Source organism: Tinamus guttatus, unplaced genomic scaffold (assembly GCF_059628265.1).
Source record: "Tinamus guttatus ecotype Peru unplaced genomic scaffold, ASM5962826v1 Tinamus_guttatus_pri_ptg001089l, whole genome shotgun sequence".
Taxonomy (NCBI): Eukaryota; Metazoa; Chordata; class Aves; order Tinamiformes; family Tinamidae; genus Tinamus; species Tinamus guttatus.
Window position 1 is genome coordinate 870,426 of NW_028289623.1, and position 65,214 is coordinate 935,639.

A 65,214-nucleotide genomic window follows, 5' to 3' on the forward strand; every position below is an offset into this window, starting at 1 on the left:
GGCTCTATAAAGTTTCTCACGGACCTATTGATCTCTGAGAGGGAAGGCTTGAGTCCCACTTCCTTGGCAAAACAGAATACACTCCTCTTTTCTCCCTGCAGCAGTTAGGGAGATAACGGAAAGTGCAGACAGGAAGAGGAAAGTTCCTGCCCTTGGAAGTAGCCCTTCTCCTGATCTTCTTCTTGAAAAGACTCTTGGGACATGTCCTGCACATGAACAAGGTGAGCAGACTTGACCGAGGCAGCACAGTCTCAACAGGAAGATGATCCTGGCTGACTGGGAGCCAGCCCTGTCAGAGCTTCTCTGTGCAGCACTGACCCTTGGAGGCAGCAGAGTCACTGCCCAGGGTGCTCCCTCAGGTGCAGGGATGCTGCTCTGATTCAGAAACCTGGAGAGACCTGTGTGCACACCCAGCACTTGACACCCCTGCAGCGATACCTGGAAGAAAGGAGCAGCATGCCCTGCCCTGTGAAGGTGTATCAGGGAACCCCTGAGCTGGATCAGCTCCTTCTCCTGCCATACCCTGGATACTCCAGGAGAGACAAGTCCTATCAGTGATGGGGTGGGATGTGTTCAGAAGATCCCTCTGGGAACCTCAGCAGCATTGCCCTGCAGCCAGAGACTTACCACACAAGGGCTTGTGAAGATTTCTTCCTTCAGTGAGCTCTGCTCTGTCCTCCCGCTCCACACTGCCGTTCCCCTCTCGCTGCCTTCTCTCCTCTGCTGTCCGCAGCAGCAGGCACTGCCCGCAGCCCTGCTGCTCTTGGCACAGGAGCTGCTCCTGCACTCGGCTGTCTCTGGGCAGTGCTGCCAGGCTGCCACAAGTTGCCTCCGTCCCAGGAGCCTGGCCCCGCTCAGGAGCAGAGGCCCAGCTGAACTCACCAATTTCTCTGTCCCTTGTGTTCCCTCCTCCTGGGGAATGTTCCCTCAAGCAAACTAAAATAAACATCTGTTTTCCTTTTCTTGTGAGAGGAGAGAGGTTCCAACATTGCCATTTATTTCATCAGAGGATGAGGAGCTAGGAAAGTCGTGAATGTCCCACTCTGGAAGAATGATTTTCATCTCTCAATCAGACAGGGACATCTAGATGGGAAAAAAGCCAACTCAGACATGGTTCAGGTTTTGATTAGGATTAATCAATTTGGGCATTACAGAATGCAGACCTCCAGGCCTGGGTCTGAAGTGATATTCAGATTATTCCTGTAAACTCCACAGACGCCATTGGTGGGATTCCCCTTGCCAAAAACAAAGTGAGCACAACACAGAGGTGTGCATGTGTGCTCTGTCTAAGATCCCACTGTAATCATTGGAGATGGAAGAGTCAGTCGCTTACACACAGATATCTGGTGACAGCTGAAGAGACAGATGTGGTCCAAGGCAGATGTGCCACACACAGATGTGGTGTCAGTGTCTGCTTGCTCTGATGCAGGAACTGAGGGTCCTGCATCATCCTAGAGGATGAGGTGAGGATCAGGTGGGGAATTGTCTTGGCTGTCTGAAACGACCTCCTGGTGCCATACACAACTAGAGCCCCACTCACTCCAGCTGAGGCATAGGAAGATTCCAGTATTAACCAGCAGCTCTTGTAATTCAGTGCAGACACTTCATCTGATGGCGTTGAGAAGTGCTGGAAGAGCCTTGTCAGATGCCTGGGTTGTCCAGCTCAACCATATGTCTCTAGCAGATTGGACCTACAGGGAAACTATCCCCTTTGGAGCGCTTGCTGGGCAAGTGCTGCAGGGAATCCTAGGGTTCCATCCTGAACCCAAACAAATGAAATCCAGCACTGTCTGCAGGGAAAGTCCATCCTGTCTACATCCATGTGTGCTGCATAAATGAGAGGCACATCACACCAAGGTATCTTGAGATTCTTTGCACTCTCAAACCTTCTTGCTCTCCTCCCCTCAACTTCTGCTCACTCCATCATATTATATGAACAGGGTTTGGGCTAATGAGGACCTCAGCGTGGCTGGATCACAGGCTGTCAAGGTCCACGGACATCATCAGGGGCACCTTGTCCTTCCTGGAGATTTGTGCAAGGAGTCTGTCATAGGTCCAGTATAGCTACAGAGTCACCTCAGGCAGAACCCCCTTTCCTGCTGTTTCTCAATAGCCCAGCTCTGTGTCTTCCTGGCCTCGGATACTGCTGGATTCACTTTCTTAGTAGGAAGCTGCTTCCACCATTGCATTGTTCCTGCTATATATGACAGCATGGCTCTGCTCTAAACTGGGCCATTGCACACCCAGTGTCTTTGCCTCTTGGTAACAGGTTTCTCTGTGACCATTCTGTTCTCTGTGCCACAGCTGAAGCCCAAATATATGCAAGTGTAGGCAGCCTGAAGTAGAGGCAGGAGCATGTGAAGATGTGCAAGCTGTCACAGGCCAGAAAGATCATTGGAATGGTGATCAATGTAAGATGAGGGAGGATGCCTTTTGTGTGAAGGAGCAGATTGGATGTGTGGAGCTCTTCCTTGGAAGAGGCAAGGTTTGAAGTGAGAGCTTGTGGGTGAACATCTCAGGAGGGAGCTTTCCTATTTCTCGGCAGTATAAAAAAAGTCTGTGGATCACTGGCCCTGGTTCTAGTTGGGCAGACTTTAATCCCCCTGTCACGACCTGGAAAGGCAGACTGCAGGCTGCAAGCAGTCTGGGAGGCTTTTGGAGGGCATTAAGGGGAACTTTCTTGCACAGCTGCCAGATGGGCTGATAAGGATGATGCTTTCTGGTATCTGGACATTTCAAACAAGGACAAACCAATCAGGGATGGGATAGTCAGTGTCTGCCTTGCCTACTGTGACCATGAGAATCTGGAGTGCCTAATGCTGAGGGGAGTGCAGAAGGACAGTAGCAGAATAGAGACTGGGCTTCAGAAGAGCCAACTTCCTGGCCTGTTCAGGGGACTGGTGGGAGATTCCAGGGGAGGCAGCTCTCAAGGACATCAGAGCTCAGGAAAGACAGCAGGTCTTTAAGGACAGACCTGCCAAACATAAGGATGGCCTATTCCAATACTCACTAAAACTATCAGATAACTCAGGGCACACAAACCAGCAGATACCCCTTGGGTAGACTCGTTACTTAGCTCCAGGCTAATAGGGCAATGTAGAGGAGAAAAAAAGGCAGAGGCAAAGGCAGAGGCATTTAGAAATATTGCCCAGCATCACATTACAAGGACAAGTGCAGGGTCCTGCACCTGAGGAGGAATAACCCCAGACACCAGTATAGACTACAGGTTGACCTGCTGGAAAGCAGCTCTGCAGAGAGGCATTTGGGAATCCTGATTGACAAGTAGTTAAACATGAGTCGGCAATGTGCCCTCGTGGCCAGGAAGGCTAATGGCATCCTGGCCTGCATCAGGAGGAGTGTTGCCAGCAGATGTTGCCCCCTCTCCTCAGCTCTGGTGAGGCCTAACCTGGAGCACTGTGTGCAGTTCTGGGCTCCGCAGTACAAGAGGGACATTGAGGTTCTAGAGAGGCTGCAGCATAAAGCGACAAAGACGATTAAGGGACTGCAGCATCTATCATATGAGGAAAAACTAAGCGAGCTGGGCCTGTTTAGTCTGGAGAAGAGAAGACTGAGAAGAGATCTGATCAACATGTAGAAATAAGAACCGTAGGGGTGACTGTAGGGAGGATGGGGCCAAACTCTTCTTGGTGGTGGCCAGTGACAGGACAAGGGGTAATGGGTGCAAGTTGAAACACAGGAAGTTCCATCTCCATGTAAGGAAGAACTTTACTGTGAGGGTGCCAGAGGCCTGGAACAGGCTGCCCAGAGAGGTTGTGGAGTCTCCTTCTCTGGAGATCTTCAAAACTCACCTGGATGCCACCCTGTGCCACATGCTCTAGGTGTCCCTGCTTGATCAGGGGAGTTGGACTAGATGATCTCTAGAGGTCCCTTCCAATGTTAACCACTCTGTGATTCTGTGAACTTGCTGCTGCGGACAGTGCCCATTGTTTCCCTTACCATGTCTTCAGAGTGCAATTCAGCTGAGTCTACATTAACTCACCCATCAGACAGGGAGGGGAATTACTGCAGCACAAACAGCCTGGCAATCATAAATTACTAAAGCCACTGCTCTTGTTACACCATGCTCGCTCAGGCACTGGATTCATTTAGCAGCCTAAAAGGTCTTGCTGGACTCCCTGGTCCAATGGTAGCTGGCCACAAGTCTCTGCTCCTTGTCGACATTTCCCAGAGAAGATCATGCTCACAGTGGCACAAATTCTTGGTGCTAAGTGCTCCATCTCCCTCCTCTTGATTAAGGAGGTGTCCTTCTCCAGGGCTGCAGAGCTCTGCAGGTGTCAGCCCCTCCCCGGGGCACCCTCAGCAAACCCTCTTGTCCCTGCCACTGCTGCTGGGACAGGAGCGGCCTCAGAGCCCGTCCCCAGCCATGGGCCAGTGCTGGCCTCGCAGCTGCTCTGCCAGCAGGGACCTCCCAAGGAACTGCCCAGCCAGGCGCCTCTTGCTGGCCTGCCTGTGACTCAGCAAAGGGCAGAGCTCACGGTCACCCTCACAGACATGTATGGACCTGCTAATGCCTGGTGCTGTCCAGCCAGAAGCACAGACAATGTGAAGCCCCTCCCAAGCAGTAGTAGTGCCATGTGCCTGCTGCTGGCTTCCCAGGTGCTTACAAACACTGACTTGACCATCATCTGACTAGATGATCTCCAAACGTCCCTTGCAACCAGAGAAAGGTGCCTTCTCTCCCTCAAGCCCCTTTGAGCTGTAGGGATCTGCCTGTCCCTCAGCTTTATTGTGAGTGCTGCTCTAGTAGGATAGAAGGCATCCAGGGTCATTAGAGATGAGCAAGAAAATTCCTAACCCAGCCTCCTGCTGAAGCTCTATCTCCAGTGACTCCATTAGGACCTTTAGGCCAGGAGCTTGCAAGCAGACCATGTGTGCATGCTTAGCCTGGTAAGGGGAATCCCACCTGCCATGTATTTGTGGAGTTCATGAGTTAGCTGAATCCTTCTCCAAACCTGGCACTTCTGAACAGACGTGTGGAGCCCCAATAAGCCATCTGAATAAGTCATCTAAATCATATATGCACCATGTATCAACAAGCTCCCTTCTTATCCCTGTCTGGGTGTCCTGCCTAGTTAAGAGATGTGAATCAGGACTTCCAGGGAGACATTTCTAACTTTGGTAGATAATCATTATCTGTTGAAATTAACTGCAATGTTGGAATCTGTATCCCTGTAGTCTTTAGAGAAGGAAAACAGGTTACTCTACTTGATGGAACATATCCCAGAGGGAGGAATCCCAAGGGACAGAGTAATTCATAAATTCAGCTGGGCTGCAGTTCGTGGCAACCTGTCAGCACTGCCCAGAGACAGACGTGTGCAGGAGCAGCTCCTGTGCCAAGAGCAGCAGGGCTCTGCCTGCTGCTGCAGACAGGAAAGGAGAGAGGACAGAGAGGTGAAAGGCAGCATGGAGTGGGAGGACAGAGGAGAGCTCATGGTAGGAGCAATCTGTGACATGGTAAGTCTCTGGCTGCAGGGTAATGCTACTGGGGTTTCTGGAGGGGTCTGCAGCACCTCTCCAGCTGATGACTTTTTTTGTGAGGATTGTTCTCCCTGCTTCTACTTTGCATATGAGGAGATTCTTCAGAACAGAAACTCCCTGTCCCAGCATCACAAGGTCAGGGCATCACGGCTGCTTCTTCTGGAGCTGGTGCAAGACAGTGAAGGCAATGTGGGAGAACAGGTTCTTCAGAGCACTGTTCTTCAGAGCAATGTCCATGCGCCCCAGGGTGCTGTGTGCCCCGTGCAGTGATTCTGTGAGGATCAGCACTCAGCCTGCCAGGGCACTGCAGGGAGAAGCTCTGGGTGGGAGGAGATATCCCCCTGGGCAGGTTCATTCTCCTGCTGAGAGGCTGCTGTGTGGGGTCAGGGCTCCTCACAGCTCAGCGTCACCCACATAACATATTTGGAAGGGGCTTTTTCAGAGGACACTCTTGGCAAGCTTCTATGAAAGGGAAGGCAATATCCAGAGTCTAGGATTTTGTTTTGTATCCTTGACAAGGCAGTAAATGAATGGAACATTTTAGCTTTAGATGCCTGAAGCAGAGTTCTGCAGTGCTGCTCTGAGGGATCAATAGGTCTGCGAGGACCCCACAATATTCCTTCAACTGCCTTTTCACCTGTGGGCAGCAGCAATATCCCCTTTGCAGCTCTCCTCATTCTCATTGTGCTTAGTATCACTCTGCTCTCAAGGGGAAGGGCTCCAGGGCATTTCTGACCTCCTCTGCAGTCAGATTTCCAGAACAGCAGAGCTGCCTCTCTCCTGCCATGTGCCCATTTCCCATTGCAAGGCACAGGGGCTGAGAACCACTGCCCTGGGAGTCCACACTGTCCGGGAGGTGCAACCTGGGGACGGTGCTGCTCTGTCTCTCTGTCCTCCCTTGGCAGCAGAGTCACAGTGTTTCTCCTCATTTCCCTGCCTCTCCTTTCTGCTCTTGTCCTGGCAGTCAGCTGGGGCTTCAGCTACAAATTCAGATACTCACCCTGAGGTCCTGCCATGGAGGTGTCTGAAGAGGGGCAATGTGCCCAGGGTGCTGGGCAGCGTCATTGGAGGGGCTGCAAAGGGGTTGACTCTCCCTTTAGGAGACCCTGTGACTGTCAGGAGACGTGACTGTCTCTTTTGTCCTACTGGGGTTGTGAGCTGCCCTGCATAAGTGGACTCAGTGCACAGAATGCTTGTCATGTCAGTAGCAGTGTCCTGTTCTCTCCATCACATATACACCTTAAACTTAGAGGGAGAGCAGAGTTAAATGAGTGCTTTGGAACCAGTCTTCTATGATCTCAACAGAGTCCAGGGTTGTCTGGAGGAACAAAGCAGATGGACTCAACAGCACTCCACACTGTTCCCTAAGCAGCAGAGACCCCATTTCCATCTCCAGTCTGCTTAATGTTCACGTTTACAGAAATAGAGACATCTGTCTTTATTTCCATGTCAATAAAGACATGCAAAGAACCTGACCAGATATGGTGACAGAATCTAAAAATCTCCAAAATAAGTAATTCTAAAACAAAATGCTAAAACCCCGTACTGCACCCCAAACTCCTTGGAAGTGTGTGTGGGAATATGAAAAGACCCTTTATATTAAAGGTGGATGTCCTGTGACATCAACTCCAAAAAGGAGAAATATCAAGAACCAGTCCTTTATACACATTGGCGTAGAGTAGCTCAGGCTCCGGCTCCTCCCAGAACACTCAGGTGGAGCAGAGACTGAGGAGGTGACTGAAGGTGATAGTGCGAAGAAGAAATTACTGAGATAGAGGATGGGGTCGAGAAGCATTTCTATGAAAAATGGAAAGTTTATTTCAGAGAAAATTCTTCTAAGCTATTATTGCCTTTTCTTCCCTACAAAGTTTTCCTGAGCCCAGTCGAACAGATGTCCAACAGCAGCTCCATCAACGACTTCCTCCTCCTGCCGTTCTCACACAGGCGGGAGCTGCAGCTCTTGCACTTCTCGCTCTTCCTGGCCATCTACCTGGCTGCCCTCCTGGCCAACGGCCTCATCATCACAGCCGTAGCCTGCGACCACCACCTCCACACCCCGATGTACTTCTTCCTCCTCAACCTCTCCCTCCTTGACCTTGGATCCATCTCCACCACCGTTCCCAAATCCATGCACAATTCTCTGTGGAACAACAGGGTAATTTCATACTTGGAATGTGCTGGGCAGGTCTTTTTCTTCCTTTTTTTCATATCAGCGGAGTATTATCTCCTCACTGTCATGGCCTATGATCGCTATGTGGCCATCTGCAGACCCCTGCACTACGGGAACCTCCTGAACAGCAGAGTTTGTGTCAAAATGGCAGCAGTTGCCTGGGCCAGTGGTTTCCTCAATTCTCTCATGCACACTGGGAACGCATTTTCGCTTCCACTCTGCCAAGGCAACGTGGTGGAGCAGTTCTTCTGTGAGACCCCCCAGATCCTCAAGCTCTCCTGCTCACACTCCTACCTCAGGGAAGTTGGGCTTCGGGTGGTTAGTGCCTGTTTAGGCTTTGGGTGTTTCACTTTCATCGTGGTGTCCTACGTGCAGATCTTCAGAGCTGTTCTGAGGATCCCGTCAGAGCAGGGCCGGCACAAAGCCTTTTCCATGTGCCTCCCACACCTGGCCATGGTCTCCCTGTTTCTCAGCACATGTGCATTTGCCAACCTGAAGTCCCCCTCCATCTCCTCCCCATTTCTGGATCTGGTGCTGGCTGTTCTGTACTCGGTGGTGCCTCCAGCAGTGAACCCCCTCATCTACAGCATGAGGAACAAGGAGCTCAAGGATGCCATTAGGAAAGTGATTTCATGAACATTTTTAAGCAGTGGTAATTTTTCCACATCACTCCACAAATGATTCTTTCTGTATCCCGTAACTGGATTGCGCATTGTTTCTTCATGTTATTTTTATTATGGCTTTTATTAGTGATAATAATTGTTATCGTGTTCCTACACAACTGCTTGTATTCATTCCCCTTTTTACGGTGTCTGCTTTGTCTCACCTGATACCCTAAATTGTGTCGAATGCTGGACAAGGACTGGATCCTTAACAGTATCTCTGTAATAAAGTAATTTCTATCAGTACAGTGCCTGAAAGCTGGGCTTTTCCTCCAAAGCTGGTGTCAAGAATAAGCTCAAGGACTTGCACCCTTCAAGGCCCTGCTGCACAGGATTCTCCATGGCTTCTGCAACGCAGAGCTCAGAATCATGTAATGATCTTTCAGAGACCAAGGGCTGGTTTGAGAATTCACCTATCAGGGTCCAAGGATAGTGGAGACGCTGAATGGTCATGGATTTACACATGCACAGCTCTCCTACGTATTAAGGCACAGTGTCAGATGGTTGTTCTCATGGAGGGGAAGCTGGCAGTGTCAGGAAAGCACAGAGATCCTCCTGGGACAGCATATGCTTGGGATGGACTGTGAGTAGAGCCTCATAAAGGGAGAGGTCCTCAAAGATGGAGTTTCTTAGAGGTAAAGCACTGGGTATTCACAGGCAAAAGAGGACTCTGCAGTCTCAGGAGAGGCAGTGAGGACTCAACTGTCAGGAAGAAGGGAGAACGGAGAGCCCTCTGGGTCACCATGTATCAAATACCAGGGGCAGGATGTATAGGCACAACTGGACACAACGAGCACCCTTGGAAATGCTCTGTAGCCCAGGTGCCCTGGACTGTGCAGTCATCTGCAGTCCCCCGGAGAGATTAGAGGTCATGATACCCATTTGGTTGGATCTGACTCCCACCCCTGGTCACAGGGGCAGTGAGATGTCACCCTTAGCCACTTTATTCCAACCTCTCAATCCTCCATATCCTTCCCAGCTCTGGATCTCTCTGTACTGGCCATTGAGTACTCAGCGGTGCCTCCAGCACTGAACCCCCTTGTCTACAGCATGGGGAACAAGGAGCTCAAGGAGGCACTGAGGAAACTTCCTCAATGGGTACAATGGCAGTGCCAAAAACTGTCCTGTGTGCAGTCACTTGTCATTCCCATGTACCTGGCATGAACATGTGCTCTTCATTTCTTTATTTCTCAATGTTTACTCTTACCTTCCTGATAAAATAATAATAAATAATTTTTTAAAATACAATAGAGCACTACAGCAGGAACAAAAGGCTGACTAGGGAAAATACGGGCCTGCTGAAAAATGGCCCAGAGTCCTGGCGAGAGAAGATGCAGAAAAGGCCACCTTTGCCGCAGGCTTTAGTGCTAAGAGTGACCCTCAGGAATCCTAGGCTCTGGAGACCATAGAGAAATGGAGAAAGAAAGAGTTTCCCTTGCTGGAATAAGGATCTGAGTAGGGCTCACTTCAGCAAACTGGACACCCACAAAACCATGGGCTCTGAGGGGACTCTCTTGCACTGTTCAGTGCCCACATCTGACAGAGCTCCATGAACTGCAAGAAATCGAGTCCCTCCAGTTACACTGCTTGTACCTCTGGCCCTTGGCAAGCAACCTTCACACATCAGAGACTCTCTGAGCACCGCCTGATAGATGCAAAAAGGGGCTCACATCGGAATGCTCCATTTATGACACTGCATCTCGCAATGCTTTCATGCCTCCTGATGGTTAGCTTGCTTCCCTTTACCCCTTCTCTGTTTGTCACACTGCACCACTGCATGTGTCACGATCACATCTCAAAGTGCACAAGTGGCAATTTCTCCTCTGGTGTTATTCCTGTGTTTCACACCTCAGACAACTTCTCCTGCCACCTGCATGGTCAGGGTGATAACTGGGAATAGAAGAAGCTGAGCGCAAGGAAGGACCTTGATCTACCTTGCTTGGTCTCGTTACAGGCATTGCCTGGTTCAGGCTGGGCTGCTTTTTCTTGGAGAGCAGCAAGAGAAGAGGCATCTTTCACTTCTTTTAAAAGTCATTAGGCAACAATTTGCATCCTGCTTGTAACACACACTTGCTACTCAGGGCCATAAGAGCAGGGGGCTTCAGGCATGCAAAGGAGCACGAGGAGAAAGAAGAGCACCAGCACAGCTCAGCACTGGAACTAAGCTCTTTTTCCCCTTGGAGGGAGATTAGTGGGTGGTGTCACAGTCACCCACAGGGATGGAAAGCCATGCTGTCACACACAGCATGTGGCCCTTCCTCTACAGTCCTGCACTCCTGCCTTTCACAGGATGGGGGTGTGTGTGCTGAGAGGGACTTCTGCCTGAAAATGAGCCCCGGCAGGATGAAGAGGGTCACAGGGGAAGAGGACTGCTGCTTCCAGGGCTTGTCTGAACCTACAGCAGCTCATGGAGGTTACCAAAGCACAGTTGAGTCACGACACACTGAACAATCTTGGCCTGCAATCAGAACAAAACCACAAGGACTGGACCTGCTCTTTGTCCTCCCTGACCCTGGCAAAAGAAAAGACAGTTTTACTTGCCACCAATGCCCACTGCATTTTAAGTGAATAGGCTCTAAGGCAGGACCCGAGGTGACAAGATCCACACCTCCACGCCATCTGCTGACTGCTATGTAGAGCCCAGAAATCAGGTTTGGACAAAAGAAAGGACAGAAAGCATGGAGCACCGGAGAGTTGTCTTCATTCTTTACACCACAGGATGTAGGAAGGAGGTATCTGTGACCCGAGTAAGAAATATCGAGTGAAAACCAGGACACTTGTTTACCAAATGAAGAGTACACTAACACTTGCTTCCTCACTACCTTGGAGCAGGCAACTGCTCCCTGAGAGAACTCCAGGTGCAACTTGTGTCCTTGGTACCTCTTCAGAGCTGGCTGGAAACACTTGTGGCCCCCTCCAACTGGTCTTGATTTGAGGCTGACCACCTGCAGGAAGCAACACCAGACCAGAAGTACAGCTGCCTTCAGAAATACTGTGGCCTGCAAGGCTGAAAATCAGAGGCCAACCTTGCATCCTGAGAGCTGCAATGGGCATCTGCAAAGAACATGGTGTTTTGCCAATTGACCGGGACAGATGGGGCGACAGAAAGAATCAGACACCACTGGAAAGAATGGTCTAATTTCACTATTAATATTAAGGAAGTACAGAATGATACATTTAATAAAATAAGTTTATTACACACTCAGTTTTAGCAACAGACAAAATAAGCAAGCTAATGCACCTAACCATTAATATATGAGAAAGAGAATAGTGATTAAAAGATACATCATCAATTGCCTAAATATGTTACTGTCATCCAGATCCATAGTCACTGTTGTGGCGAGGATTTGGAGAACCTTTCCAGCAACTGGGAGGTCTTATGTGGTGCATCCACCCGTGAGGTCTCCAAAATCGCAGTAAGAGTGTCCATCTTTTATAGAGACAAATCAGCAATCATGATAACTTGCATTTGGTTTGTGAGCGGTAACATCTGATGTGGAATACTTTCCCTATCATGTGGGATGGGGATCTGGTCAGAGCCCAGGCCTTGGATGGGAGGGTTCCCCTCAAGGTCAAAAACAGCCGCACGAGAGCGTAAAAAAGCTGCAGTTTAATAAGCCTCCGTGCAAGCTGGCGTGAGCAATTCTGCAGGTGAGTGCTGTGTACTGCATAGGCAGTGCCGTATTCATCTCTAAGTCAGCCCCGACTCAGGCCTGTCATTCAGGCCCTGGCACTTCAGTTCCTCACGTTCCACTCTGTCGTGACACACCAGGTTATATTCGTCACCACATTGTGGGGCTGCCAAGAGATTTCCTTGGTAGTGGGAAGCAGCATGAAAAGAGGAAACAGGATCAAAATACAGCTTGGGAAGCTCAGATTGGGCAATAGGATGAAGAAATATCACTTGAAGGGTAAAGCGGTGGTGCTACAGGGCACCCAGAGCAAGTTTTTCACCACCAATGGCTTTGTGTTTCAAGAAACAGCCACTCAGGATGGAAAAGCTCTCAAGGAAGGGAAGGAGAACCTCTTGTGAGAACTTGCTGGGAAAGCAGATTGGGTGTCCATAGTCTGCAGGGACACAGGAGCAGGTCTAGGATGACCCGTGGTAGAGATGACCAAGGGCGCTGCCAAGGCCCCAACACAATGGAGGTCTTAATCCTCTCGACTATGGCTGTTGTGTCTGTTACTGAGGCCTACCCCGAGTCATCAGGACTTCTTTGCCCCCTTTATCCTTCTGGGGACCCTGGGAGGTGTCGTGTGTTTGTCCTGCACTCAGCATTGCACACCCTCACCCAAACACTGATGCCAGGGAGGACAAGGGCAACACATGGAGGAAAGGATCTCCCTTCCCAGGGTTTCTCTGCCTGTGCTTGGCCAATGTGTATTGACAAAACACATCAAGGGTGTATTCAGCATCAGAGCCACCTGAGTATTTTCCCTATCTAACTATTACCAATGATTATATGTTTTAGCTTTAACCAGTCCCTGGTGAGTTGTTGTAGTTAATGGCCTCAGTGGGATCCATCAATGCTCTACAAAACTTTAGGGTTTCTTTCTCACTTTGAATTCTTTACGGATTTCTTCAATCTCCTTTCAATAGCTGCAATTCATGGACTCAGCTCCAAATACTGCATTGAGCTCATTAAAAAGCAAAATGCCCTGATAAACCACGACTCTCCCTGCTATTTCCTTCAAGTGTCCATGGCTAATTGAAGAGGTTTGGGGAGTGTAGCTGAAAGCTGAAGACAACAATTATATACAAGTATTTCATCTTTTTAAAGTATTGTATTATTATTTTAAAGAATAGGTGACAGCACACCATCCAGTTCATAGCCATCTAGAGTGACTCCTAATGAAATCAGCACATGTAGGAAAAGCAGTGTCCCGGACATCAGGCACTGTATGCACAATCTTCCTCTCCAACTCCCCAGCCCTACCGTTTCCCTCATCAGCCTCTCGAGAATTTAAATCACTCGTGTTGAAAGCTAGCCTTAGTCCACCTAAGTCTGCACTCAATGTTATAGCTCGCCTGCCTCAATTCTCACCTGCTTTACTTAGACAACTGGCTGCCAACAGGTACAGGGAGATCTTCTTTTAGTTGCAAGAAATAAAAAAAAAACAAAGCAGAGTATAGTTTCATGGAATATAACGACACTCTTTGAATGTATCCATACAGTCTGTACATATAGTAAGGTCTTGGCTAATGGGGCAGACTGCAGAAAGACAGAGCAAGCTTTAACCTCCCCAAAGGGCAAACCAGCCGCTGGGCCTCTGAGTGAACAGAGCATCAGGAGGAGTCACAATGTGTCCAACGCAGATGTTAGAAATTGTCACTTTAAACAGGACATGTGGGAAAGACCTCCAGCATGCAGAGCTGGGCTCACAGCATCACTCATGTGCTGCCACAGACTTAATAAGAAACCCAAGGAAGTCCTTCCTTTGGCAGTGACTTGGAAAGCCACATCTCTGACAGGGTTGCAGGGAGATGGGGTTATCTTCTTTAAGATGGTAACCAGGACTCTGCTCCAGAGATGAGGAAGAGCATGAAGGGAGACTGCAGGGATTTTCCCCAACTTCATCAGCTGCAGAGCAGGGAGCTGGTCATCTAACAAACTGCTGATGGAGTCAAATGAGATGGGGGAACTGATGAGTGAGATGGGGACTGCTGGATCAACACCCACAGCCTGGACCTCAGTTCTTGTTCCCAGAGATCCTGCTGCTCTCCACCAAGGCTCCCAGCTTTGGGAGCTCCTTCCCGAGGGGTCACACAGAAACTATCATTGCAAAGACCCCTGTGGATCGCAGGCTGTGGCAGCAGCTGCTCAGGGCTGGAGGCTGCCACAAGAGTCCTGCCTGAGGGTCCGACCTTGCTCAGGGGACAATGCGGGAGCCAGGACTCCTGGGGCTGGGGCTTTCCCAAACCCCAAGGCTCCCATGGGGCAGCTCCAACCCTTGTGTGGGTGCTGGGGACAGAAGGAGAGAATCCAGGGCAGGTTTCCCTGGCACTGGCTGCCCCTCTTCTCCCCCACGCCGGGGTGGGCAGTGCTGGCTGAGCCCAACACAGCAGCTCACACAGCCCCCCAGGCCCCCACACCAGCACCCCCAGCACCCGCAGCCCCGAGCTGGGCTCCCCTCCCTGCCCCGGCCCTGCACAGCCCCCAGCACAGCCAGGAGCCCCGCGGGGCCTCACAGCCAATGGCTGCGCTGGGCATGAGGAGGTCACTGCTGCCGCAGCCCCTGATAGGCCAGCTGCAGGGAGAGGGCGTGGCTGCTGCTTGGGAGGTCCCCGCTGCGGGCAGAGCTGATTGGGCAGCAGCAGGGCTGGCTCTGCCTGGTGACTGTGAGGTCACCGCTCCCGCAGCGCCTCATTGGGCAGCAGCCGGGCCCTGTGGGGCTCTGCGCTGCTGAGATCATCTCCGCGGAGCAGCTGCTGAGCCCGGGCTGGGCTCCTGGCGGGGAAGGGCTGGGGAGGCCATTGCTGCCCTGGAGGGCAGGGCCAGAGAGCTGGGCGGGACGGCGCTGTGACATCATGTCTTTGTGAGTGCCTGATTGGCTGGCAGCAGGCAGGCAGGCGTGGGCGGGGGGTCTCTGTGGTGAGAGGAGCTGAGAGGGCAGCAGTGGTTCCTGTGTGGGGAAGGGGTTTTAGGAAGCTGCTGTCTCTGAAAGCCACAGGCAGCAGCAGGAATGTGGTGGGTTTGCACCTGTGAGGTCACCTCCATCCGAGCAGCTGGGTTTGGGGTTTAGGCTTTAGGGCTGTGATCAGTGGTGCAGAGCCCAGTTGGAGACCTGCAACTCTTGGTATCAGGAGTCAGTCAAAACCTGTTCAGTTTATTAATGAGTGACCTGAAGGGGCAGAGTGCACCCTCAGCATGTTTGTTGAGGATAGAAAAGTGGGAGGAATGGCTGATAGCCCAGAGGTCTGTGCAGGCCTTAAGAGGGACCTGGACAGCCTGAAGTGTTGGAGGTAGAGGAACATCATGAACTTGAACACGGGCAAGTGCAGGCTCTTGCAGCTAGGAAGGAATAACTCCAAGCACCAGGACAGGCTGGGGGTTGACCTGTAGGAGAGCAGCTCCACAAAAAGGGACCTGAGAATCGTGGTTGACAACAAATTGACCATGAGCCATCAGTGTGCCCTTGTGGTCACTGATACTGATGGCTGAGGTTTGACAGTACTCAGAATGCCCCCACAGTATTGCAATGGCAGGAGATGTCTTTGGGTGGCCACTAGCTCCAGGCTGTGGTGTTTCACTGTGGGTGCAGGAATTGCCCTCCACTGCCCCTTCCGTGGGCCTCATGGGTCCCCACTGCCCCTCTGGGGATTGCAGAGCCCTCCTTTCCCCATGTGCACCTGGGTTTAGTGCTCTACCTTCTGGTCCCTGCACTGTGAGTCATCCCTGTTTCGTTAAAGCTGCACTCAATGCCCACTCCCAGGCAAACCCTGTGCCTGGAGATCCCCTGGGGGTTCTCTCATCAGCACAGTCACGTGTGGGGCAGCCTGGCACAGGCAATGCAGAGACCATTGCCTATCTGCAGTGGTCACTGAGAGATGAACCCTAGACTGAGGTTAACAAATCACCCTGGAATGCTGAGGTCATCCCCTGGATCTCATGGAGTTCACAAGGAGAAAAGCAGGCCCATTTGTGGTTGCACACCCTTGGGCATATTTTTTGATTCCAGTTTCTAAAGAGAGGTCGGATTCGGGACCATCGTAGGGCAGATCCCCTTTTATTATGGAAATGTTATTCTGGAATCCAGCTGTGGTTTAAGGGACTGGTCCTGCCTGTTCTTCCAGGGTATGAGGGAAAAGAAGCATATCTCTACCAGGTTATGAGAGTTCCTGGGCCATATCTTCAGAATAAAGCATGGAAGGGCAGCACAGAAATGAGGAGGCCAACTCTAAATAGAGAAAGTCCTGCTCCCCTCCTGGAATGTGTCTTCAGGAAAGATGAACTGCCATGGGAAGGCTACCTGTAGACTTTCCTTCAATTCCCGCATGTTTAGTTTTGTGTGTTGGAGCTTTGCATGGAACCATGGAAAGCTGTGGTGACACTTGGTTGCCATTTCTGTCACATTAGAGAGATTTGAGATGACACTCTAACCATAGCCACGAGAGCTGAGATCTCCTAAACAACACTGGACCCCTGGTCTCAGCCCACCTGCCCTTGTCCCACCGTGACTCTGTACCCCAGAGGTGCCTTGGTGTCAGTGCTGGGAAAGACGCTGGAGAGGGAAACTCTCCTCCCTGCACTGGGCACATCCAAGGGAGCTCAAAGAAGGGGCTCAGAGAATCCCCCCTCTCTGCTAGTGAAGGGGGAATCCTGGCTTCCTGCTTTATCATGGTCTGTGTTTAAGTGCTAAATGAGAGATTCCTGTGCAGACGTGACAAAAACTAGGTATCTTTATTTTATTATTTATTATTTTAAGATGGATGTAAAAGAGAGAAGTAAAAACAAAAGAAATGGATAAAATACAGCCTCGATGCCAGATATCCTGATGAGTGAATGAAACAGTTGTTACCTTGTACCCACTAGATGAGTTTCTTCAGTGCCTCCTTGAGCTCCTTGTTCCTCATGCTGTAGATGAGGGGATTCAGCGCTGCAGGCACCACAGAGTACAGAATGGACACAACCATATCTAGAAGTGGGGAGGAGATGGAGGGGGGCTTCAGGTAGGTAAACAATACAGTAATTACAAACAAGGACACCACAGTCAGGTGCGGGAGGCACATGGAAAAGGCTTTCTTCCAGCCCTGCTCAGAGGGGATCCTCAGCACAGCTCTGAAGATCTGCACGTAGGACACCACAATGAAAATGAAACAGACAAATCCTAAAGAGACACTAACCACAATAACTCCAACTTCCCTGAGGTAGGAGTGTGAGCAGGAGAGCTTGAGGATCTGGGGGATCTCACAGAAGAACTGCTCCACCACATTGCCTTGGCAGAGTGGCAGGGAAAATGTGTTCACAGTGTGCAGGAGAGCATAGAGCAAGCCACTGGCCCAGGTAGCTGCTGCCATTTTGACACAAGCTCTGCTGTTCAGGAGGTTCCCATAGTGGAGGGGTCTGCAGATGGAAAAGTAGCGGTCATAGGCCATGACTGTGAGGAGAAAAAACTCTCCTCCCAACAAGAAGAGGAAGAAAAATATCTGGGCAGCACATTCCAAATAGGAAATGGCCCTGGTGTTCCACAGGGAATTGTGCATGGCTTTGGGAACAGTGGTGGAGATGGATCCAATGTCGAGGAGGGAGAGATTGAGGAGGAAGAAGTACATGGGGGTGTGGAGGCGGTGGTCGCAGGCTACAGCTGTGATGATGAGGCTGTTGGCCAGGAGGGCAGCCAGGTAGATGGCCAGGAAGAGCGAGAAGTGCAAGAGCTGCAGCTCCCTTGTGTCTGCAAATGGCAGGAGGAGGAACTCATTGAGGGAGCTGCTGTTGGACATTAGCTCCCTCCAGGCATGTGGGACTGTCTAAAGAATAGAAGATATGGAGTAGTTAAGATAACTTCTGAATATAAAAGCCCTGAAGTCATTCAGTTTTCTGACACCGTCCTCCCTTACCTCCCTTTAGTAAGAGTATCTTAGTGCAGTTTATCTTGTTTATCTATTAGTCTTGTTCCTATCTGTCCTGTACTCATGTCTCCTTGAGCTAGAAGATCATCGTGTCCATTATGCTGCCCTCAAAGGAGACCAGGCTCTGCTGAGAGCAGAGCTGTGCAGTTTCAAAGTGCCCATCTCCAAATTTCTCACCCTTTCTCCACACACCTAAGGGAGGTCTCCACACTCTCCTTCTAGCCAGAGACACACAGGGCTCATTTCAGCTGCTCATGGACAGCCTCCCACCACCACCTCCATACCCTCAGCATCTCTGCAGCTTCCTCACACGTCGCTCAGATATCACAGATAGGCCATGAGACAGCAGAGCCTTTCTGGAGGGCAGGTGGCAGCCTGGCAGGACGCCACAGGGAAACAGCCAAAGGAGCGTTAGCACTGAAGACAGGCTCTCCTTAAGGGAGAGTCAGTGCAATTCCTAGGCTCACAGTCTGCATTTCCAGGAGCTCCACAGGACAAAACGGGACTTGGGAAATCTCACTCCCGTGCAGACCCCTCTGTTCCACAACTTGTAGCATCAGTGTCTGAACTGCAGCTGAAAACATCCAGCTGCAGAAAGCTGAGAGCAAGAACAGGAAAAGCATGGACGGGAGGGGAAACAAGGAGCAACACCATCAATGTGCTACCAAGGGAGGCAAGGAGAGGGACAGAGAGGCCTTCTGGAAAACTTTCACTTTATCGGCTGGGTATGTCATCTCTCCAAAGGGGACGTCGCAGGGCAGTCCCTCTTAGCCCTTTGGTGGGGTGGGAGGCAATGACCTGTGGCAGGAGAGCTGCCCCTCTCCTCTGCTGCAGGTCTGGCTGCAGAGGAGGCGGCTCCTGCCCTGTACCCCCTGCCCCTTCCCTGCCCATCTCTGCTGCCTGCAGCTGTCCCTGCCACCAGCTCTTCCTCTATCCCAGTGTCCTGTCCCTGCCATTGCTCACAGATCCCATATCGTATCACCCTCTGTGTGCTCAGTTCTGCCCTGCAGAAACCTCTGGGCAATGTCCAGGGGCAGCTCTGCAGTTGCAGATCCTAAGGAGTCGGTCACATGAGGTCCTATGAGTCCACAAAGATGATACGGATGCTACCTGTAGGCTGAGGTGGGCATGAAGCAGCTTGCTGAGGCTTCTCACAGACCTATTGATCTTTAGGCATGAAGATCTAGGACTCCCAGTTCCCTGTCAAAAAGAGAAAACTTGTTCCTTCATTCCCCCTGCAATATTAAGGAGGCTGAAAGAGCAGAGAGAGGAAGGAAAGCTCCTTCCCTTTCAAGTAGCCCTTCTGATCTTGCTCCTGTAAAGGACCCCTCGCACATGTCCTGTGTATGAGCTGGAGCTGTGAGCAGACTTCACTCTGCAGCAGCCTCTTAGCAGCAGAATGAACCTGCCCTGACGGGTGTCTGTCTCCCCACGCAGCGCTTCCCCGCAGCGCTGTGGGGAGCACCCTGGGCAGTGCTGCCCCTCGCAGGCTGCAGAGTCACTGTCCCGGGCACATAGCACCCTGGGCCTGGGGGATGCTGCTCTAAATCACAGCTTATGTGGAGCTGGGTGCAGACCATGGCTTCATACCCCCCCATCTTTCCTGAGAGAAGGGAGCAGGATGCCCTGTCCCTATGAGTGTGTGGCAGGGAATCCCTGCTCTGAAGCATCTCCTCCTCCTGCTAAACCCTGGATACTCCAGGAGAGAGACCATTAAATTCCCAATCCATGATTACATGCATTGAGTTCAGAAGAGCTCTCCAGGAACCTCAGCAGCATTGCCCTACAGACAGAGACTCACTGTTTCAAGGGCTGTGAAGATTTCCCCCACAATGAGCTCTGCTCCCGCTCCACGCTGCCGTTCCCCTCTCGCTGCCTTCTCTCCTCCCCTGTCCGCAGCAGCAGGCAGTGCCCGCAGCCCTGCTGCTCTTGGCACAGGAGCTGCTCCTGCACTCGGCTGTCTCTGGGCAGTGCTGCCAGGCTGCCACGAGCTGCCTCCGTCCCAGGAGCCTGGCCCCGCTCAGGAGCAGAGGCCCAGCTGAACTCACCAATTTCTCTGTCCCTTGTGTCCCCTCCTTCTGGGAAATGTGCATGAAGTAACCTAAAAGAATCACACTTGTTGTCCTTTCCTAATGAATGAAGAAAAAAGGATTCCAAAATTGCCATCTGTTTCATCAGAGGATGACTATCTATGAAAGTTGGAAGTGTCCCACTCTGGAAGGCCCTAGTTATGAAGCCCCTAATAGGCAGGACATCCAGAAAGAGGCAAGAAAGGGGAACTATGCGAGCACCATAATACAGTGCAGTATAATGTAGAGACTCTGGTGGATCATTACAGTGCAAAAAGTTCATATAATTCAGTGCGGACATTTAATTCATTGACATAGAAATAGGCTGCAGGGCCAAGATAGATGTCTAGCTTGTCCAGCATAACCAGATGTCTCCTCTAGGAGGCACAGCCTGGGATCTATGGCAAACCATGTCCAATTCGTCCTACAGCTGAGCGTGCTTCATAAGTGGGAGAGGCACCTCACACCAAGGGGTCTGCTCTGGTCTCTGCTCTCTTAAAAGCTTCTCGCTTTGTTCCCACACAACCTCTTTGCACCCTGGAAAACAGGATGGGGCTAATGATGACCCCAGGATTGGTGGATCACAGTTGGCTCAAGCCCAAGGACATCTTCAGGGCACCTTCTCCTGCCTGGACATGGGCTCACCTCTGTCCCAGGCCCCAGGGTGCTACAAATCAGCTCCGGCAACAAAAGCCTCTCCTGTCATTCCCTCACAGCCCAGCTCTGTTTCTCCCTGGTCTTGGGCACTGCAGCCTTGACTCTCTTAGTGGGAACCTCCTCTCACCTCTCACCTCTCACTCTCAAGTGGGGCCATTGCACACAGTGTCTTTGGCTCTTGGTAACAGGTTTCACCAGGACCAATCTGTCTTCTGTGCCACATCCTGATATTTTGCAGCCTAAATATATGCAAATGCCTGTAGCCTGGCATGGAGACAGAAGCACAAGCTGTCACAGGACCTCCGCATCATTGCAATAAGTGAGATGCATTATCACCACTCACACGACTGGAGGCCTGCGCTGCTGGGGTAAAAGCTCTTCAGGGGAGGCTGTGAGGGAAGAGGAGGAGGGGGCAGGTCCTTTGTGTTGGAGCGGCAGCTCGGATGTACAAAGTGCTTCCATGACATGGACAAGGTTTGGGTTTGTGCTTGTGGGTGAGCATCAGATGAAGGGTGACATCATGCTGGGAGCTACAGACCATGCAGCCAGGCTGATGACATGGATGACATCTTTAAGCAATATGACAAAGTCTGTGGATCATAGGCCCTGGTTCTTACTGGCAGAACAGGTTGGAAGGCTCTTGAATCCCCCTAACATTCACTGGAAAGGCAAAGACCAGGATGTAAACGGGCCATGAGGTTTCTGGAGTGTGGACACCAGATGCAACAGAGAAGTCTCAGTTAAGGTGGAAGATATGCAACAGTTTGGGTAGCAAGAGGATACAAAATACTACTACTGTTAATAAAAAATGAAGTGAAAAAGTATTAAAAATATGATACAAATATTAAAAAAAAAGTGAAGAAACAATGTTCAGCATTGGTATGGGATGCTGAGGGAGTCATTTTTTAGAGAGCAATGACAATTTACTAAATCTGAAAAATATCCGTGAAATTATTTTCCTCAGCCTCCTTGAGCGCCTTGTTCCTCGGCCGTAGTTGAAGGCGGGTTCAGAGTTGCAGGCACCACCATGTACAGAACAGCCACTACCAGATCCAGAGCAGGGGAGGAGACATAGGGGACCTCAGGTAGGCTAACATGCCAGTGCTAAAGATAAAAACAGACAATGGGCAGATGTGGGAGGCACGTGGAAAAGGCTTTGTGCTGGCCCTGCTCTCAGCACAACAGCAAAGATCTGCTCGTAGAATAAAACTGTGAAAATGAAACAATTGAACATTAAACTGGCAGTAATAATAAGATGCCTAATGTGGCTGAGGTAGGAGTGTGAGCAGGAGAGCTTGAGGGTCTGAAGGATTTCACACAAGAACTGTCCGCAGAGTTCTCTCTACAGAAAGTAAACAGGAAAGCGTTAGCAGTGGGGACAGGAACAGATACTGTAGGGCACCTGTAGGAAAATGATGTCCCACTGCAGTGCTTGCTGGGCAAGTGCCCCAGGTTATGCTGGGTTTCCTACCTCTCCGCTAATAAATGAATTCCCACACTGACTGTAGGGAAAATCCATCCCACCGGCATGCAGCATGCTGCAAAAATAGGAAACACATCACACTGAGCTCTGTGCTCTGGTCTCTGAACTCTCATACCCTTCTAGCTCTTCTGCCCTGAATTTCTGCTCACTCCACCAGATGATATGAACAGGGACTGGGCTAATGAGGGCCTGAGGGTGGATGGACCGCTGGCTACCCAGGCCTAGGGACTTCTGCAGTAGCACCTTTGCTTTCTCAGAGATTGCTTCAAGAAATCTGCCATCCTGCCCTGTCCCACAGGCTAGGCAGCTGTGATAGTCACCAGTGGCCCCTGTGCCTGTTCCCTTGGGGTGGCGTTTTCTCTGGCACAGTGATGCACAGAACATGCCTCCAGCAGCAGCATCCCTGTACATCTGAGCATGCACTGATGCAAGGAGAAATATGTCCTAAGGATTCATGGTTTAATTCTGCATTTCAGATACCCTAATTCATATTGCTTTCATTTACCCTCATACCAGCTTATTACAAGCTGAAAATGAAGAGGACGAAGAGCAAAGGACTTTTTTCCCCCTCCCCTCTTCCTCTCTCCCCCTTTTTTTCTCTTTTCTTTTCTTTTCTTTTCTTTTCTTTTCTTTTCTTTTCTTTTCTTTTCTTTTCTTTCCTTTTCTTTTCTTAGTTTCATTTTATTTTATTTTATTTTATTTTATTTTATTTTATTTTATTTTATTTTATTTTATTTTATTTTATTTTATTTTTTGCAGGAGCTGGAAGAGGACCTGGAGCTTAGGCCACAGCAAGGCAGCAAGGCTGCAGGTTGTCACATTTCCTTTGGAAGGAGACTGTTCCCATCTGCCAAACTGATGGTCACCAAGCAGCTGGCTAAGCTGGTGAGGACAGCCTTAAATAGGGAGTGAGTCCGGGCAGAAGACGGCTCCAGCAAGAGTGAGAAATCGATGGCCTGGGATGGCAGGGATATGTGCAGGAGATGTAGACAAAGGAAACCCTGGAAAGAGCAGTGGGATGCAGGGAGCTCTGCTTAGGGATGGACAGAGATTCAGTCAGGTTTCTAGGGATGAGGATTAGCGGGCAGAGCAAGAGCAGTGGCCTTGTGTAGATCTCTGCTATGGATCTCCACCAAAGCACCATGATGAGATTGCCATGCTCTTCCCCAAAACACTGCGATGGGGTCTCTCTCCATGGTCTCTACCAGGGCATCATGAGGGGTCTCCATAGTTCCCACAAAGGTCTCTACCATGGTCTCTACCAAGATGAGGTATCCACCAGGGCATCGTGACGTGGTCCTCGTTGTCTCCACCAAGACATCGTTATGGGCTCTGCATGGTCTCCCCCAGGGCTTTGCAATGGGGTCTCCATGGTCTCCACCAGGACACTGTGGTGGGATCCCCATTGTCTTCACAAAGACATCGTGATGGGATCTCCATCGTCTCCATGAAGACATTGTGATAGATCTCCATAGTCTGCACTAGAGCATGATGATAGGGTCCCCATAGAAACCACAAGGTCTTTGTGATGGCAGTGGCTTCATGCCCGTAAAGGCCATTGTGAGGGGGTGGTCCCCATGGTGACTATGTCCTTCTTGTGGGCAAATATCTCAGGATCCCCACTCTGGGGACAGCAGCTCCATCAGGAGGGAGCAGCTCTCCTTCGTGCCACTGTCAGGTCCACATGAGAGGATCCTGAACATGGACAAGGAGCATCAGGCCAATGCCTGCTCCCAGACCAGAGATGGGCTCTCAGGCTTGCAGGAGAGTGGGAGTGAGGTGGGCAGTGGGGCTGAAGGAAGAGGCGGACAGCAGGGACGGGACTGACACGGAGAGCACAAGGATGGTGTCGAAGGTAAGCTGGGATGAGGAGAGAGCTAGGAGCTCTTCTGGGGAGGACTCATTTCTTCCTGGCCCAGGCTTTTGCTGTAACTGGGGAAGATTTATTTTGGGCAAAATCAGACACATGAAAAGAGCGCATTTCCTTGAAGCTGGTCCCCCGACTTTCCGAAACAGTCAGGAGAGGACAACACCTCCGAGTGTGATGTGCTCTGTGCGGGGAGAGCTGTGGGCAGGGGGGCTTTTCTGAGTGCTGGGCTCTGAGTGGGACAAGGAAACCTCCTATTTAGTGCTATAGGCCTGATTATAACAGAAATTTTAGAAAATGTCTTTAAAAAAAGCTAGAAAGAAATTTAGAGAAAGAATTAAAGCAAGTAAATGCTTTGTTATACTTTCCCCCGTTATTCATTGATCTGTTTTAGCACACTAGAGTTCGGCATTATCTTTTTTTCATGAAAAGGCTCATGAAAGGCAGAGTCCTGGACAGCTGGTGCCATTCCAGGTGCCGTGGTCCCCTCTCCCCAGCCTCCCTCTGCAGCTCTGAGGGGCTCTGGTCTCCCGCATGTCCCTGCGAGAGCTCTCAGGCCCATGCAGGTCACTCAGAGACACTGGGACATCTCCAAGTCCTTCTGGGTGCTGGTGCTCGGGCACTTGAGCTCTGCCTGCAGAGATGAAGGACTGTTTTGAGTATTTTGCAGAGATGAAAGAGTGGAAATCTTCAGGAAGTTTCTGAATCTGCTCAAAGAACAATTTATCTGCCCTTGCCTTTTAGCGTCCACTGCTCTCTCTATTGGGCTTTAGAGGAAATCTCTGTGATCGCCCCCATATTTTCTATGCCTTGAATACATTAATCATTCCTGCAGCCCCTCTGGGCAGCCCCTCTCCCAGCACAGCACTCACCCCAACTCCAGGCATGTTCTGCCCCTGGGGGTCTCCTGTGCTCCATGGTGGCTCCATAGCCCCTTCTAGGAGGATGGGCATCTGTCCCAGCTCTGTAATGAGTGGGACTGTCCTCAGCAGATCCCTCCTGAGCACTCACCCTCCCCTGACCAGGCATTCTTGAAAGATGTATCACAGTTGCTCTATCAGAGCAATAAAAGACTAGCCCATGCCTGGGACAACCCTGTCTCTTCAGATGTCACCTGGTGTCACTAGGCAATTGACTCCCACCCTGCATCTGATGTGGTTACAGCAGAAGCTTAGATAAGGACCTCCCATGCAGTCATTGTTGGAGATCATCCTTCAGCTTGGGAAAGGGGATTCCCACAACCTTTATGTTCGTGGAGTTCTGGGCAGGGAGCTGAATCCCATTGCATGCCAGGGACCTCTAAACCAGCATGACATGTCCATATAGACAGATTGGAATCAATATCTGAACCATGGTTAAATGAACTCCCTTCTTCTCCCTATCTAGGTGTCCTCCCTAGCTGAGAGATGTGTATGAGGGCTTTCAGAGCAGGATATTTCCAACTCTTGCAAATAAGAGGTAGAAAATTTCTGATGAGAGCAATTGCCCTTCTAGCATCACTCTTCCTTCAATACTTAGAGATGGAACAAAAGGGAGTGTTGAAGTCTATTCCAGTGATAACTTCCCAGGAGTAATGAGCACAAGAGATAGAGAAATTGTTGAATTCAGCTGGGACTCTACTTCTGAACCCCTGCTCAGGAGCAGCAACTGGAGACAGATGCAGCTCGTGGCAGCACTGCCCAGAGACAGCCGAGTGCAGGAGCAGCTCCTGTGCCAGGAGCAGCAGGGCTGTGGGCACTGCCTGCTGCTGCGGACAGGAGAGGAGAGAAGGCAGTGAGAGGGGAACGGCAGTGTGGAGCTGGAGGACAGAGCAGAGCTTGTTGTGGGAGCAACCTTCACAGCCCTTGAAACAGTGAGTCTCTGGCTGCAGGACAATGCTGCTGAGGTTCCTGCAGGGCTCTTCTGAACTCAATGCATGTAATTACGGATTGGGATTTTAAATGTTTCTCTCCTGGAGTATCCAGGGTTTAGCAGGAGGAGGAGATGCTTCAGAGCAGGGATTCCCTGCCACACACTCACAGGGACAGGGCATCCTGCTCCCTTTTCTTAGGGAATATGGGGGGAGTATGAAGCCATGGTCTGCACCCAGCTCTGCATGGGCTGTGATTGAGAGCAGCATCCCCCAGACCCAGGGTGCTGTGTGCCCGGGACAGTGACTCTGCAGCCTGCGAGGGGCAGCACTGCCCAGGGTGCTCCCCACAGCGCTGCGGGGAAGCGCTGCGTGGGGAGACAGACACCCGTCAGGGCAGGTTCATTCTGCTGCTAAGAGGCTGCTGCAGAGTGAAGTCTGCTCACAGCTCCAGCTCATACACAGGGCATGTGCGAGGGGTCCTTTACAGGAGCAAGATCAGAAGGGCCACTTGAAAGGGAAGGAGCTTTCCTTCCTCTCTCTGCTCTTTCAGCCTCCTTAATATTGCAGGGGGAATGAAGGAACAAGTTTTCTGTTTTGACAGGGAACTGGGAGTCCTAGATCTTCATGCCTAGAGATTAATAGGTCTGTGAGAAGCCTCAGCAGGCTGCTTCATGCCCACCTTAGCCTACAGGTAGCATCCATATGGTCTTTGTGGATTCACAGTTCCTCATGTGACCGACTCCTTAGGATCTGCAACTGCAGAGCTTCCCTTGGACATTGCCCAGAGGTTTCTGCAGGGCATAACTGAGCACACAGAGGGTGATATGATATGGGATCTGTGAGCAATGGCAGGGACAGGACACTGGGATAGAGGAAGAGCTGGCGGCAGGGACAGCTGCAGGCAGCAGAGATGGGCAGGGAAGGGGCAGGAGGTGCAGGGCAGGAGCCGCCTCCTCTGCAGCCAGACCTGCAGCAGAGGAGAGGGGCAGCTCTCCTGCCACAGGTCATTGCCTGCCGCCCCACCAAAGGGCTAAGAGGGACTGCCCTGCGACGTCCCCCTTGGAGAGGTGACATACCCAGCCGATAAAGTGAAAGTTTTCCAGAAGGCCTCTCTGTCCCTCTCCTTGCCTCCCTTGGCAGCACATTGATGGTGTTGCTCCTTGTTTCCCCTCCCGTCCATGCTTTTCCTGTTCTTGCTCTCAGCTTTCTGCAGCTGGATGTTTTCAGCTGCAGTTCAGACACTGATGCTACAAGGTGTGGAACAGAGGGGTCTGCATGGGAGTGAGATTTCCCAAGTCCCCTTTTGTCCCGTGGAGCTCCTGGAAATGCAGCCTGTGAGCCTAGGCATTGCACTGACTCTCCCTTAAGGAGAGCCCGTCTTCAGTGCTAACGCTCCTTTGGCTGTTTCCCTGTGGCGTCCTGCCAGGCTGCCACCTGCCCTCCAGAAAGGCTCTGCTGTGATATCTGAGCGACGTGTGAGGAAGCTGCAGAGATGCTGAGGGTATGGAGGTGGTGGTGGGAGGCTGTCCATGAGCAGCTGAAATGAGCCCTGTGTGGCTAGAAGGGGAGTGTGGAGACCTCCCTTACGTGTGTGGAGAAAGGGTGAGAAATTTGGAGATGGGCACTTTGAAACTGCACAGCTCTGCTCTCAGCAGAGCCTGGTCTCCTTTGAGGACAACACAATGAGCACGATGATCCTCTAGCTCAAGGAGACATGAGTACAGGACAGATGGGAACAAGACTAATAGATAAACAAGATAAACTGCACTAAGATACTCTTACTAAAGGGAGGTAATGGAGGATGGTGTCGGAAAACTGAATGACTTCAGGGTTTTTATGTTCAAAAGTTTCTCTTAACTTCTCCGTATCTTCTATTCTTTAGAGATTCCCACATGACTGGACAGAGCTAATGTCCAACAGCAGCTCCCTCAATGAGTTCCTCCTCCTGCCATTTGCAGACACGCGGGAGCTGCAGCTCTTGCACTTCTCGCTCTTCCTGGCCATCTACCTGGCTGCCCTCCTGGCCAACGGCCTCATCATCACAGCCGTAGCCTGCGACCACCATCTCCACACCCCCATGTACTTCTTCCTCCTCAACCTCTCCCTCCTCGACCTTGGATCCATCTCCACAACTGTTCCCAAAGCCATGGCCAATTCCCTGTGGAACACCAGGGCCATTTCCTATTCGGAATGTGCTGCCCAGATATTTTTCTTTGTCTTCTTGTTTGGAGGAGAGTTTTATCTCCTCACAGTCATGGCCTATGACCGCTACGTTGCCATCTGCAGACCCCTGCACTATGGGACCCTCATGGAGATCAGGGCTTGTGTCAAACTGGCAGCAGCTGCCTGGGCCAGTGGCTTTCTCTATGCTCTCCTGCACACTGGGAACACATTTTCCCTGCCACTCTGCCAAGGCAATGTGGTGGAGCAGTTCTTCTGTGAGATCCCCCACATCCTCAAGCTCTCCTGCTCACACTCCTACCTCAGGGAAGTTGGAGTTATTGTGATTAGTTTTTCTATAGCTTTTGGGTGTTTCACTTTCATTGTGGTGTCCTACGTGCAGATCTTCAGAACTGTGCTGAGGATCCCGTCAGAGCAGGGCCGGCACAAAGCCTTTTCCATGTGCCTCCCGCACCTGGCTGTGGTGTCCTTGTTTGTCATTACTGTATTGTTTACCTACATGAAGTCCCCCTCCATCTCCTCCCCACTTCTAGATATGATTGTGTCCATTCTGTACTCGGTGGTGCCTCCAGCCCTGAATCCCCTCATCTACAGCATGAGGAACAAGGAGCTCAAGGAGGCACTGAGGAAACTCATCCAGTGGGTACAAGGTCAGTGGTAACAACTGTTTCATTCACTCACCAGGATATCTGGCATCAAGACTGTATTTTATACATTTATTTTGTTTTTACTTCTCTCTTTTACATCCATCTTAAAATAATAAATAATAAAATAAAATACCTAGTTTTTGTCACGTCTGCACAGGAATCTCTCCTTTAGCACTTAAACATAGACCATGATAAAGCAGGAAGCCAGGTTTCCCCCTTCACTAGCAGAGAGGGGGGATTCTCTGAGCCTCTTCTTTGAGCTCCCTTGGATGTGCCCAGTGCAGGGAGGAGAGTTTCCCTCTGCAGCGTCTTTTCCAGCACTGACACCAAGGGACCTCTGGGGTAGAGTCACGGCGGGACAAGGGCAGGTGGGCTGAGACCAGGGGTCCAGTGTTGTTTAGGAGATCTCAGCTCTCGTGGCTATGGTTGGAGTGTCATCTCAAATCTCTCTAATATGAGAGAAATGGCAACCAAGTGTCACCACAGGTTTCCATGGATCCATGCAAAGCTCCAACACACAAAACTAAACATGAGTGAATTGAAGGAAAGTCTAGAAGCAGCCTTCCTGTGGCAGTTCATCTTTCCTGAAGACACATTCCAGGAGGGGAGCAGGACTTTCTCTATTCAGAGTTGTCCTCCTCATTTCCGTGCTGTCCTTCCACGCTTTATTCTGCAGATATGGCCCAGGAACTCTCATAACCTTGAAGAGAGAGGCTTGTTTTCCCTCGTACCCTGGAAGAACAGGCAGGACCGGTCCTTGGGCTCCCTTAAGCCAAAGCTGGATTCCAGAATAACATTTCCAAAATAAAAGGGGATCTGCCCTATGATGGTCCTGAATCTGGCCTCTCTTTAGGAATTGGAATCAAAAAATATGCCCAAGGGTGTGCAATAACAAATGGGCCTGCTCTTCTGCTTGTGAACTCCATGAGATCCAGGGGATGACTGCAGCATGCCAGGGTGATCTGTTAGCCTCAATCTAGGGTTCATCTCTCACTGACCACTGCAGATAGGCAATGGTCTCTGCATTGCCTGTGCCAGGGTGCCCCACACGTGACTGTGCTGATGAGAGAACTCCCAGGGGATCTCCAGGCACAGGGTTTCCCTGGGAGTGGGCACTGAGTGCAGCTTTAATGAAACAGGGATGACTCACAGTGCAGGGACCAGAACGTACAGCACTAAACCCAGGTGCACATGGGGAAAGGAGGGCTCTGCAATCCCCAGGGAGGCACTGGGGACCCAGGAGGCCCAGGGAAGGGGCAGTGGAGGGTGATTCCTGCACCCGCAGTGAAGCACCACAGCCTGGAGCTAGTGGCCACCCAAAGACATCTCCTGCCATTGCAATATTGTGGGGCACTCTGAGCACCCTCAGACCTCAGCCACCAGTATCAGTGGGCACAAGGGCACACTGATGGCTCATGGTCAATTTGTTGCCAACCACAATTCCCAGGTCCCTTTTTGTGGAGCTGCTCTCCAACAGGTCAACGCCCAGCCTGTCCAGGTGCATGCGGTTATTTCTTCCTAGCTACAAAACCCTGCACTTGCCCATGTTGAACTTCATGAGGTTTCTCTACCCCCAACTCTCCAGGCTTTCCAGGTCCCTCTTAAAGCCTGCACAGACCTCTGGACTATCAGCCATTCCTCCCACTTTTCTATCCTTAGAAAAATTGCTGAGGGTGCACTCTGTCCCTTCAGGTCACTGATTAATAAACTGAACAGGCTTTGACTGACTCCTGATACCAATAGTTGCAGGTCTCCAACTAGGCTTTGCACCACTGATCACAACCGTAAAGCCTAAACCCCAAATCCATCTGCTCGGATCGAGGTGACCTCACAGGTGCAAACCCACCACATCCGTGCTGCTGCCTGTGGCCTTCAGAGACAGCAGCTTCCTCAAACCCCTTCCCCACACAGGAACCACTGCTGCCCTCTCAGCTCCTCTCACCACAGAGACCCCCCACCCACCGCCCACGCCTGCCTGCCTGCTGCCGGCCAATCAGGCACTCACAAAGACATGACGTCACAGCGCCATCCCGCCCAGCTCTCTGGCCCTGCCCTCCAGGGCAGCAATGGCCTCCCCAGCCCTTCCCTGCCAGGAGCCCAGCCCGGGCTCAGCAGCTGCTCCGCGGAGATGATCTCAGCAGCGCAGAGCCCCGCAGGGCCCGGCTGCTGCCCAATGAGGCGCTGCGGGAGCGGTGACCTCACAGTCACCAGGCAGAGCCAGTCCTGCTGCTGCCCAATCAGCTCTGCCCGCAGCGGGGACCTCCCAAGCAGCAGCCACGCCCTCTCCCTGCAGCTGGCCTATCAGAGCCAGCTGCACATGTTACCTCATAATGCACGGCGCAGCCATTGGCTGTCAGCTGTCAGCTGCCATGGCAACGGTTTGCCCCCCCCCCCAGCCTGCCAGTAGCTCCTCCCCCTCCCATGGGCGACGCCAGTTTGTGGGTGGCAGTGGGAGGGCCCAGGGGCAGTCAGTCCCGGTGTGCCTGGGCAGGTTGGGATTCCAGAGCGCGTTCGCTGCTCCGGTGGTGATGGGCGCTGCCACCGGGGTCATGGGGGTCTCCTGGCTCTGCTGGGTGCTGCCAGTGCTCGGAGCTGTGATGTGGGGATGTGAGGACTGTGTGAGCTTCTGTGTTGGGCTCACCCAGCACTGCCCGCCGTGGTGGAGGAGAAGACAGGGAGTCACTGCAAGGGAAGACTGCCCTGGATTCTCTCCTCCTTCCCCCTAAAACCCACAGAAGGGTTAGAGCTGCCCCATGGCAGCCTGGGGCTCAGGGAAGCCCAGGTCCAGGCATCGTGGCTGCCACATTGTCCCCCAAGCAAGGTGGGACCCTGACACAGGACTCGTGCCAGCCCCTAGCCCTGTGCCACAGCCTGAGATCCATAGGGGTGTTTTCAATACTCAGTTAATGAGTAACATCTCGGGAAGGATCTCCTGAAGATCTCAGCCTTTGTGGAAAGCTGCAGGAGCACTGGAAACTAGAGCTGAACCTGGGTCCAGGCTGTGGCTGTTCATCCAGCAGTCTCCATGTCACTTGCTCCCTTGCCCTTGGATCACTTCTCCAGCAGAGGAGGAGGACGATATTCTTCCCTTCTTGTCACTCAGAACTGCTTTCCAGCTTGCCCCTGCTCCTTGGCCTGCTGAGAAGGGGCTCCCAGGGCAGCCCCACTGCCTCCTCACTCCACGCAATGGAGGTACTGCAAAGGACCGCCATGGGGAAGGTAGGAGTAGTGCCCAGCAGCGCTGAGGACCTACAGGCTGCATCCCTGTGATGGGGCAAATCTCACTGTGTCATCTGGGATTCAGTACATCACTGCCATGGAGATGGGAGAGTCAGAACATGAGCAAGGAGATTTCCTTCTACCTTCAGGAAGCAGTCACCTCCCGTCACTGATGTTGTTTTCCATTTTTTTTCTGATAAATCCTTCAGGAACATCTCCAGACAGTGCCAAAGGCTGTGAAATATATCAAATGGGGGCACTGGAGAAGTCACTTGTGCTCCCCTGTACTAAGAGGTCTCTGTACTTGGCAGATCTGTGGAGGAATCTGAGGTTTAGTAAATGGTTTGTAGGTCGGCATTTTTCAAAACTGGAATCCAAGTCATGTGGGATGAATGAGCACAAAGTGTGCCCACAGACTGAGATGCTTTGGTGAGCTTCACAAGTGTTTTCTTCTGTGTGGCACTTGGTTAGTAGAAGCAGGACAATATTTTGTACATGTAGGAAAATATCGGACTGTATGTAACCTTTCATTTAGTATGAAAAGAGGCTCTTATTTTTAAAAAAGTCCTCAGCAAGTTTTCTGTGGTGTTTAACCTAGAGATGGCATGCCAGAAAAGAGCAAACCTGCCCTTCACACGTATTTTTCGGAGGACTTTATCCAGAGGCCTTCCATATATGTGTCTCTTAGTGTGTCACAGCTGTCCTCCTAGTCATATAGAAGGATATATCCCAGTGCAGTGCGTGAATGTCGGTCTCTTCTCTCAAAGCTGGAGCCAAGAATTTGCTGTACAACTCGCAGCCTGAAAGGTGCTTGCTGCATCTGGGGGTCTTCATGGGCTCAAGGTAATGAGCTCATGGACAGATGTGTTAGGGAATGAGGGCGGGATTCATCTCAGACTTGTGTGTAGCCCGTGCTCTTGGAGCTGGTGAATGGTCAAGCAGCGTCTGCCTGGGACTGTCTCCCATATGAGAGGGCTGGTGGCAGTTGCCCTCCGTGGGGTCCTTGCAGACACAGGGCAGGGAGCTGCAAGAGCAGTTCATGACACCTTATATGTGAAACCACGGTCTGGATCTCGGGACACGCCTGAACACCTGGAGACAAGGACGGTTTTTGCTACGCAGAATTTTACCAGGACCTGCTGAACGACAGTGTGTATTGAAAGAAATTGATTTGCGTTTAAAATATACCCCCCCCCCCATTTTTTTTTCTCCAGGACATCAGAACGGCTTTACTTTTTAGATCATTTTCAGTGTCCAAGACTTGGAAGGAAATGATTTCCTCCATCTGTCTGACCTGGCATGCAAGCATTTCCCTAAACAATATTTATGTGTTTGCTGCTCAATCCTGTATGTCTGCTTTGTTTACTAGGGGACCTGGCTAAAATCAATAGATCTTCTGCTTTCCTGTTATGAGGAAAGAAACAGGAAACTAAGGGGCGGGGGGGGTGGGGGGGATGAAAGAACAAAACAAGAAACATTTTCTTAAATAAAAGCCAATAGGTTACATATTAATTGCAACTTGTAACTGGCATGAAGGCTCCCCCCTCAGGGCAGGGGGCTCAGGGTAGTAAATGAGCGTAGGCAGAAACAAGCTCATGTCAGGAACCTAAGCGTGAGAGTGTCTTTTCATGGTGGCCGGTTGGGGGTTGGCGTCACATGGGGCTGAGGGGCTGTAAAATGCAGCTGTTCCCATGTGATGACCTGATGGTCGAGCAGATGGCCACGCTGGTGAGGAGAGCCTCAAAGTGGGAGCAACTCGGGGAGGAGGAGGACTCCAAAAAGAGTGAGGAAGTGATGGCCTGGGATGGCAAGGAATACCCACGGGGTGATGTGGGAAAGAGAAGCGCAGGGAGCTCTGCCTTGGGGTGAACCAAGAGGCAATCGAGAGCACAGGGGTGATGACGCGGGTGGCCTCGTGGTGGGTGTCTTCTATGGAGCGCCTGACGAGGGGCAGCATCTGCAAGGCCTGTGGAGCGCAGCGCTGTGGAGAGGACAACTCGTCCTGCGCCCCAAGGACCCGCTTTGGAGTGCGAAGAGGAGGAAATGACACAGTGCCTGGTGTCCCCATGGCGACTCCCAGGGCTTTGTGATGGGGGTGGCATCGTGCCCACAGGCCACTGTGATGGGGCAGTCCCCAAGGTGACCGTCTCCCTGCTGGGGTCTTCACTCTGAGGAGAGCGGCGCAACCAGCAGGGAGCAACTGCCCTTGGTGCCCGTGTGAAAGATTCTCAGAGAGATTCCTAGACATGGAGAAGGAACAGCAGGGTAATTCCTGCTCCTCATCCACGGAAAGGAATTCCAGTGCACCAGAGTGCACGAGTGAGGTGAGTGGTGCGGCTGGAGGGAGAGGAGGGAGGCAGGGCCAGGACCCGCATAGAGAGCACGAGGATGGTGAGGAAGGAGCCCTGGGTCAAGATAGCCAGGCAGGAGCTCCTCCAGTGAGGGCACTTGTGTTCCTGGCCATGGGAAAAGCAGCCCGGTCTTCACTCTCCCCCTGTACTCGGTGCCAGTGAGGACGCACCTTGAATACTGTATTCAGATTTGGGCATGGGAAAAACGTTGAGATGCTGGAGTATTTCCAAAGAAGGGCAACAAAGTTGGTGAAGGGTCTGGAGCACAGACCTTATGAGGAGCGGCTGAGGGAGCTGGGGTTATTTAGTGTGGAAAAGAGAGGCTCAGGGGTGTTCTAATGGCTCTCTACAACTACCTGAAAGGAGGGTGCAGTGAGGGGAGGCTGATCTCTAACATGCTGATAGGAAAAGAAGAAATGGCTTCAGGATGCACCAGGAGAGGCACTGGTTCGATACTGGGAAAACTTTCCACATGGGAAGAATTGTAAAGCATTGGAAGAGGCTGCCCAGGGAAGTGGTGGAGTCACTGTTCCTGGCAGTGTTCAAGAAACGTGTAGATGAGGCACTTAGGGATGTTTAGCAGGCATGGGGCTGAAGGGTTTACAGTTGCCCTTGATGGTTTTGAAAATCTTTCCCAAACATAGTGATTCCATGATCTGGATGCTCCAAGGCCCACATGAACCCCATGAGCTCTGTGCTGAGGGCAGAGAGCAGGTTTGAGCCAAGCACAGCCGGGTTGTGCTCAGACAGGAGGTTGCCTTTGACACGAGCCCTGGGTTTCCTGTGCTTAGGAGCTGCTCGTACCAACACAAGTGCCCCCATCATGGGCCTCCTTCTCCCAGCAGGAGCTGCCCGCAGCAGTGCAGCACAGATGGACCCCAGTTTCGTCCCACCGAAGGGACCAGCTGCCGCCGCTGCCCGGCCCTCAGGGCTCACGCTGCTCCCAACACGGCATCACACAGGTACAGAGCTGAGCGGTGGTGACAGCCAAGCGTCTGTCTGGGAAGCATGGAGGGAGGGAAAAGGACACCAGTAACCTGGCCTTTGTGGTGGACTTCAGTTGCAGGTCGTGGAGGACACAGCCAGTGATGTCTCCTGCACAGTGCAAGATCTGCATCCCTCCTCCAGCCTTGCAAAGAAGGCCACTTTGGGATACAGCAGGACACTGACTGGCAGGACAAGATCAGGGAGATCAGATGTGCCCAGCTTCCCACCTCTCCCAGCCAAGGCAGCCTGGCAGGCACAGGGAGGCCTGGAGGACTCTGCAGTTAAACCAGAAGGATCTGCAAGTCACACCAAGCTGCCTGCTCTGGAAACATCCTGCAGGTCTTCTCCCAAAGGCAGCGCCTTTGACCTGGACAAGGAAGAGGTGGCCAGGAGAGTCCTGGAGAGAATGAACAAGGCATTGGAGAGGGTAGCTGCAAATTCCAGTAAAGCTGCTGCCAGGGAACGCTTCCCACCTGTTCCTGGTGCTGGGGTGGCTCTGGACTCAGGGAAGAGAAGGGAAGAGCAAAAGCTAAAGGCATCGTGTCTGGCCTTGCCTCCGCTTCAAAGACCCAAGCGGGAGACCCATGCTGTCACCCAGGAAACTCCAGAGCATGTGCAATTCTTGCCTCGATCTAGGCCTAAGTCTTCAGCATCATCAGTGGGAGAAGCCAGGATGTTGCAAGGGGGTCGTGAGAGGACAAATCTTTCCTGGAAAAGCCATCAGCTCTCGGGAAGCTCCTCCTTTGTCCCGGGAGCACAAACTATTCCTCCTGAACAACAAATGCTTGCCATGGCAAATCCTGAAGATGAAGTGGCCTCTTCTGCCCCGGATGATCCTGAGCAGGGTGCGATGGCAGCTGAAGGTGTTTCGGAGGAGGCTGGACTCAGCAGCTCCTCCATTGCAGTGCTGCCACCCAGCTCTGCACAAGACGTCACTGCCGGGTGCTGCAGTGAAACGGCCCCACTGGAATCCCCATGGCCCTTCTCACCTGAGCCTGTCAGCCTCGTTCAGAGCGTTGATGGAGAAACTGGCACCGAACTGAGATCTGAGAGCCAGGGATCTGTCCCACATGGCCCCACACCTCCTGCTGTGGGTCTGGAGGACGCAGGCGTGGGGCTGGGGTCTGCCCCCTTGAGCCGTCCTGATGACGCGAGCCCTGGAGCCAGCCAGCAGCCAGCACAGCCTGATGCCTTGGCACACACCGTCGACCAAGGCACACAAGCAAGCTCGTGGCTGCTCCAGACCATGGAGTGTGAGCAAAGCAGAGCCCCTGCAGCTGAGGAAGGACCGTATCCCTGTGCTCAAGGGGGAGATAGGGAGGTCAGCAGGGCTGGGACACCCGCTTCCCCAGGCAAGGATGGTGGGACAGGGACACCACGAGGAGCACCGGCAGGGCAGGACTCGAAACAACAGCCTGTGGGCATCACCTGCCACGTGCAAGGAAGGCCGCTGCGTGTGCACGAAGACAACACCGCGCGGTACCTGGGGGTGCTCAGCATCAAGACAGAGGCCCTGGAGGAGCTCGACAGGAGCTGCCTGGCCCGCACGGGGCAGAGCTTGGCCCAGATCCGGGAAGTCACTTTCCTGAGGAAGGAGCAGAGCCTGAAGGAGAGCCAGGGTGAGGAAGAGGAGGGCCATGGGGAGCGTTTCTCCCTGTCAGCATCAGGATCCCTCAATGTGAGACCCAAGGAGGTGAGTGCAAGGGAGGGCTGGGCCAGGTGGGAACCTTCCTGACGCTGGGGCGAGCCATGCTATGACAGCCGGGTTGCCCCAGCACTTGCAGAAAAACCCCCAAGAGACTTTTCCTGTTGGGAAAAGAAGTTCTCTTCACAAATTCTGCCTCTCTTCTCCTAGCTCCTTGCCAGAAACTCCTTCTACAACCTGTGGAAACCAGAAATTACACAGGTGGAGCTCCTCAAGGGCGCCAAGACCAAGTGGGAGGTGCTGGAGCGGCTCTATGCTCATGGCCCTGTGCAGAAGGGGAAAGCAGGAAATAGCGGCCTAGATGAGAGAGCACAGTGGAGCGATGATCTTGAGGATGAGGAGATTCTGCAAGGGAAGGAGTTGGAGGAAAGCAGCTCCCTGCCCTGGGTCAGACCCAGCCTCCGCAGCCTATTTGCAGAAAGGGAGAAGGACCTCCAGAATGTGCCCTGCTCACCTGACATCAAGGAAACAGAGGCTACCAAAGAGGGATCTGGTGAAGTGGAGAGCCCCTCTGTTGGGCCAGCAGTGCTCAGAGTTGCTGAGGCAGCAGCACCTGCTTTGCCCAACACCTTTCCAGAAACATCAGCAACAACAGAACCAGAGGCCTTCCCTGCAGCCAGTGACCTGCAGAATTCAGGAGATAACGTGCCTTCCTTGCCATCACTTCTTGATGAAGTCGCACCAGAGGCCTCTGCCTTAGCTGAAGAACCCTGGGATGAGATTAGCAGCAGCCCATCTCCCAAGGAAGCCCTGCTGCAGGAAAGGACACCAGGAGCTTCTCTCCTGGCTGCAGGCCCTGCTCCCCAGGTGAGCAAGCAGCGCCTCCCCTGTCCCCACGATCCAAGGGAGCTCCTATGTGAGCTGTGTGAGGGGGGTGCAGAGGGCATGCGCAGAGCTGCCCCATCCCAAGGCCCCACTGCCACCTGCAGCCATTTGCCCTATGCGGTCTGCCATGGGGAGATGATGGGTCCTCTCCATTTCCAAGTGCCAAAGGTGCAGAGCTGACGTCCCCTCCACCCCTGTGCCACATTCAGCCCTGGGGCCTGGATGCCGAGCGAGGAGGGAAGGGGCAGCCCCAGCAGCAGCCCTCTCCACACACAGTGCACGAGCCCCGTTGTGCCACACACGCCCCCATCTGCCTCCGTTCCCCTGTGCATCACGGCCCCAGCCCAGCCCTGCTGCTACGGCCCCACAACGAGCCGTGTCCCATTGCCCTGCCAGCCACAGGTCCCTTCCCCTGGGACACGCAGCCCTGGGCAGCTTCCCCCAACCCCAAACCCTTTGACCCTGTGTAACCAGGGGCACCGGTACCCTGATCAGCAGCAGCTGATGGCTGACGGGTGCGTGTTCTTGCTCTGCCCATGCAGGATGCTTTGGAGCCCCAAGAGGAGGAGAAGTCATCGTCCTCCTGCAGTCCCATGGCAGAAGTTGAGCCAGGTACGTACCCGAGTAGAGAGCCCTTCTGTGGACAGCGGGTCTGTCTGGGACAGCGAGCGGCACCGAGGCCAGCACCAGGAAGTGCTCGGGGGCTGCTGTGCTGAGGCCACAGCCCCTTGGGAAGCCCTTGGTGCCAGGGACAGAAAGGTTCAGCCCTGCGCCCGTGCAGCCCATTGCCCACAGCTCTCCTTCCCACTGCAGACATCACCACCCTCCCGGACGTCGCAGCTCCCCGGCAATGGCGCTCATGGCTCAGGACGGCGCTTCGGGCTCTGCGCAGAGCGTTCTGCTGCCGCTGCATCACGGGGCAATGAGAGGAGCGGCGCTGTTGAAAGAGCCCAGCAGTATCCCTAGAGCGGGGCTGGCGCAGAGCGACAGACACTGTGTCCTGGCGAGCACAGAGATGCTGCTGCGTCGTGTCCCAGAGCACCCGTGTGCCCATGCGAGCCCTAGTTGTCAACAGCCATTGCTTCTTGCAAATAAAACCCTCAGAAACTTTTTCTCCCTGTGTCACTTTGTGTCAGGCCAATCTCCACATTTAGACTAGAGCAGGCAATGCCAATGCATCCAGTAGTGTCTGGAGAGACATTCGTTCACCAGACAGCCACAGAGCTGCCATGGAGGGAAGGGGCTCCTGGAGGTCTCCGCTCGACCTCCTGCTGCAAGTGGAGGCAACAGAGGGGATTTCCCAGGGCTGGACAGGGCTGAGCTCCCATGCTCTCTGGGGATGGATTCCCCAAGGCTCTGGGACCTTCCTTCAGTGTCAGCCAACCCTAGGCCCCTCATCCTGTTCCTGGGCACCACTGGGAAGGCTCTGGCTCCATCCTTTCCCCATGCTCCTCTTTCTTAGGCAACTACAGGCAGCACTGAGATCCTCCTTCCTCTCATCCCAGCTGAACAGACCCATCACCCTGGGCCTCAACTCCCGTGTTCTCTCCCCCAACTCGCAGCCATCGCAGGGGTCTCCACTGGGCTCACCCAGGAGCTCCTGGCCTGGCAGCAGCGCCGGGAGCAGCCACCTTCGTGGCCCTGGGGGTTCTGCATGCTCCCGCTGTGGGAGCTCGTGGTGCCATTCGGGAGCTCGTGGGGCTTCAGCGCCCCAGGCGCTGGCTCCAGGCTGCCGTTTCTGAGGCCCCAGGGCAGCTCCTCCTGCCTCCCCTCCAGGACGCCCGGCTGCAGCTGCCTCCAGCCCTGGGCCTGGCCGCGCCGAGTGCCAGCCCGGGGCAGGCGCTGCCAGCAGTGGCTGTGTGACCTGTGGGGGCTGCAGCTCCGTCCCTGTGCTCCCACAGGCCCTGCAGGCCCTATGGAGCCCTGGAGAGAGCCCCAGCCCCAGCCGGACCCAGGGAGAGGAAAAGCACCCAGGCTGGGGCTGGAGACCGGCCCCCCTCCCACGCTGGTGAGGGACCCACGCTGAGCCCAAGGGGCACCTGGGCCCATGGGCAGGGATGAGCACAGGCCCTAGGGCAGGCAGGTCAGGGCCACCAAGGCCAACCAGTGCCAGCAGTGCCAGGACACACTGCCAGGTCACCTTTATCACCACACAGGTGACACCTCAGCACTCAGCCAGGGTTTGTTGCCATGGACTCTCCTGGGCTCAACTCTCCAGCTTGTCAGATTTTACTTCTGGTCTTGGGATCCTGGTTATTCCCATACAACCCCACCCAAAAAATGGTCCACACTAGTTGGAGGATATAGTTTAATTCAAGAGAATAAAACTTGCTGTGTGTGGTCATCATGAACAATCTTCTTTTTCTTCTTCTTGGCTGCCTTTCCAGGACTGAGGAGGGAGAAAGGAAAAGGCTGTGTGATGCACAGGGACAAAGGCTGAGAAATACCGCACACTAGCTCAGGACATGTATGCTTGGATGTGCTTCTGATGGCATCTCCCTGCTCATCGTCATGTAACACAGGCCCCTGTGTCCAAACAAGGTCCCCTTGCAGCACATCAGCCTGGGGCTGAGCCTGCTGGGGACAAGACTGAGGGTGATCCTGGCTCTGGGCACCACCTTTGGGGAGCAGTTGGAAAAGGTGCAGGCAAAACCCGGAGGGGCCCCTTTGTGTCGCAGCGCCCAGCGTCATCTCAGAAATGGCTGCCTTGGAGGGCCTTTACAATGGCCTTTCTTCTTCCCTTTGTCTGGTCAAGACAGGCATGGCCCAGAGCAAGAGTGTCCCAGGATGGGGGCTCCACACTCTCCCTGCTGCCCTATGCCCCCTGCCTGCCCCTCCAAAGATGCCCTGGTGCCGCTTCCAACCTTCACCCTGCACCAAAGAAAGGATCACATGAATTCGGAAAGGGAGTTTATTTTTTGGGGAAAGGGACGTTTCTCCCGGGACCGTTCGGCTTGTAGCCCCGCTGCTCTTTTGTCCGGAGGCTGCACATCACCGAAGCCCTGAGGGGTACAGGAGAAAATGCTGAGTGCATCATGACATGCAGGTGCCTCCTGGAAATCCAAAGGCACATCCCAGCCCCCACCCCATTTCCATGCAAGGGATGGCTGGGCCCAGCACAGGCGAGGCCAAGCTCCAAGGGCACTTGTGTGCCCTGGCATACGGGGCAGCGAAAGACCCTCTCTCCCCCGGACCTTGGCACAAAGGGCTTGGCAGGAGCAGGGACCCTGCCTGCCTTGGGAGCTACTTACCGGCGAGCCCCTTCCTCCTCCTGCTTCTGCTCCTGCTGGTTTTGCTCCACCCTCTCCTTCCAGCGGTCCCGAAGCAGTTTGTACGCGGTGGTGACCTTCGCGTTCTGCTCTGCTTGCGGCGGCTGATGTCTGCAGGAGGAGGAACAAAGTCCTTGTCCTGCTCCCTGGGGACCCCTGGCACTTTTCCCCTCTGCAGTTCCTCCACACCCTCCCCAGCAGAATTCAGGGGATGTTGTCTATCCCGGTAGGTATCAGGGGATGCTGCATGCCCCGCAGCAGAGGGATTTCAGGTGCTCCAGGGACGGGTCAAGGTGCACCATTATCCCAGGCCGCAGCTTGCAACTCGCGTGCCTTGCACACTCACTTGTCCGCTGGCATGCCTCTGTCTGCGGAGGAGCGTTGCCCAAGGGGTTCCGGCTTCTTCACTCTCTGCGTCTGGTTTGTAAGGGCAAGAAGGACAAACTTGAGAAGGAGGTTCAGGAGGGAGGAGTGAACAGGGGAGATGGCACTGGCCCACTCGCAGGGGATGCGCTTGGTCCAGGCACAGATGCACAGGTTGCCACCCCCTCGCCCATTTCCCCTGGCTGCAGCCATCTCCCTGCTCGGAAGGGCTCAGCCGACTTGGCTGCTGCCCCAGGCAGGCAGCAATCCTCCTCCTGGGCCCTGGCTGCCTGCAAAGCTCCCTTGCCTGCCCGGCATGCAGGAGATGCCCCTTTCTCAGAGGGCCCTGCACGGCATCCCATAGCTTCTCCTGACGTGGGGCCCTTTCTGCCCCCACAGCCTGCTGTCCCCTCTGTGCGGCTTGCCCTTGCCTCTCTTGGAAGACAGAGATGCAGGCAGCCCTTGGAGCACACTGCATGGGAGGGCGGCCGTTTCCTGGCGAGGGCACAGGAAGGCAACGCGATCACACTTTTGTGCGGTTGCGAGGGAGAGCTGATGGGTTTTGCTCTTCACCGTCTGTTCTGCTCCTGCTCTTGAGCCTCACGGGCTCGTTGCCCCTTTTCTACACAGCGGGAATACTGCTCTCTCCTGCCCTAACTGAGCAGGGACCAAAGAGGCACCGAGCTGTCCTCTACGCCTTCTATGCCAAACAGAACCACTTCTGCGATTAACAAACCCCCAGAAGAAATTTTGCAGGCATTTGGTGTTGCAAAACAGAGTCAAATTTGCATCCTTGCAGGACACATCCTAAAGAGGCCACTGGGGGTTGTAGGGAGCCCGCGCTGAGGGCCCTTTCCGCGACCTCCCATCACACACCTGTGCGGCAGCCCTGGGAGCAGCACGGGCAGCGGCAGGCCGAGGAGCGGCCGGAGGATGTGGGCGGTGCTCCATTTTCATCTCCTTCTGCACCAAAACGTCCTCCACGTGCCCCACTTGTTTGACAGAGCTGCTGAGAAGACACCATGGGAGGCAAGAGGTTGAGGGCAGCGGCCATTAGCTCCCACAAGGGAAAGGATGGGATTCCCTGCAATCTCGAGGGACTCCTTCCTGGACAAACACTCCTGCACTAGGCATTTCCTTTTAGCTCCCCAAAACATCCTGGCGCTGGAGGAAAGTTAAGGCCATGGGAGGCTCCCATTCAAAGTGGTGCATGCTTGCCTTCCAGCAGGAGAACAGCCTTAAGTGGGGTGTGTGTTGGAGGCCTTTTGGAGGCCCTAGGCCCAGCATGGTCAAAGGGGCCCGCTCTGGAGCACAGATCCTCCTCCCTCCCGCCAAGGCTCTCACCTGGCAGCAGGCTGCTTCGCCGGGCCTTGCCGCCTGCTGCCTGTGCCTGCGTTGGGCAGCGCGGGCAGACACAGCTCCTGGCGCTGCTGCAGGCGCTTGCCAGGCTGCTGCTCTGCAAGGAGGAAGGGAGGAAGCTCTTGAGCAGAGCCTGCTGAGCAGCCCCTTTCCAGGGGGCTGCTGTGAGGCAGCGTGGGGGGACAGGGAGCCAACGTGCCCCGCAGGCGGCAGCTTTGGCCTTACCTTTGGTGGGGCTGGTGCTCCTGAGCTCTTCGGCTTTCTTCTTCCCAGGGCGGGAGGCGGTGGAGACAGCCTTGGCCTCTGGGCTGCCTTTCTCCAGGAGCCGAAACCTGGAAAGCAGAGGAGGAGGCAGGTGTGAAGCAAGGGGGCTGTCTGCTCTGGCCTCTTGCTCCAGGACTCATGCTCCTTCCTGCCCTAGGAGAATTCCTCGTTTACCAGATGCTTTGCCTCCGTGCACACTTCCCCGGGGGCGTTGGCAGTGTCCCCCAAAGCCAGGGAACTTGGCGTAAGTGCCTGTGAGCACTGAGCCCCGGCAGTGCACCCGGCTGAGCAGCAGCTGCGAGGGCCCCCTGTCAGCCAGCCAAGGGCTGCAAAGGAAACGCACTCACCTGGGGAAGACGCGCACGGGGCGAGAGCAGGTCCCGGGAAGAGTCATCCTCGCTGTTGCCTTGCTGGGATCCTTTTCCCAAGGGACCTGCAAGGCAGCACAGGCCCGTTGGGAGGTTTCCAAGGCAGCTTCCTGCCTGCTGGCAAAGGCAGCAGCCCCTGCGGGTGCTGCAGGAGGAGCCGCCGCTCCAAAGCCGCCTCCTCAGCACCGACCGTGCCCATAAGGCCCTTGATGTGGCATGCAGATGCTGCACGAGATAGCCCTAAGAGTGGCTCTGGAATGACTCCAATATCCATGCGAGTCATTCTGCAGAGACGAGGATGCAGGGAAGTGGGGCGGGACGCTCTCCTAGGGAGCGGGGAATTTGGTGGGACGAAGCTTTGGAGAAGGTGTTTGTTTAGCCTGCCAAGAGTGGGAAGCCACCGAGGCCTCCCAAAGCAATGGAAGTAGGCCTGGAAAGCAGAGCAACTTACACTGCGAAGGGCTGCAATTAAGCTTGCCGTTTTTTCCAGCTTTTTGATGCAGCTGGCGTAAAACCTCATGCAAAGTCTATCTCCCTGTCGGGTTAGCATGCCGATCTCCCTGAAGGCAAAGGCCACATCCCGCTTCTTGCCCAAGTGCAATCTGAACAAGTGGATGGTCTCTCTCACGCAGTCTTTTATGACATGCCATGGAAAGGAGGTGGCCAGGGACAAGCGGTGGTAGTCGAGCGTCTCAATCCAGATATCATCTGCAAGGAAGAGAGTCTGCAATGTCAGTGCTACAGGGGCCGCAGCTGGCATCGCTGGGCCATCAAGGCATGGGGGTGTCATGGAGCCAAGAGTTGGGGCATTGAGGGCAAGAGAGCCCGACTTGCTGCGACACTCGCAGCAGAAGAGTGCAGCGAAGGTCCTTCCCAAGAAAGAGCTCTCTGTGTGGGAGGTTGCACGGGGGGAGCTCTCTGTGTTCCCCAGCTGTGGAGGGCATTGCCTGCTTCTGGCAGCCCCTGCAAAGCGCAGGGAGCGCACTCCCAGCCCGGGTACAGTGGAGAGGGGAAGCGGAGGGTGGCCCTGCTGTCTCACCAGGGAGAGTCACTTCGGGGCACGTGAACTCCTGCGCACAGACCATCTGGAAGCCCAGCTTGAAGATGGGTCTCCGAACCATGAGCTCCCCTTCTTCACCCAGGCTCACTGGCTCCTGGACTGTGCAGAAGGTGCCCAGACCCTTGAGCAGGACACCCTGCACATAGAAAAGACAGAAAGGTCCCGTGTAAGCGTTATGTTGATGGAAAAGGGGAGGACTGTGTGAGCGAGGGCAGGCTGCTCTGTGTCCTTCCTGCTGTTCTGCTACAGTAGGGCAAGACTTTGGAAAGCTCTGGAGGAGAGCCCCTTGCTGCGGATGTTGTTCTCAGCCTCCTCTCCACATTCAGTCCTCACTGTCCTCCAAGTATTTCCTACCATCCCAGAGCACAACAAGATCCCAGGGCTCTCAAAGAGGACAGAGGCAGGAAAATGCCTCCGTCTCTCTGCTTGGCCTCTGCGTTGTAGCCACCGGGAAAGGGAAGCCCCACGAGGTGCCGAATGTTTTCTCACACGAGACCTGCCCGTAGTTTCTCCCCCAGTTTGACAAGGAGCTGCTCTGCGGCACACGGGCTGGTGGCAGTGCGCTGCCGTGGCGCTGGGGGAAGGATTGCTCCCAGGGGCCCAGGGCTCTCTGCACAACTGAAAGCCCCAAGGCGAGGAGGAGCAGGACGGCAGCCCACCTTGTTCAGCTTCAGCTGCTTCAAGATGTAATGGGACACAGCGTCCCAGATGGTGACAATCTCTGTGGAATGAGGGAAAGATGTGTCAGGCCCCGTGTCAGAGAGCTCACGAGCTCTCCGCAAGCGGCTCCCCCCAGGGTGACAGATGCACGCGCACGCAAGCCAACCAAGAAGCCACTGGCCAAGGTGCGCAGGTGGCCTGTGCCCCTGTTTCAGGCTGCCAGCCTTACGCTGATCCCCATGGACGTGCAGAGGAGAAGGCGGGACAGGGGAAGGATTTGGCACAAGATCAGTGTCCAGGGACTCTTAGCAAAGGATGCCGGCTGCAAATGCAAAACTCCAAACATCTTCTGCCCACTACAGCACATGTGAGGATGCAGGGGCATGAAACTGAGGTTGTCCCAAACAAGAAACCTCCTTGGATTTACTCCAGAGCAAAGGATTTGTTTCCACCAGGGGCATTGGTGACGAGTGTTTGAGAGCCCTGGGGGAGCGCAGGGACACATCCATCTCCTGGACAGGGGATCTCTTCCCTCATAGCGGCAGTCCACCAAAGGCCTTCCCCCTTCCCAGGCAGACGTGACCCCTCACTGCAACTCCCTGAGCAGAGGGAGCTGTGCCCAAAGGAGCCTTGGGACCCAAGGCAGCCACAGGTGCAAGACCCACAAGTCCCGGATGACACGTTGTGTCCCGAGCCAGGCAAGACTCCCAGGCCAGGCTCTCCCAACAGCCCCCAGCCCTCTGCAGGCTACAGCCCCAGGGCCACAGCTGCTTTGACCCCTAACAGGATCTGCGGCACCTGGCAAAGCAGCCCTCAAACCCTTACCCTCAGAGGAGAGCTGCAGGAGCACGGGGAATAGAAATGACTGCTCCGGACCAACGGTCTTAGTCCAGAACACCTCCATCCCCCCTTGCCCTTGGCTCTCTAGTCAAGCAGGGAAGAAGGATTCTCTTCCCACGACTTCGCCAAGGACTCCTCTCTCTCCAACGAGCCCCTTGTTCTCAGCCCGTGAGGGAGAGCTTCCCCGAGCACTCCCGCTGCCTCCTGTGTGCGCTCCTCGTCACCGAGAAGCTCCCAAGGGCAGCAGTGGAGCAGAGCACGGCGAGCAGTGACCAGCAGCGCGCGTGCCTGGCAGGGAAGTGACAGGGCCCTGCCGCTCGCTGGGGTCACCTCCTTGTGACGCAGCACAAGCCAGTGTGACCTCAGCGCGTGTCACCAGGGGCTGCCTGAGGGGAGCGGCAGCTGAAACACCTAGGGAAGGGGGAGAGAGATGTCCCCTCTCGCCCTGGCACACAGGCAGGTGCCTTCAGGCCAACAGGTTGGGGCCAATGTTGTGGACAGACACATCAGCAGTGTGTCTAACGGGTGCCGAGGGCTGTGAAATATCAAAAAGTGGCCACTGCAGTAGCTCCTTACTCAAGAGTGCTCAGCAAGGCCCATGTGAGGCCCATCTACAAGAAGGGTAAGATGGAGGATCCAGGCAACTACAGGCCTGTCAGTGTGAGCTCGTTATTGGGGAAAGTTATGGAGCAGATCATGTTGAGGGCGATCACACAGCATGTGCATGACAAGAAAGGATCAGGCCCAGCCTGAAGCTGGCAGCTTATGGCTTAGAGAGAGATGTACTGTTCCCTGGGGGAAGAACTGGCTGGCTGGGCCGTCCAAGAGAGTGCTGGTGAATGCAGATAAATCCAGCTTGGGAGCGGTCACGAGCGGCGTTCCTTAGGGGTGGGTGTTGGGGCTGGTCCCCTTGAATATCTTTATCAAAGATCTGGATTAGGGGATTGAGTGCACCCTCAGCAAAGCTGCAGAAGAAACCAAGCTGGGAGGAAGAGTGTAGGCGGCAGGAGCAGGGATGTGATCGTTCCCCTGTACTCGGTGCTGGTGAGGTCGCACCTCCATCACCGTGTTCAGTTTTGGGGCCCTCACTACAGGAGAGATATGGAGGTACTGGAGCGTGTCCGAAAAAGGGCAACGAAGTTGATGAAGGGTCCGGAGCAGAGACCTTCTGAGGAGCAGCTGAGGCAGCTGGAGTTATTTAGCATGGAGAAGAGGGAACTCGGGGAGAGCTTATCCCTCTCTAGAGCTCCCTGAAAGGAGGTTGTAGTGAGGTGGGAGGTCCATCTCTTCTCCAGAATTACTATGGCTGGGGCAAGAGGAAATGACCTCAAGCAGCGCCACGGGATTACAGTTAAGACCTTAGGAGGAATTTCTACCGGGAAAGAGTAGTCAAGCATTGGAACAGGCTGCCCAGGGACGTACAGGGCTGGTGCAGTGACCAAGACCAGGGATGCTGGGGAGTGCTGGGATTTCCAGCCCTTTTGGGGTAGCTGTGATGAGGCCCGCTTGATGAGGGGTTGTTTGTGGGGATGTCGGCAGTCTGGGGTGTTGGCGCATTTTGTGGAATATTTCTGTGCTTCTGGGGTGTTCCAGTCTTTGTGGACTGGTGCCAACTGAAGTGGGTGATTCCCGTTGCAGTGTTGCTGGTGTTTTGAGGGTGCTGGCCCTGCTCCTTGGTGGCCCTGTGAAATCTCTCGTAGCGAGAGATACCTGCAAGGTATCAACAAAGTCCTGCTGCTGCTGCTGCTGCTGCTCCCCCAGGACCCCTTGGGGCTTCTTCTCTCCTCAAATCCCGCACTTCCCACCAACTTAAAGGAGGTCCTGTTGTCTGCTATGCTCAGCAGCTGAGTGCCAGCCCCTGCACAGGGTCAGGAGCCACCATGGTGCCAGGCCCTGCCTTGCAGCTGGCATGCCAGTGCACACTCACTTGTCAGGGGGCACCCCTCTGCCTGGGGAACAGGGCTGCTCGTGGTGGCCTGCATCTTCAACACTTGGATCTGTGTGGTCAGGGCAAGAAGAAGAAATGGTATCCGTGGGGAGGAGAGAATGGGGGACACTGCTTTCTGCATCCTGGGACAAGCCTTGAGCAAGGGCAGGTGGGCTCCCGCAGGGAGAGGACCTGCTTGCGAGGCACAAGATATCCCCCATCAGTAGCCAAAAGCCAAGTGGGCAGCTCCTCCCTGCGGGCAGCTTCCTTGGCTCAAAGCAAGATCCTCCCCAGCTCCGGGAGACCACAGCATGGGGAAAACCTTGCCTAAATCCTGCTCTGAGACATGCCAATTCATACGCAGTGGAAAACAAAGCGTCTTATGTTCTGGATGGCAAAATGGAAGAAGATGCTTTGTGAGTTACACACACCGGGGTTTAGCAGGTGGGAAGGCCTCAAATCCCTCCCTGCATCGCTCTTTATGGCTTGCGAAGAAACACCCACTAGGGAGAGCCCTCCTCTTATTCTAGCGCAGAATGCCATTCTTCCTCCTGCTCTTCTCCACCTCGAGTCCCCTTCAGACTCCAGAGTATCTTGGATAAAGGAGCTGGATACTGGAGAAGCACCATATGCTCCAGGCTCTTCTTGGGGTGGAATTGTCCAGGTGACTTCCTTAGGCAGAATCTCCTCTTGTGAAGTCAAGGTGTGGGGAATGGATTTGGAAACTTAACTCTTCCTCTCAGGACTCGCCAGCATGCCCTGCTGCGCTGGCAATGGCACGTGATATCCAGATGAGCCCACCAAGAAGCTCTTTCTCCCTTGCTGTTGGCAGATGATTGTGCAGGAGAATGTGCGTGCCCTAAGACATGCATGCCCACCATTCAGAGCAGTTGCACAGCCAGTTGCAAGCAAGGGAAGGAGCCTGGCTCCCCGCAGAGAGCGGGCTCTCTTGCCTCAGTGTGTGGCCGCACAAATCCTGCGGTGTTTGGGCACAGGCATTCTGGGCCCTCTCTCTGCACCATACAGAGCCCAGGAGCTCTCCCCCTCTCACAGAGGGAGGAGATGCTGCTGGCCGGGGCCAGGTGCTCCCTCTGCCCTGCTGCCTAAGGGCCATTCCCAGCACCACAGGCCATTTCCTAGCAGCAAGCAGAGTGTTTGGGGGCCTTGCAGCTCCTGGCCTCAGCCACTTGAGATGAACCCAGGACACGCAAGATGGCAGCTGGGGCCCTTCCATGGACACAGAGCGGCAGGAAGTTGCAGAAGTGGTCAGCACTTTTCCAGGAAAAGTCCCACCAGGACCTCCTGTCTCTCCTCCTTTACTGAGACCACGGACCCATGAAGAAAGGGCCTCTCACACCTAAAAATGCAATGGGACATTTGCAACAGGGAGCGACCCCGGCGCAGGGAGGACCTTCCCACCACGCTCTGCCTTTCTTCCCTTCAAACGCGCTGAGCACCTGCGCACACAAAAGCCATGAAGCTCTGGGCGCTGCCTATGGGAGGCAGCCGTGCAAAACCAACTCCAGAGCTGCATGCGCCACTCGTGAGCAGCATTTCCCAGGGCCACAAAGGAGCAGGGCCAGCACCCTCAAAACACCAGCAACACTGCAACGGGAACCACCCACTTCAATTAGCACCAGTCCACAAAGACTGGAACACCCCTAAAACACAGAAATATTCCACAAAACGGGTCAACGCCCCGGACTGCCGGCATCCTCACAAACACCCCCTAATCCGGCACTGCTAATCCCCCCAAAAGGGATGGAAATCCCAGCGCTCTCCCAGCATTCCCGGTCTTGGCCACCACACTGCACCAGCCCTGCACGTTCCTGGGCAGCCTGTTCCAATGCTTGACTACTCTTTCCCTGTAGAAATTCTTCCTAAGGTCTTAACAGAACCTCCCGTGGCTCTCCTTGAGGTCATTTCCTCTTGTCCTAGCCGTAGGAATTCTGGAGAAGAGATGGACCTCCCACCTCACTACAACCTCCTTTCAGGGAGCTCTAGAGAGGGATAAGCTCTCCCCGAGTTCCCTCTTCTCCATGCTAAATAACCCCAGCTGCCTCAGCCGCTCCTCAGAAGGTCTGTGCTCCGGACCCTTCATCAACTTCGTTGTCCTTTTTCGGACACACTCCAGCATCTCCATGTCTTTCCTGTAGTGAGGGGCCCAAAACTGAACACAGTGATGGAGGTGCGACCTCACCAGCACCGAGTACAGGGGAACGATCACATCCCTGCTCCTGCCGCCTACACTCTTCCTCCCAGCTTGGTTTCTTCTGCAGCTTTGCTGAGGGTGCACTCAATCCCCTCATCCACATCTTTGATGAAGATATTCAAGGGGACCAGCCCCAACACCAATCCCAGAGGAACGCCGCTCGTGACCGCTCCCAAGCTGGATTTATCTCCATTCACCAGCACTCTCTTGAATGGCCCAGCCAGCCAGTTCTTTCCCCAGTGAACAGTACATCTCTCTCTAAGCCATGAGCTGCCATCTTCTCCAGGAGAAGGCAGTGAGAGACTGTGTCAAAGCTTTACTAAAGTCTAAGTAGAGCGTGGCCACAGACTTTCCCTCATCCACCAGGCGGGTAACCTGGTCAGAGAAGGTGATCCACGTGGTGAAGCAGGCTCTGACTTTCATGAACACATGTTGGCTGGGCCTCATCCTCTGCTTGTCATGCACATGCTGCGTGATTGCCCTCAAGATGATCTGCTCCATAACTTTCCCCAAAAACGAGCTCACACTGACAGGCCTGTAGTTGCCAGGATCCTCCATCTGACCCTTCTTGTAGATGGGCCTCACATGGGCCTTGCTGAGCACTCTTGAGGAAGGAGCTACTGCAGCAGCCACTTTTTGATATTTCGCAGCCCTCGGCACCCGTTAGACACACTGCTCATGTGTCTGTCCACATCCTCGGCCCCAACCTGTTGGCCTGAAGGCAGCTGCCTGTGTGCCAGGGCGAGAGGGGACATCTCTCTCCTCCTTCCCTGGGTGTTTCAGCTGCCGCTCCCCTCAGGCAGCCCCTGGTGACACGCGCTGAGCTCACACTGCCTTGTGCTGCATCACAAGGAGGTGACCCCAGCGAGCGGCAGGGCCCCGTCACTTCCCTGCCAGGCACGCGCGCTGCTGGTCACTGCTCGCCGTGCTCTGCTCCACTGCTGCCCTTGGGAGCTTCTCGGTGACGAGGAGCGCACACAGGAGGCAGCGGGAGTGCTCGGGGAAGCTCTCCCTCACGGGCTGAGGAGAAGGGGCTCGTTGGAGAGAGAGGAGTCCTTGGCGAAGTCGCGGGAAGAGAATCCTTCTTCCCTGCTCGACCAGTGAGCCAAGGACAGGGGGGAAGCCAAGATGGAGGGCTTCTGGACTAAGACCGTTGGTCCGGAGCACTCATTTCTATTCCCCGTGCTCCTGCAGCTCTCCTCTGAGGGTAAGGGTTTGAGGGCTGCTTTGCCAGGTGCCGCAGATCCTGTTAGGGGTCAAAGCAGCTATGGCCCCGGGGCTGTAGCCTGCAGAGGGCTGGGGGCAGTTGGGAGAGCATGGCCTGAGGGTCTTGCCTGGCTCGGGAGACAACGTGTCATCCGGGACTCGTGAGTCTTGCACCTGTGGCTGCCTTGGGTCCCAAGGCTCCTTTGGGCACAGCTCCCTCTGCTCAGGGAGTTGCAGTGAGGGGGTCACGTCTGCCTGGGAAGGGGGAAGGCCTTTGGTGGACTGCTGCTATGAGGGAAGAGATCCCCTGTCCAGGAGATGGATGTGTCCCTGCATTCCCCCAGGGCTCTCAAACACTCGTCACCAATGCCCCTGGTGGAAACAAATCCTTTGCTCTGGAGTAAATCCAAGGAGGTTTCTTGTTTGGGACAACCTCAGTTTCATTCCCCTGCATCCTCACATGTGCTCTAGTGGGCAGAAGATGTTTTGAGTTTTGCATTTGCAGCCAGCATCCTTTGCTAAGAGTCCCTGGACACTGATCTTGTGCCAAATCCTTCCCCTGTCCCGCCTTCTCCTCTGCACGTCCATGGGGATCAGCGTAAGGCTGGCAGCCTGAAACAGGGGCACAGGCCACCTGCGCACCTTGGCCAGTGGCTTCTTGGTTGGCTTGCGTGCGCGTGCATCTGTCACCCTTGGGGGAGCTGCTTGTGGAGAGCTCGTGAGCTCTCTGACACGGGGCCTGACACATCTTTCCCTCATTCCACAGAGATTGTCACCATCTGGGACGCTGTGTCCCATTACATCCTGAAGCAGCTGAAGCTGAACAAGGTGGGCTGCCGTCCTGCTCCTCCTCGCCGTGGGGCTTTCAGTTGTGCAGAGAGCCCTGGGCCCCTGGGAGCAATCCTTCCCCCAGCGCCACGGCAGCGCACTGCCACCAGACCGTGTGCTGCAGAGCAGCTCCTTGTCAAACTGGGGGAGAAACTACGGGCAGGTCTTGTGTGAGAAAACATTCGACACCTCGTGGGGCTTCCCTTTCCCGGTGGCTACAACGCAGAGGCCAAGCAGAGAGACGGAGGCATTTTCCTGCCTCTGTCCTCTTTGAGAGCCCTGGGATCTTGTTGTGCTCTGGGATAGTAGGAAATACTTGGAGGACAGTGAGGACCGAATGTGCAGAGGAGGCTGAGGACAACATCCGCAGCAAGGGGCTCTCCTCCAGAGCTTTCCAAAGTCTTGCCCTACTGTAGCAGAACAGCAGGAAGGGCACAGAGCAGCCTGCCCTCGTTCACACAGTCCTCCCCTTTTCCATCAACACAATGCTTACACGGGACCTTTCTGTCTTTTCTATGTGCAGGGTGTCCTGCTCAAGGGTCTGGGCACCTTCTGCACAGTCCAGGAGCCAGTGAGCCTGGGTGAAGAAGGGGAGCTCATGGTTCGGAGACCCATCTTCAAGCTGGGCTTCCAGATGGTCTGTGCGCAGGAGTTCACGTGCCCCGAAGTGACTCTCCCTGGTGAGACAGCAGGGACCGCCCTCCGCTTCCCCTCTCCACTGTACCCGGGCTGGGAGTGCGCTCCCTGCGCTGTGCAGGGGCTGCCAGAAGCAGGCAATGCCCTCCACAGCTGGGGAACACAGAGAGCTCCCCCCGTGCAACCTCCCACACAGAGAGCTCTTTCTTGGGAAGGACCTTCGCTGCACTCTTCTGCTGCGAGTGTCGCAGCAAGTCGGGCTCTCTTGCCCTCAATGCCCCCAACTCTTGGCTCCACGACACCCCCATGCCTTGATGGCCCAGCGATGCCAGCTGCGGCCCCTGTAGCACTGACATTGCAGACTCTCTTCCTTGCAGATGATATCTGGATTGAGACGCTCGACTACCACCGCTTGTCCCTGGCCACCTCCTTTCCATGGCATGTCATAAAAGACTGCGTGAGAGAGACCATCCACTTGTTCAGATTGCACTTGGGCAAGAAGCGGGATGTGGCCTTTACCTTCAGGGACATCGGCGTGCTGACCCGACAGGGAGACAGACTTTGTATGAGGTTTTACGCCAGCTGCATCAAAAAGCTGGAAAAAACGGCAAGCTTAATTGCAGCCCTTCGCAGTGTAAGTTGCTCTGCTTTCCAGGCCTACTTCCATTGCTTTGGGAGGCCTCGGTGGCTTCCCGCTCTGGGCAGGCTAAACAAACACCTTCTCCAAAACTTGGTCCCACCAAATTCCCCACTCCCCAGGAGAGCGTCCCGCCCCACTTCCCTGCATCCTCGTCTCTGCAGAATGACTCGCATGGATATTCGAGTCATTCCAGAGCCACTCTCAGGGCTCTCTCGTGCAGCATCTGCATGCCACATCAAGGGCCTTATGGGCACGGTCGGGGCTGAGGAGGCGGCTTTGGAGCGGCGGCTCCTCCTGCAGCACCCGCAGGGGCTGCTGCCTTTGCCAGCAGGCAGGAAGCTGCCTCAGAAACCTCCCAACGGGCCTGTGCTGCCTTGCAGGTCCCTTGGGAAAAGGATCCCAGCAAGGCAACAGCGAGGATGACTCTTCCCGGGACCTGCTCTCGCCCCGTGCGCGTCTTCCCCAGGTGAGTGCGTTTCCTTTGCAGCCCTTGGCTGGCTGACAGGGGGCCCTCGCAGCTGCTGCTCAGCCGGGTGCACTGCCGGGGCTCAGTGCTCACAGGCACTTACGCCAAGTTCCCTGGCTTTGGGGGACACTGCCAACCCCCCCAGGGAAGTGTGCACGGAGGCAAAGCATCTGGTAAACGAGGAGTTCTCCTAGGGCAGGAAGGAGCATGAGTCCTGGAGCAAGAGGCCAGGGCAGACAGCCCCATTGCTTCAAACCTGCCTCGTCCTCTGCTTTCCAGGTTTCGGCTCCTGGAGAAAGGCAGCCCAGAGGCCAAGGCTGTCTCCATCGCCTCCCGCTCTGGGAAGAAGAAAGCCGAGGAGCTCAGGAGCACCAGCCCCACCAAAGGTAAGGCCAAAGCTGCCGCCTGCGGGGCACGTTGGCTCCCTGTCCCCCCACGCTGCCTCACAGCAGCCCCCTGGAAAGGGGCTGCTCAGCAGGCTCTGCTCAAGAGCTTCCTCCCTTCCTCCCTGCAGAGCAGCAGCCTGGCAAGCGCCTGCAGCAGCGCCAGGAGCTGTGTCTGCCCGCGCTGCCCAACGCAGGCACAGGCAGCAGGCGGCAAGGCCCGGCGAAGCAGCCTGCTGCCAGGTGAGAGCCTTGGCGGGAGGGAGGAGGATCTGTGCTCCAGAGCGGGCCCCTTTGACCATGCTGGGGCTAGGGCCTCCAAAAGGCCTCCCACACACACCCCACTTAAGGCTGTTTCCTGCTGGAAGGCAAGCACGTACCACTTTGAATGGGAGCCTCCCATGGCCTTAACTTTCCTCCAGTGCCTGGACGTTTTGGGGAGCTAAAAGGAAATGCCTAGTGCAGGAGTGTTTGTCCAGCAAGGAGTCCCTTGAGATTGCAGGGAATCCCATTCTTTCCCTTGTGAGATCAAATGCCCCCTGCACTCAACCTCTTGCCTCCCACGGTGTCTTCTCAGCAACTCTGTCAAACAAGCGGGGCACATGGAGGACACCTTGGTGCAGAAGGAGATGAAAGTGGAGCACAACCCGCATCCTCCGGCCGCTCCTCGGCCTGCTGCTGCCCGTGCTGCTCCCAGGGCTGCCGCACAGGTGTGTGATGGGAGGTCGCGGAAAGGGCCCTCAGCGCGGGCTCCCTGCAACCCCCAGTGGCCTCTTTAGGATGTGTCCTGCAAGGATGCAAATTTGGCTCTTTTTTTGCAACACAAGAAGCCTGCAAAAATTCTTCTGGGGTTTTGTTTAATGCAGAAGTGGTTCTGTTTGGCATTGAAGGCGTAGAGGACAGCTCGGTGCCTCTTTGGTCCCTGCTCAGTTAGGGCAGGAGAGAGCAGTATTCCCGCTGTGTAGAAAAGGGGCAACGAGCCCGTGAGGCTCAAGAGCAGGGACAGAAGAGATGGTGAAGGGCAAAAGCCATCAACTCTCCCTCCCAACAGCACAAAAGTGTGATCGCGTTGCCTTCCTGTGCCCTCGCCAGGAAACAGCCGCGCTCCCGTGCAGTGTGCTCCAAGGGCTGCCTGCATCTCTGTCTTCAAAGAGGGGCAAGGGCAAGCCGCACAGAGGGGACAGCAGGCTGTGGGGGCAGAAAGGGCTCCACGTCAGGAGAAGCTATGGGATGCCGTGCAGGGCCCTCTGAGACAGGGGCATCTCCTGCGTGCCGGGCAGGCAAGGGAGCTTTGCAGGCAGCCAGGGCCCAGGAGGAGGATTGCTGCCTGCCTGGGGCAGCAGCCAAGGTGGCTGAGCCCTTCCGAGGAGGGAGATGGCTGCAGCCAGGGGAAATGGGCGAGGGGGTGGCAACCTGTGCATCTGTGCCTGGACTAGGCGCATCCCCTGCGAGTGGGCCAGTGCCATCTCCCTTGTTCACTCCTCCCTCCTGAACCTCCTCCTGAAGTTTGTTCCTCTTGCCCTTACAAAACAGACGCAGAGAGTGAAGAAGCCGGAACCCCTTGGCCAGAACTCCTCTGCAGACAGAGGCATGCCAGCGGACAAGTGAGTGTGCAAGGCACGCGAGTTGCAAGCTGCGGCCTGGGATAATGGTGCACCTTGACCCGCCCCATCATTGGAGCACCTCATATCCTTCTGCTGCGGAGCATGCAGCATCCCCTGATACCTACTGGGATAGACAACATCCCCTGAATTCTGTTGGGGAGGGTGTGAAGGAACTGCAGAGGGGAAAAGTGCCAGGGGTCCCCAGGGAGCAGGACGAGGACTTTGTTCCTCCTCCTGCAGACATCAGCCGCCGCAAGCAGAGCAGAACGCGAAGGTCACTACCGCGTACAAACTGCTTCGGGAACGCTGGAAGGAGAGGGTGGAGCAAAACCAGCAGGAGCAGAAGCAGGAGGAGGAAAGGGCTCGCCGGTAAGTAGCTCCCAAGGCAGGCAGGGTCCCTGCTCCTGCCAAGCCCTTTGTGCCAAGGCCCAGGGGAGAGAGGGTCTTTCGCTGCCCCCTACGCCAGGGCACACAAATGCCCTTGGAGCTTGGCCTCGCCTGTGCTGGGCCCAGCCATCCCTTGCACGGAAATGGGGTGGGGGCTGGGATGTGCTTTTGGATTTTCAGGAGGCACCTGTGTGTCATGACGCACTCAGCATCTTTCTCTTGTACCCTTCAGTGCTTCGGTGATGCGCAGCCTCCAGAAGAAAGAGCAGCGGGGCCACAAGCCGGACGGTTCCGGGAGAAAAGTCACTTTCTCCAAAAAATAAACTCCCTTTCCGAGTTCATGTGAGCCTTTCTTTGGTGCGGGGTGAAGCTTGCAAGCGGCACCAGGACATCTTTGGAAGGGCAGGCAGGGGGCATAGGGCAGCAGGGGGAGCGTGGAGCCCCCATCCCGGGACACTCTCGCTCTGGGCCATGCCTGTCTTGACCAGAGAAAGGGAAGAAAAAAGGCCATTGGAAAGGCCCTCCAAGGCAGCCGCTTCTGAGATGACGCTGGACGCTGAGACACTGCTTTCTGCACCCTGGGACAAGCCTTGAGCAAGGGCAGGGGGCTCCCGCAGGGAGAGGACCTGCTTGCGAGGCAGAAGCTCTCCCCCATCAGTAGCCAAAAGCCAAGTGGGCGCCTGTGGGGCAGTCCTGCACAGCCTGGCAGCTCCTCCCTGCGGACAGCTGGAATCTCAGCTGGGCTCTGGGGAATCTCACACATAACCATTGGCCAGTTGAATTTCCAGCACTGCTCCCTCTTTGGGCGAAGAGGCCTCCAGCTCATTGCTCACATGCTGATGACTCCAGCCCACATCCCCCCAATTTGGCTACAAAGATGCTATGGAAAAACATGTTAAGGGCATTCCTTAATTCTAGGTACACATCACGTACTGCTCTCCCCTTGTCCCCACAGCCCATCATCCCACCAGAGAAGGCAATCAGGTTGGTGGAGGCACAATTTGCCCTTGATGACTTCAAGAGGGGTCTTCCCACTGCCTTCATGTGTCCAGGAACTAGAACAGACCATTTCCCTGCTGCTTGTGCCACTCTCCCGTTGGACCGGGACATGCCAGGAAGGTGCTCTGCCTGTCCTGGTGCTCCGGGCAGCTCCCCAAGGCTGGTGCAGCTGTAGCTGAGGGATCTGCTGGTGCTCAGCCTCTTCTCTGCCATGGCGGGTGCAGGGACAAGAGCTCATTAGGCCGGGCTGGGAGAGCTCTCCTGGCTTTTCTTTTGGGCGGTGGAGCAGTGGGCAGCATCACGGCTCCCGTCTCTGTCCCAGCTCCGTGCCTTCAGTATCCCTGCCCCACATCTGGAGTATTGTGTCCAGTTCTGGGCTCCACAGTACAAGAGGGATGTGGAGCTTCTGGAGAGAGTCCAGCACAGGGCCACAAGGATGATCAGGGGCCCGGAACATCTGCCCTATGAGGAGAGGCTAAGGGAGCTGGGCCTGTTCAGCCTGGCGAAGAGAAGGCTGAGAGGGGATCTAATCAGTGTATATAAATACCTCAAGGGAGGGAGTGCAGAGGACGGTCATGGTCTCTTTTCAGTGGTGGCCACTGATAGGACTAGAGGAAATGGCCGGAAACTGAAACACCAAAAATTCCATAGGAACTTAAGGAAAAATTTCTTAATAGTGAGGGTGACAGAGCACTGGAACAGGCTGCCCAGAGAGGTTGTGGAGTCTCCTTCTCTGGAGATCTTCAAAACCCGCTTGGATGCAGTCCTGCGCCACGTGCTCTAGGTGACCCTGCGTATGCAGGGGGGTTGGACTAGATGATCTCTAGAGGTCCCTTCCAACCCTAAGCATTCTATGATTCTATGATTCTCCTTCTCTGCAGATCTTCAAAACGTGCCAGGATTCGACCCTGTGCCCCGTACTCTGGGTGTCTCTGCTGCACCAGTGCAGTTGGACTAGATGGTCTCTAGAGGTCCCTTCCAACCTCAACCATTTTGTGATTTCTGTGATTCTGTGATCTCACCACACACTTTTAAAAGAAGGGAAAGATGCCTTTTCTTTTGCTGCTCTCCAAGAAAAAGCAGCCCAGCCCGAACCAGGCAATGCCTGTAACAAGACCAAGCAAGGTAGAGCAAGGTCCTTCCTTGAGCTCAGCTTCCGCTAGTCCCAGTTGTCACTTTGATGATGCAGGTCGCAGGTCAAGTTGTCTGAGGTGTGAAACACAGGAATAACACCAGAGGAGAAATTGCCACTTGTGCACTTTGAGATGTGATCGTGACACAGGCAGTGGTGCTGTGTGACAAAAAGAGAAGGGGTAAAGGGAAGCAAGCTAACCATCAGGAGGCATGAAAGCATTGCGAGATGCAGTGCCATAAATGCAGCATTCCAATGTGATCCCCTTTTTGCATCTATCAGGCGGTGCTCAGAGACTCTATGATGTGTGAAGGTCGCTTGCCAAGGCCCAGAGCCACAAGCACTGTAACTGGAGGGACTCGATTTCTTCCAGTTCATGGAGCTCTGTCAGACGTGGGCACTGAACAGTGCAAGAGAGTCCCCTCAGAGCCCATGGTTTTGTGGGTGCCCAGTTTGCTGAAGTGAGCGCTACTTACATCCTCCTCCAGCAAGGGAAAGTCTTCCTTTCTCCATTTCTCCATGGTCTCCAGGGCCTAGAATTCCTGAGGGTCACTCTTAGCACTAAAGCCTGTGGCAAAGGTGGACTTCACTGTGTCCTCTCTCACCAGGGCTCTTGGCCCATTTAGCAGCAAGCCCATATTTTCCCTAGTCAGCCTTTTGTTCCTGCTGTAGTGCTCTATTATATTTCAAATAATTATTTATTATTATTTTATCAGGAAGGTAAGAGTAAGAATTCAGAAGGAAATAAATGAAGAGCACGTGTCATGCCAAGTACATGGGAATAAGAAGTGACTGCACCCAGGACAGTTTTTGGCATTGACATTGTACCCGCTGAGCAAGGTTCCTCAGTGCCTCCTTGAGCTCCTTGTTCCTCATGCTGCAGACAAGGGGGGTCAGTGCTGGAGGCCTCACTGAGTACCAAATGACCAGTACAGAGAGATCCAGAGCCGGAAAGGATATGGAGTGGGGAGAGGGGGGAATAAAGTGGCTAAGGGTGACATTTCACTGCTCCTGTGACCGGGGGTAGGAGTCAGACCCAACCAAATGGGTATCACGACCTCTAATCCCTCCGGGGGACTGCAGAAGACTGCACAAGACTGCACAGTCCAGGGCACCTGGACTGCAGAGCATTTCCAAGGGTGCTCATTGTGTCCAGTTGTGCTTATACATCCTGCCCCTGGTATTTGATAGATGGTGACCCAGAGGACTCTCCGTTCTCCCTTCTTCCTGACAGTTGAGTCCTCACTGCCTCTCCTGAGACTGCAGAGTCCTCCTTTGCCTGCGAATACCCAGTGCTTTACTCCTACAAAACCCCATCTTTGAGGAGCTCTCCCTTTATGAGGCTCTACTCACAGTCCATCCCAGGCATATGCTGTCCCAGGAGGATCTCTGTGCTCTCCTGATACCTCCAGCTTCCCCTCCATGAGAACAGCCATCTGACACTGTGTCTTAATACGTAGGAGAGCTGTGCATGTGTAAATCCATGACCATTCAGCGTCTCCACTACCCTTGGACTCTGATAGGGGAATTCCCAAACCAGCCCTTGGTCTCTGAAAGATCATTACATGATTCTGAGCTCTGTGTTGCTGAATCCATGGAGAATCCTGTGCAGCAGGCCCTTGAGGGATGCAAGTCCTTGGGCCTATTCTTGACACCAGCTTTGGAGGAAAAGCCCAGCTTTCACACACTGTACTGATAGAAATTACTTTATTACAGAGATGCTGTTAGGGAGCCAGTCCTTGTCCAGCATTCAACACAATTTAAAGTATAAAGTGAGACAGAGCAGACACCGTAAAAAGGGGAATGAATACAAGTAGTTGTGTAGGAACACGATAACAAATATTATCACTAATAAAAGCCATAATAAAAATAACATGAAGAAACAATGCTCAGTCCAGTTACAGGATACAGAAAGAGACATTTGTGGAGAGATGTGGAAGGATTACCACTGCTTAAAAAGGTCCATGGAATCACTTTCCTAATGGCATCCTTGAGCTCCTTGTTCCTCATGCTGTAGATGAGGGGGTTCACTGCTGGAGGCACCACCGAGTACAGAACAGCCAGCACCAGATCCAGAGATGGGGAGGAGATGGAGGCGTGCTTCAGGTAGGCAAATGCACCTGTGCTAACAAACAGGGAGACCACGGCCAGATGTGGGAGGCACATGGAAAAGGCTTTGTGCCGACCCTGCTTTGAGGGGATCCTCAGCACAGCAGCCAAGATCTGCACATAGGACACCACAATGAAAATGAAACACCCAAAGAATAAACAGGCGCTTACCGCCAGAAACCCAACTTCCCTGAGGTAGGAGTGTGAGCAGGAGAGCTTGAGGATGTGGGGGATCTCACAGAAGAACTGCTCCACCACATTGCCTTGGCAGAGCGGAATGGAAAATGTGTTCCCAGTGTGCAGGAGAGCATAGAGAAAATTAGATGCCCAGGCAGCTGCGACCATTTTGACACAAGCTCTGTTGTCCATGAGGACTCCATAGTGCAGGGGTCTGCAGATGGCAACATAGCGGTCATAGGCCATGACTGTGAGGAGGGAATACTCAGCTGAAATGAAAAAGGTTAAAGTTAAGAGCTGTGCAGCACATCCCCAGTAGGAAATGGCCCTGGTGTCCCAGAAGGAATTGTGCATGGATTTGGGGACAGTGGTGGAGACGGAGCCAAGGTCGAGGAGGGAGAGGTTGAAGAGGAAGAAGTACATGGGGGTGTGGAGATGGTGGTCACAGGCTACAGCTGTGATGATGAGGCCGTTGGCCAGGAGGGCAGCCAGGTAGATGCCCAGGAAGAGTGAGAAGTGCAAGAGCTGCAGCTCCCGTGTGTCTGCAAATGGCAGGAGGAGGAACTCGCTGAGGGAGCTGCTGTTGGACATTTGTTCCTTTGCAGCATAGGGGCAATATCTGAGGAAGGAAAGACATGGACAAGTTAGAGAAAACTTCTCTGAGCAAAACTTTCTTATATCCTTGCCCAAACACACACTCATTGCCTCTCTCCCATTTTAGGAGGACCATCCTTGAGCTCTATGGCTTCAGCGCTTGGCATCGGTGCTGGGGGAGCAGAGCTGGCTTCTCCATCTGCCTTGGTCCCAATTGCCCTGTGCTCTCACCTTGGAGGTGTAGGACACTTGCACTCATATTACCCCTCAATTAAATGACACCATGGAGTGCAGAGGATTCCTCTACATCATGTCCACCAGCACTCTTTTGGAGGGGATGTCAGGCAGGTTTCTGCCCTCCCCTTGGAGCCAGCAACACCTTGGGCTCCTGCCAGCTGCCCACATCCACCTCCCTGCAGCGATTCTGTGACCTCAGATTCCAGGAGGCTTCTCCCTGGGGCACCTAGACAGCACCTGCTGTAACGGGGGAGCTGAGCTCTTCCGGAGGGCAGCTTGCAGCCCAGACAGGCACCAGGGAGATGGCAGGATGTCCTAAGGATGGGGTGTCCGGATGAGAGAGGTGGCTGATTCCAAGCTCCTCCGACCACACTGCCCTGAGCCCCACAGCTTAGAGGGCACTTGGGCACCTCACAGTCCAGGACCCATCTGCATGGCAGGACCCACAGGGCCACTGTCTGACCTGCATCAGAAACCTGTCCAGGGAGTCCAAGGGAAGGAGAAGGGCAGCGTGGGCAGGCAGGATCATGGAGTAACAGCATGATTTCTGTGCCAAGGGAGGCAGGGCCTGGCAGGGACAGAGGGGCACTCAGATGTGTCTCCTCTCCTGGACATCTGGCTGCTCTGGGACAACTCCTGCCCTGGCCCCCATGTCCTGGAGTGCAGAGGGCTGTGCTGGTGGAAAGGGGCGCTGCAGGAGGCAGTTTCCTCTCACCCTCTCACCATGATTCCATAGCCTGGAGCCATCCCTGCAGGAGCTGCTTCTCTGTCCCCACATCTCTGCCCTGGCCATGTTCACAGACCCCATCGCACCCGCTGGGTGCTCAGCTCTGCCCTGTAGACACCTGCCAGGGGCAGGACCCTGCACAGGGCACCTCCGTGTTTGCAGGTGCAAAAGAGCAGGTGAGACAAACCTTGCTGAGGCTGGGGAGGGGATGTTGGCTGTGTCTGCAGGCAGAGGGGTGGGTGAAGGCAGCCGTGACCCCTCTGAATGTGTGGCTGGGTGTACCTGCTCTAAAGCACGACCAGCTCCAAACAGGAGAAGCTGGGAGAGCCACCCTGACAAATCCAATCAGCTGTTGAAGGCACCAGGTTCACAAGATCCCTCCGGGAACCGCAGCAGTGTAGCCCTGCAGCCAGAGACTTACCGTGTCAAGGGCTGGGGAGGTTTCTGCCTGCAGTGAGCTCTCAGTCATACTCCCATTCCCAACTGTCTTTCACTTATGACTGACTCATCCCAGCCTGGTGCCTGCGGGCAGTGCCCTGAGTCTTGGTGCTCCTTTAGGAGGAGCTGCTCCTGGGCAGAGCTGTCTCTCTGCAGCACCTGCCAGGTTGCCATGGGCTCCCGCAGTCCCAGGAGCCAGGCCCAGCTCAGGAGCAGGGACCCAGCTGCAGATGGGACATTTTCTGTCCCCTGTGCAGCCTCCAGGCAGTTCTGGGGCTCCAGGGCTGACGGCTGCTGCAAGGCAGCAAGGTCATCCCTGGCAAAGGTCCACTGATGTAAAGAGAGAGAGTCCGTGGAACGAATCCAGCATGCAGCTGGCCTCATCAGAGGATGGTTGTCTAGGAGAGTGGACATGTCCTGCTGTTGAAGCCTCTGCTTCCATCCCGTAAGAACTCAGAACACTTGCACAGGGGCAAGAAGGGAGTTAATACCCTCATGCTTCAGGAGGTGATTTAGAGCAGTTCAGCAGTACAGGTAATGCCCAATGAGAAGCTCCAGGAGCACAGGAGGATTCAGTTTGCTCTTGTGCACTCCACAAACTCAGAGGAGGATTCCCTTTGTCCAGCTGCTGGGATGCACAAAACGGCTGCCTGTATGGGAGCTGGTTTTCTGAGCTCCCACTGCAGACACTGGGAGAAGTGAATCAGCTGTGCACACATACTCGCCCCTTTGGACTTTTTCCAAGGGGGAGGCAGTCCACGTTGGACAGCGCTGGTCCAAGACAGGTGCAAATGTCCACTTGCTCTGACAGAGCAATGAGGAGATCCATGTCCATTGCAAAGAGCTTGCATGATTCTGTGCAGACACTTGATTTCATGCAAGGAAAACAGGTCTACTTGGCCATGTCAGATGCCTGAGGTATCCAGCAAAACAGCCACATTTGTAGCATATTTAAGAGGGAACCCACAGGAAAATCGGGCCCTTCAAATTAGTTGGCAACCACCTAGGACACCTGGGTTTCATACATGCTCCCCCAAAGTTGAGTTCCACCGCTGCCTGCAGGAAAAGTCCCCCTTGGAGACAGATAACAGCTCCCCTCCTCTGGTTAGCCATGCTACTACTAATGCAGCCCCACAGGCATCTGGCCTTATTCACATGACCATGCACCACTGCCTCATATGGCATCCCTCGTAGTACCAAGGCCCTTCCCCTCAGTCCTGTGCTCAGTTCCTCAAGTTTCTATCTGTCCTGACAGACAAGGTTATATTCTTCCCCACACTGTGGTACTGCCAGCAGCTTTACTTGGTAGTGGGAGGCAGTAGGAATAGCCAAAACAACCCGAAAAATCCCCAGTTTAGAGAATTTCAGACTGGATATAAGGATAAAAAAATGACACTGGAATGCTAGTGCTGTGGTGCAACAGGACACCCAGGAGGAGTCAAGGATCATCCTAGGGCTTTGAGAAGGAACAGCCAGTGGGGATGCAGAGACAACAGTGAAGGGAAGGAGATCCCGTGTGAGCAAAGTGGGGAAGCAGGGTGGGTGTCTACAGGCTGCATGGACACAGCTGCAGGCATGAGACAGCACAGGACAGGCTCTGCTGGAGACAGACAAAGGCACTGTCAAGGCTCAAAGACACCAAAGGAAGTCTTGGCTATGGCTGTTGTCTCTGCAACCAAGGCCTGTCAGGAGACATTGGGCCTCAGTGTCCCTCTTGCTGACAACCCGAAAGGTGTCATATCATTGTCCTGCACTGAGCACTGCACACCCCCAGCCACACACTGTCCCCAAGAGAACCTGGAAAACACGTGAGGGAAAGGATCTCCTTTCCCAGAAGCTCAGTGGCCGAGCTTGGACATTTTGCCTGATGAAACACATCAAGGGTTAATGTGGCATGAGAGCCACCTGCACGTTTCCTCTGCCTACCTGTTATCAGTGATGACAGTTTTCTGCTCTAATCAGCCCCTGGAGACACTTCACTGCTAACAACTATCAATGGGACCCATTAAAACTCAACAAAATGTTGGGGGTTTATCTTGACTTTGAATTCTCCTCTCAGTAACCGAAGTTCATGGATTCAGCACCAAATATACCATGGAGCTCATTAAAATGCAAAAAGCTCTTACAAACCACGTCCCTCCCTGCCATTTTCATCAAGTCTTGCATGACTAATTGGAGAGGTTTGGGTAGCATAGCTGAAAGGTGGAGACATCAATAACATACAAGTATTTCTGATTTTAAAGGCTTTTATTGCTGCTATTAATATTCAGTTTTCCAAGTAATTGAGAGCAATATTCTGAAATTGGAATCAATCCAGAATGACTCCTAATGAAGTTTGGACATCTAGGAGAACCAGTGTCCCAGAGCTCAAGCACTGTACGGACACTCTTCCTCACCCCTCCCCAACCCTACTGTTTCTCTCATCAGCCACCTGGGACTTCCATCACTCTTGTTAGAAGCTTCTCTGTTCTGTTGAAATCAGCAACTGAAAGTTAGAGCTCATTTGCTGCAACTCCCACCAGCTTTCCTTAGAGAACTAGCTGCAAACAAACACAGGGTTTTTATCAATTGCAAAGAAACAGAA

The 65,214-nt window shown here is 54.1% G+C and overlaps 1 protein-coding gene across 1 annotated transcript; it reads left to right on the forward strand.

Moving 5' to 3' along the window:
* The first annotated feature begins 31,868 nt into the window (after positions 1 to 31,868).
* Positions 31,869 to 41,122, forward strand: LOC148590794 (uncharacterized). Its single transcript, XM_088538586.1, has 5 exons — positions 31,869 to 31,877; positions 35,020 to 35,190; positions 35,295 to 36,908; positions 37,071 to 37,667; positions 41,060 to 41,122. Exons 1-5 carry the CDS (start codon positions 31,869 to 31,871, stop codon positions 41,120 to 41,122), a joined length of 2,454 nt encoding a protein of 817 aa, XP_088394712.1.
* The last annotated feature ends 24,092 nt before the right edge of the window (positions 41,123 to 65,214 follow it).

Coding starts and splice junctions, on each gene's coding strand:
- LOC148590794 (XM_088538586.1), top strand. Junction 36,909..37,070: donor TCAATGTGAGACCCAAGGAG/GTGAGTGCAAGG, acceptor CTCTTCTCCTAG/CTCCTTGCCAGAAACTCCTT. Junction 37,668..41,059: donor GCAGCCCATCTCCCAAGGAA/GCCCTGCTGCAG, acceptor CTCTCCTTCCAG/CGGTCCCGAAGCAGTTTGTA.